This window comes from Callithrix jacchus, chromosome 14 (assembly GCF_049354715.1).
Source record: "Callithrix jacchus isolate 240 chromosome 14, calJac240_pri, whole genome shotgun sequence".
NCBI lineage: Eukaryota > Metazoa > Chordata > Mammalia > Primates > Cebidae > Callithrix > Callithrix jacchus.
In genome coordinates, this window is record NC_133515.1 from 75132913 (window position 1) to 75193860 (window position 60948).

The window sequence follows — 60948 nt, forward strand, 5'->3', positions numbered from 1 at the left end:
GATTTTGCATCCTGAGACTTTGCTGAAGTTGCTTATCAGCTTAAGATTTTGGGCTGAGATGAAGGGGTCTTCTAAATATCCAATCATGTCATCTGCAAATAGAGACAATTTGACTTCCTCTTTACCTATCTGATCACCCTTTATTGCTTTCTCTTGCCTGATTGTCCTGGTAAGAACTTCCAATAGTATGTTGAATAGGAGTGGTGAGAGAGGGCATCCTTGTCTTGTGCCAGTTTTCAAAGGGAATGCTTCCAGGTTTTGCCCATTCAGTGTGATATTGGCTATAGGTTTGTCATAAATAGCTCTATTATATTATTTTGAGACATGTTTCATCAATACCTAGTTTATTTAGAGTTTTCAGCATGAAGTGTGGTTGAATTTTGTCAAAGGCCTTCTCTGCACCTACTGAGATAATCATGTGGCTTTTGTCTTTGGTTCTGTTTATGTGATAAATTACATTTACTGATTTGCATATGTTGAACCGGCTTTACATCCCAGGGATGAAGCCGACTTGATTGTGATGGATAAGCTTCTTGATGTGTTATTGGATTCAGTTTGCCAGTATTTTATTGAGGATTTTCGCATTGCTGTTCATCAGGGATATTGGCCTGAAATTTTGTCGTTGTTGTTGTGTCTCTGCCAGGTTTTGGTATCAGGATGATGTTGGCCTCATAAAATGAGTTAAGGAGGATTCCTTCTTTTGTTTGAAATAGTTTCAGAAGGAACAGAACCATCTCCTCTTTGTATCTCTAGTAGAATTTGGCTGTGAAACCATGTGGTCCTAGACTTTTTTTGGTTGGTAAGCTATTATTACTACCTCATTTCAGACCTTGTTATTGGTCTTTTCAGGGACACCTAGTGAGACACTACCTGCAACTGCTGAGCTGCATTGGGCTCCACCCAGTTTGTATTTTCAGGCAGCTTTGCTTACACTGTGGGGTTGAAACTGCCTTCTGGGGCCTCAGCAATGGTGGATGCCCCTCCCCCCAACAGAGCTCGAATGACCCATGTTGAGGTTAGGCTGCTGTGCTGGCTTTAAGAATTTCAAGCCAGTGGATCTTAGCTTGTTGGTCTCCATGAGGGTGGGACCCGCTAAGCTAGACCACCTGGCTCCCTGACTACAGCCCCCTTTCCAGGGGAGTGAACAGTTCTGTCTCCATGGCATTCCCATGCAACTGGGGAATGAAAAAAAAAAACAGCTGTGGCTAGCTCAGTTTCTGCCTTAACGGCTACCCAGTTTTGTGCTGGAAACCCAAGGCCCTGGTGGTTGTATAGGTACTGGAGGGAATTTCCTGGTCTGCAGGTTGTAAAAACCATGGGAAAAGCAGTGTTTGGGCTAGAGTGCAAGAAACAGTCCCTAACGGCTTCCCTTGGCTAGGTGATGAAGTTACCTGGCCCCTTGAGTTTCCCAGGTGAGGTGACGCCCCACCCTGCTTCAGCTTGTCCCCCATGGGTTGCATCCACTGTTCAACCAGTCCCAATGAGATGAACCAGGTACCTCAGTTGGATCATCCCTCTTCTGCATCGATCTCGCTGGGAGCTGGACACCGGAGCTTTTCCTATTTGGCCATCTTACCCGGGGACCTCTGAGCGTGGGCCTCTTAGGCTTGTTCACCACCATATTGCCAGTACCTAGAATAAACAAATCATTATTTTAAAACACCATTGTTTTTAATTCTGCCAATGCAAACTGCAGAAAATCATACCAATGTTTGGTTTTCCAAAATTATGCACCACAAAATATCTAATGAGAATATGAGCTAAATAGGAGGACTTATCTTAGCATCATCAAGGATCATACTTCTTTTCCTGATCTGTGTTTAACAGATTTAAACTTCATTTGCCCTTTACAGAACATATGGCCATTATATCACATATTCAGAAAATGAATCTAGTATTTAAGGTTATATCATTTCATTCTCTATAATTATATTTTTCTCTGAGTATTTAAAGATGTCTCAAAAGTAAAATCTTGTTAGTGAGCGCTGCCTTCTCCACCTGACTTAAAAACTGCAAACCGTTCTCTTTCCTGCATTTCTGATTCCCCTTAGCCTCCTTGGATTTTACTTTAGCTTTTGGTTGTTTTTTTGTTTGTTCGTTGCATTTTCACCTTCTAACATACCATATATCTTTGTTTTCTTGCCTCCCTTTACCCCCAATTAGAATATAAGTGCCACAGAGATCTTTTAAGGACAGGAATCTTTGTTTTGTATACTGATGTTTTCTGTATGCTTAGTGGATGCTCAGGAAGTAATTGTTAATGCATGAATGTTCTTTTTTTAAAAATTAGATATGCCATTCTACTATGCTTATTTTAATAACTAGAAATATAAGACTATAAAGGCTAAACTAAGTAAAAATTATATCCAACCTTGGTCTGTTTTTGATAATTACATCAGGGAGTGTTTCATGAGAAATAGCATGGACTTTTGAAATAACAGTTATACATCCAGGCAAATAGTTAGAGAGCTTTGGCCAGGTTTCCTCAAAACCTTTTCACCCCAGGGATATATCTGCATTCAGTTTATGAGCTTGGCGAAGGATATTTTTTGTTTCAGAGCAGAATGCTTTTGTAAGCAAGTAATAACAGGTTTGAGGAGATTAAACAGTAACAACATTCATTGTTTACTTAACAAGAAAATGTAGGCAGCCCAGGGTTCGACCACATTATTTAAGATGCAGGCTCTGTCCAACTTTCTGCTTTCCATTCTTACCTTGTTGGGTTTCTTTTTTCTTTCCTTTTTGCTTAGTCAAGTGCCTCGTCGTTGCAAGATGGCTACCCCCACATAATGCTTCATACCTGCGCTCAAGACAGAAAAACAGCAGGCAATGCCACATTGTGTTTTCTGGCATCTGTTCCTTTTAGTAGAAAAGCAAACAGTTTTCCAGAAAATCCCGCAAAGTTTCACTGGCCAGAACCAGGTCACATGACCTGGTTTAATCCTGGGGGATTAAAAACTCTGGGAAGCAAATATCTGGCAAAGAAGACTCCTGTGGGAGAGTTTAAAAATCTGAATGCCTAGGCCCCAACTCTGACCAATTAAATTAGATTCATGGAGGGAAAGCAGGAATCTGTATTTTTAAAAGCTATCTGAATGATTCTATTATGCAGGCCTACCAGACCACCCAAGAATCATTGCTAGGGCTAGGCACATTCTCATCATGAGTGAAATCTGAGTTTTGTTAAAAACAGGAGAGGAGGACTTAAGGAAGCAAAAAACAGTGCCAGCCACGCCTTCAATTTATTAGTATTACCGCACCTCTACTTGAAAAGATTCATGCTGTTGTTCATGGTCACATTTATTCAGTAGACACTTATTATACACCTACTAAGTCATAGGCACTGGGGACGAAAAAAATGAACAAATTCCGCAAGTTGGAATCAAATGGGGGTAGACAAATATGTAAAGAAAATCCATCAAAACCCAATATGACAGCGGCTGGGAGAAGGGACGAATGGGGAGTTATTGTTCAATAGATAAAGAGTTTCAGTTTTGCAAGATGAAAAGCTTCTAGAGATCTGTTCAATGTGAATGTAGTTACCACTACAGAACTGTACACTTAAAAATGGTTAAGTTAGGCCAGGCATGGTGGCTTACGCCTGTAATCCCAGCACTTTGGGAGGCCAAGGTGAGTGGATCACCTGAGGTCAGGAGTTTGAGATCAGTCTAGTCAGCATGGTGAGACCCCCGTCTTTACTAAAAAAATACAAAATTTAGTCAGGCATGGTGGCGCATGCCTGTAATCCCAACTACTTCGGAGGCTGAGGCAGGAGAACTGTTTGAATCGGGGAGGCAGAAGTTGCACAAGCCAATAACGTGCCACTGTACTCCAGCCTGGGCAAAAGGGCGAAACTCTGTCTCCAAAAAAAAAAAAATGTTTAAGATAATAACTTTCATGTTACGTGTTTTTTGCCTAATTTATAAAACAAACAAAAAACCAACATGCCAAATCCTAATCAAGGAATAAAACTAAAGAGCTCGTGGGAGAACAGAGGATATTTTTCATTTATCAAAATCTTTGGAAGCAGATAATCACCCAGCTTTTCAGTAACTATCTGTCTTTGTTCTTTAATTTAGTGCTTTGTGAACTAACCTGGGGACACTTACCTCGTTTAGACTGTGATAAGCCAATGGTAAACAAGCAGTTGCTTCACTCTGGGACACCCAGATGGCACATTCATGGGAATGAAATCAGCAGACCAGACAGCCAGAAAAAGACCTTGGAACTTAGAAGTCTTAAAAAGGCTTTGAGGGATTGAGCCCAAGCCTTTTTTCCCTTCCTCATTGTTTACAAAGAGGCCAGTATCCCACTAACAAACCTATTCTTAAAATTGAATATGTTTAAGGCTTCTCTTAGCCTTCATTCCAGCAAGCTAAACAATCTCACCTCCTTTAACCTTTCATGTAAGATTTATTTTATTTAGTTTTTTTTTCTTTGAACTTCTCTAAAATTTCATACTCAGGTTAAAAATGAAATTATTGGCTAGGCATGGTGGCTCACACCTGTAATCCCGGGACTTTAGGGGCTGAGGTGGATGGATCACCTGAGGTCAGGAGTTCAAGACCAGCCTAACCAACATGGAGAAAGCCTGTCTCTACTAAAAATACAAAATTAGCCAGGCGTGGTGGCACACGCCTGTAATCCCAGCTACTCAGGAGGCTGAGGCAGGAGAATCCCTTGAACCAGGGAGGCAGAGGATGCGGTGAGCAGAGGTCATGTCATTGCATTCCCGCCTGGGCAACAAGAGTGAAAATCCATCTCAAAAAAAAAAAAAAAGAAAAAGAAATTAATGTCAGAAAAAATATGTTAAGTAATAGCTAACAAATGTGCAATTTGTGATCAGTTTTTGTCCAGTTTTAGTGTTTAGGGTTATAACAGCTAAATTTGGATTAATCTTGTGCCTAACCAATCTTCCCTTTGCATTTCCCCCAACAGATTTATCTTACCATTGATTATTTTTTTTCTCAAGTTTTTGAATAGCACTTTGACAGTGTCTGGTTAGAAGGCCAACTATAACTTGAAGAAGAGCAAGAGTTTTCCAAATCAAGTTATCACCTGGCACAGTTTTCAATTATGTACATAAACTTTTTAAAATTAGATGTATTCCCAGCTTGAAATAGCAAATACAGTCATGCATTACTTAATGAAGAGAATACGTTCTGATAAATGTGTCATTAGGCTATTTCATAGTTTGGCAAACATCATCGAGTATATTAACACAAACCTAAATAGTATAACCTACTATAAACTTAGGCTATGTGGCATGTAGCCTATTGCTCCCAGGCTACAAACCTGAATGTCATGTGATTATGCTGAATACTGTAGGCAGATGTAACACAACAGTATTTATGTATCTGAATGTCAAAAAGGTACAGTAAAAGTACTGTATGAAACATGAAAAATGGTACCTGTATAGGGCACTTACCATGAATGGAGTTTGCAAAACTGGAGGTTGCTCTGGGTGAGTCAGTGAATGAGTGGTAAGTGAATGTGAAGGCCTAGCATATTACTGTACACTGCTGTAGATTTTATAAACGCTGTACACCTAGGATACCCTATATTTATATAAAAAATTTTCTTTTTTCAATAATAAAATAATCTTAGCTTCCTGTAACTTTTTTATTTCATCGACTTTTTAATTTTTTCTTACTTTTCGACCTGTTTGTAATTACACTGAGCTTGAACACAAACACAGCTATACACAAATATTTTATTTATATCCTTATAATCTATAAGTTTTTCCCATTTTAAAAATTATTTATTTTAGTTTTTACACTTTTTTGTTAAAATCTAAGACATAATCACACACATCAAGCTTAGACCTACACAGGGTCAGGATCACCGATGTCGCTGTCTTTTACCTCTTTACCTCATTCCGCTGGGAGGTTTTCAGGGCAGTAACACACACAGAACAGTCATCTTCTAAAATAACAATGCCTGCTTTTAGCAATACCCACAGGAAGATCTATCTGAGGCTGTTTTACATTAACTTTTTTTATAAGTAGAAGCAGTATATTCTAAAATAATAATTTTAAAATACAGCATAATAAATACATAAACCAATAATATAGTTATTTATTATCATTATCAAATATTATGTACCATACATAATCATATGTGCTATACTTTTATATGATTGGCAATGCAGTCTATATAGGTTTGTTCATACATGCATAACATCATAGCACAACACATCACTCACATGTTACAAACATATGAGTAACATGTTATGCTATGAAGTTATGAGAGCTACAATGTCATTAGGCAACAGGGATTTTTTCAGCTCCATTATGATCTCACTGAACCACCATTGTATATGCAGTGGATTGTTGACCAAAACATCTTTATGCAGTACATGACTCTGCTGGCATAACTGGGCTATGCAATTTTTTTTTTTTTTTTTTTTTTTGAGACGGAGTTTCGCTCTTGTTACCCAGGCTGGAGTACAATGGCGTGATCTCGGCTCACCGCAACCTCCGCCTCCTGGGTTCAGGCAATTCTCCTGCCTCAGCCTCCTGAGTAGCTGGGATTACAGGCACACGCCACGGTGCCCAACTAATTTTTTGTATTTTTAGTAGAGACGGGGTTTCACCATGTTGACCAGGATGGTCTCGATCTCTTGACCTCGTGATCCACCCACCTCGGCCTCCCAAAGTGCTGGGATTTCAGGCGTGAGCCACGGCGCCCGGCCCTGCATTTAAAACATATGGATGTCAAATGTATCTGAGACTGTTTGGATTAAGAATAATTCCCAAGATTTGTAATAGACTTCTGTGTCTTAGGATTCTACTTACTAGATGATGCTCAGTACCAAAGTTGTCTTCCAGGAAATTCATCCCTCCAAAACTGTAGCGGCTGTACTCAGCCCACAGACAAGAAGCCTTGGGGTTTTGTAACAGCACTTCTCTCCCTCCCAGTACACACACTCTTTCACAACTTTGAGAAGTTGTTATTTAAAGAACCTCACCACCACTGTTAAAAAGAATGCTGCCAACTTAAAGAGTATGTGTGCCTAGCCCAAAACTCTGGAAAATCTACACTACAATCTGCATCTAATGTAGACAGCCAATACAACATTCAATGCAATCTACGTACAATGTCCAGATAACAGATTCAAGCAATTCTAATTAACATGAGTAATCAATGTGTTAGTACAAAGTTAGCACTTTTTTAAAAAAAACAGAGTCTCACTCTGCTGCCCAGGACAGAGTACAGTGGCAAAATCATGGCTCACTGCAACCTCCCTCCCCCGGGTTCAAGCAATTCTCCTGTCTCAGCCTCCCAAGTAGCTGGGATTATAAGCATGCACCACCATGCCCTGCTAATTTTTGTATTTTTAGTAGAGACAGGGTTTCACCATGTTGGCCAGGCTAGTCTCGAACCACTGACCTCAGGTGATCCACCCACCGCAGCCTCCCAAAGTGCTGGTAAACCTGTAAGAAATTATAAAACATAAAACTGAGAATATAAGGCCCAACTCCTGATTATAATCCCAATTAATTAAGCTGAGTTGGCCCAGGATTGCATTGTCCACACCTATCAATAATAAGTGATAAGGACTTAAGCATTAGACGTTTGATTTATAGAAAATCTATTGTCAGTAGGAATAAATTCAGCCAAATTCCGATGTCAACTGGATTGCCTTGCTTTGAAATTGACTTGCACCCCCATCCTACGGCAACGATGACACAGCACCTTTGTCTGTGCGTTCCCTGATGACGGACCACATGCTTAGGTGCCCTGTACCAGCCTGTGCTCTCACTTCCTGCTCCTGCTCCATTTACTCCATTGAAAGACCTCCACAACCACGTGGAGGATGCCACTCCTTTTCCTCACCACAGCACTGACTTTCAGTGCATCACCCTGGTACTTTCACTCCTACCATTTGAGGCATATGGCTGTGTTTTGTTTATTTTACTGCAAGTTTGTACCACTAAAGATGGTTTAACCTGGCAGTGCCAGAAACACATTTGAGCATTGAACATCCTTCTTAGAAGTTCTCAGCTAACACCCCATAGGGAATCTCTCACTGGCAGCTCATCCTCACTGGTCTCAGCTTTGCACGATGCTGTTCCGCATGCTCCCCACTATCTGATCTTTTCCCCAGGTGGGGTATTCCCTACCTCCTTTTGACTTCTTAGGCAGAACAGTTTAATTATCTCTATATTTCTCTGTCCATGATTCAGAGTCTCATTAAACTCCATCAAAAAATCTTCTTAAATAGACTATTTTGTACCTAAGATGAATTCCAGGACCAGCTTTTAAAATCATTTTTCTTAAACTGGCTACATTCGATTTTGAAGTTGATAAGACAGAAGTTCCATATCATCTAAGTTGATCAGAGAGCCAGGGCAGCAAAGCCATACATAGTGATTGAAGGCACAAATATTGTTACCTGTCTGTGATCTGAAAGCTCAACTGACATCAAATCATTTCAGGCATTATGTCTTATTTCAAAGATGTTTTAGGAGAGAATGAAACAGTTGCCTAAGCCAGTGCTTAAGTTATATGCTTTTATTTTGTAACTATGTTGTTTTTCTGGTTAGCTAATAATTTATACTCATTACTGAAATTGTAACATTAAATATGAACATAAATAGTAAATTTTTAATTATTAGACTTTAGACTTTTTAAAAGAAAATCATTAAAAGGTAAGACTGAGTATGTGTGGATGTAAGAGAACACTTTTTTAATGGTGTTAAAATCTATTTTTCAAAATAGTGCAAAATGGCCATGAGCAGCAAGTAATTCTCACTTTTCAACAAAAAAGAAAAATATAAACTGACAAATATGTAATAAGTAAGTCTACTTGTTCCATAGTCTACTCTCCCTTCACGCCAATGATGGAAGTAATGCTGACTGAAGAAAGCCAATGTTCTAATAAACTCTTCAGATTCCATTCTGCCAAATACCATTTACAATAAGGTAGGGTACTGTATCTGTATTTTTGAGAAAATAAAAGCTATCCTCTGGTTGTTTTTATTTACAGATCACATCCGCTTGAGTTTTAAGGTAATTATTTTTTTCAATTACCACTAAGACAACATACAAAATAAATAACCATTTACTAAAATGGAAAATGAAAAGGGTAAATATCAAGACATAGGTATCCTAGCTAGCGTTGGATATATCTGGGGCTTTCTTTGCACTAAGAAATAGGAAAAGTTAGGTAATAGCAAACCTATTCATAGTAAAATAAAATCATAAATGCAACAATAGAAAAGGAATATTAAAACAATAGTCTGAGGGAGGTGAACATAACTGCAAAATTATTTTATTTAGTCACTATAGTTAATTCAAGTAAATTGAAGAGAATTGCAGATTTAGTCATTCATTCATTCAACAAATATATCAAAGAAATAATGTTCATACTCTCTTCCAGTTGGGGCATCATAAAGGTGTATATTTTGAGTTTTATGGGTTCAAAATATATTTAAACAAAATCACATCAAACAGCCTCGTGTCTTGAAATATGTATTAAATACATGCCACGCTTTTCAGAAAAGGCATTGGAAACAGTAAACTGTACTTGTATATCAAAATAATTTTATACACCGTAGGTCTGAAGCAAAGACAACACATAAAAAAGAATTATCTCTCTAGATCAGAGCATAAAGATTGTATCTTTTGAATTTTGATTCTACATTAAAACTACAGTGATATAAACATGAATTAGCAAGTACTGTTTTAAAGATAGTATTTACATATACCATGCAATGTTCTGCTGAAATTTTCTCCTTTTGGATTGTATGTCCAAAGAAGCACCATTCAAGGTGATTATTGTGTGTATTTAAGTGGTTTAAAGGATCCATATGTGACCGATATTTTTTTGCCAAACTGCCTGCATCTGTAGTCATAAAAATATGTAGAGTCTCTTTTTCACAATCTGTACTGACTTGGTTGGAGTGTGTCTTCTGACAGATTCGTGTGTCTATATCTGTGGTTTTACCACAATGCCACAATGCAATTGAATTTCATAAAATCCTACTCTTTCTAAGTTACTTTGTGAGGCTGTGAGGCAGGAGTTCATCATACCTCCACAATGCAATGCTCATAAATGAATGGGAGAAGAGACAAGGCTCAAATCACAGGGAGAAAAGCAAACCAAGTTAGCTGCTCCTACCTAGGAAGAGTGGGTGCCTGTATCAGTAGAGATTTCTTGTTGCAAGAAATAGACACTAACTTTAACTGATTAAGCAAAGTGTGTGTGTGTGCATGCATGTGTGCATGCGTGTGTGTATCTCATTTGTTGAACAGTTTGGAAAACCAATCTGGAAGCTAAGCTTTCAGAAGCTGGCCTGACCAGAAAACTAACTGCTGTCCCTACTACCACTGCCCCCAGCAGTACTTCTGCCTCAAAAACTCAATCCTGTTCAGGAGGTTGTTCCTAAAGTTCAGACACCCCAACAGTACCCCAGGGAAGTAAAATGAATTGTGGAAAGAGCCTTTTCCCCCACATTGCTCATTTGAGTCATGTGAGGCTCATTAGTAATGTCTAGATCACATGACCATGCCCTGGTTAGCAAAGAGGCTCTATCTGCAGGAGGTGGATGGGCCTCCTCAGAAGGATGATGCTCCACACTTGGCAGAGAGATGGTTTGGATTTGTGTCCCCACCCAAATCTCATGCTGAATTGTAATCCCCAGTGTTGGAAGAGGGGCCTGGTGGTAGATAACTGGATCATGGGGACGGATTTCCCCATTGCTGTTCTCGTGGTAGTGAGTGAGATCTCAAGAGATCTGCTTATTTAAAAGTGCGCAGCACCTTCCCATTCTCTCTCTTCCTCCTGCTCCAGCCATCTAAGAGGAGCCTGCTTTCCCTTCCCCCATGATGTAAGTTTCCTGAGGCCTCCACAGTCATGCTTCCTGTTGAGCCTGCCGAACAGTGGGCCAATTAAACCTCCTTTCTTTATAGATTACCCAGTCTCAGGTATTTCTTTACAGCAGTGCAAGAATGGACTCATATGGTGCTCGGGGGGAGATAAGAAACCAAAAGCATGACAAAGGCTTACTCAGCTTCAGAATAAGCTCATTTATTCAACTTCATTGATTAAGCAGCTACCATTGCCAGGCCCAGTCGCTTTCCTTTTATTTCCATATATGACACTGTATTGTTGTCCTTTATATGCCTCTCTCAGCAATTCAGCCCTATCACCATTGTCTCCCATTGATTTGAAAATTTCTCAAAGCCTGGAACATTTAACTGGCACATCTGACACAAACTCAACAAATATTTATGAACGAATAAATGAATGATAAAGGCATTAAATACTGCATAAGTAAAGGGGTGTGAGAAAGGCAGGAAAGTGCACCATAGAAGATGTGGCATTCTAGCTTGGCCTCAAAGAAAAAGAAAGGAAGGAAGAGAAGAGTACTCTAGCCAAAGGGAACCATGTAAGCAAAGGCCTGAGAGAAGGGAAGCCATGGGCATTTTGAAGAAGTCAGCACTTGAACTGAATTACTTGGCATAGAGCAATGGTCCTTCATGTTATGGAGAGAAGAGGCCAAGGTTTGTCGCCAACCCTACTCAACTGTACGGGAATACAGGAGAGTGGGGTGGCAAGCTTGACACTGATGACTTCCCAGGTAATTCTCAGGAGTATTCCTGGGTAAGAGGCATTATTTATAAAGTGTATAGGGAGGATAGAGGATATAAAAAGGAAGAGAGGAAGGAGCAAGCAAAGTCAGGAAGAAGTTTATTTTGGGGGTCCTCCTACCTCCTTCATGCCCTCACTTCTCTCCTTCGTTAGCCTCACTGCCTTGCCCTTATTCCTGTATCCTGCTCACACAGGCGCCTGCTGATAGGGCAGTAACAGCAATCCTCCTGAGAGGGACCTCCTTTGCTGGCCTTCCAGTTAGTTCTTTTTGTCGGTATACACTTGACAGGCCCCCACTGGGAAGCCAGTGTGCTAGCTATAGATGCCCAGATGAAGTCATCCCACCCTCAAGGATCTCACAATCTACAGCACTTGCATTTTAATATATAAGGATATACATCACACACCTTTAAGAACTAAAAGAATTGCCAACAGCACCAAAATAGGGAGCTATCTTGAAGCAAATAGGCTTGCCCTAAATTCTTAAAACACCCCCACTTAAAAGTCTGTCCATTCTAAAATTGTTCCTGCCAACTTCCAATTCCCTACATGTTGAAATATGTAATATTCAAACAGCAAATTGCAGCTGGATGTGCTAAATTTGTCTATAGGGATCCATAGTTTTCAGAAGAGACTTTTTTAAATGAGAAGAAATGATGGAGAAAAGAGTGTTTGAGTAATGGGGAAGAGAATTCCAGGCAACTCTCTTACCAGAAAATGAATTAATTTTTCCCTAAAAAGGCAGAACTCCCCCATTCCATCTCATCGAAAGCATTTTGTGAAGGGCATTGGTGCAGCTGACGTGCTGCAGCACACTTCAAAAGGAATAAATGCACATGACGCCCACATCTGAAAAAAAGAGTAGCCCCTGATCTTGCTGACCAAAGACTCCTGTGGGGGAAAAGACATCAGAAGGAAGAGGGGAATGTAAGGGGAAGATTGATTGGCTCTGCAAGACTGAAGCCTCAGCTCAGCTGTGGTTTCATCCAGGCGAGCACACTGCTGGTCTGTGCTAGGCTGAATAGTTTTTTGTTTTTAGCTGCCTTTGATCGTACTGACTTAACCTGGCCCCTACCCATGGCTCTACCTGCATCTCTATCTACTCCACTCATATACTTTATGCTCTAATAACACCTAATCTCTACTATGGCCTTCCTGTCCCCCACCTCCCACACGCCGTCTCAGATATTTTCATCTGCTGCTTCTCCCACTTATGCATCCTTCAACGCTGGGCTCAAGAGTGATTTTTCCCTGGAAGCCCTCTCTGCCTCCTCTTTGTCAATGCTATCATATCTTCCCAGGTATATCCTCAGTAAGTCGGTCAATTTCACATCCTCTAAGCCCTTGAAATCCAAACCCTTGCTTACTCATCTTTGAATCTTCAAGGCAGGGTGGTGACTGGCAGAGAGTAGGTGTTCAGTATTTGTTGAACTAAATGGAATGCATCCTATCTGCATATTTACATCTTGGGCACAGAATTTAAGGGAGAACTAAATAGGGTTCCTGTCCTCCCCAGACAGACTTGACAGTCAGAACCCCAAAGTACAGAGAAGTTGGAATGAGCTATAGCAATAGCCCAGAAAAGTAGAACATATGTCTGAAGGCAAGAAAAGAATTCATCAAAACGGGACTGCGTGAGGGCCAGGTACCTGTAATCCCAGCACTTTGGGAGGCTGGGGCAGGCGGTTTGCTTGAGCTCAAGAGTTCAAGATCAGCCTGGGCAACATGGTGAAACCCAGTCTCCACAAAAAATACAAAAATTAGCTCAGTGTGGTGGTGCTCACCTGTGGTCCCGGCTACTTGAGAGACTGAGGTGGGAGGATCGCTTGAGCTCAGAAGGTGGAAGGTGCAGTGAGCGAAGATCGAGTCACTGCACTCCAGCCTGGGTGACAGAGGGAGACCCTGTCTCAAAAAATAAAAGGAAGTGTCTGGGAAATTTTAGGACTGAACTTTGGAAAAGCTCTTGTTACCTGATGAAGTTTTTTTTTTTTTTTTTTTTTTTAGACGGAGTCTCGCTCTGTAGCCAAGGCTGGAGTGCAGAGGCACAATCGCAGCTCTCCCAGGTTAAAGCAATTCTCTGCCTCAGCCTCCCAAATAGCTGGGATTACAGTCGTCTGCCAGCTCACCTGGCTAATTTTTGTATTTTTAGTAGAGAAAGGGTTTCACTACCTTGGTCTTGAACTCCCGACCTCGTGATCCACCCACCTCGGCCTCCTGAAGTACCGGGATTAAGGACATGAACCACCGTGCCCTGCCCCATGACGAATTTTTACTGTACGGTCCCAAGATAGCATGAGCTGGGGTGCAAGGGTGTGGGTGTGTGGGGAAAGGTGAGGGAGTATCAGTTATTCCCTTAGCATCCCATTGTGAAGCACGTCAGAGCCCCTTGTCAGAGACATACATGCATTTATAATTTCCGTATAACTGATTCAATATACAGCTACGAAGCTAATTTCATGCTGTTCATCTTGTAACGTGGATTCTGTCTATGCTTCCCAAGTAATATCTTCATTTCCATTTTAAAATTCAGAGTTTAGAAAAATGCCTTCAAATATTGTTAGGAGAACTATTCAAATCAGATGCCCAAAACTAGATGGCACATGCATTCAACTATGGTTGGATGGTTAACAAAGTAGTGCAAGAATTTTGAGCTGTTTCAGAACGCGGACATTTGTTAGAAACTGACTTCTGCTTTCCGTCCTAGAGATTCACAGGCCTGATTCTTGGTGAAAACAGAGCAGGGCTCCTTCTAAGAGAAGAGGAGAGGAGAGGGATGAAGGACAGGAGAGGAGGGAGTTGGGAGGAACGGAGGAAAAGGCATTATGTTAGGTAGGGAGAAACTGAGGCTCCACTCAGCTGTGCTGCTAACTCAGTGTCTCTTAACCTCTCTGGGCATTAATTTCCTCAGTCTACAGAATAAGGCAACTGGACTGAATTACCGATTTCAGCCCTTCCACCTGTGATTCTAAACCATTCTGGTGCCTAATCAAGGAGGGGTCAGATGGTCAACCAGGGAAACCCACAGGGGCCACAGCTGGCTAAGGAGACTCTACTTTTCCCGATCGCCTTTGGCACCACCCGCCCCTGCGCGCCGCCTCCGAAAGCGCGGGAGCGAGCCGCGCGCGCCCGAGGCCACGTGACCCAAAGCAGCGGGGGCGCGCCCGAGCCGCCATGTCGAAGGCGCCTGGGGAGCCGGGTTCCGATACTGAGGCTGGCGCCCGGTTCTTCTGCACCGCAGGCCGCGGCCTGGAGCCGTTCCTGATGCGGGAGGTGAGGGCGCGGCTGGCGGCCACGCAGGTGAGTCGGCCTCGGTTCGCTCCCGGGAGGGTAGGCGACCCTGTCCCTGCCCGGTTTCCTATCCAAAGCCAAATTGGCGAACGCGGGAAAGCGACGCCAGCGCCCTTCTCGGCCTCACGCGACGGTCACCGCCCCCGAAGTTGATTGGCAGGCGCTTCCGCTACTGCTTAGAGAAGCCACCACGCCTTTCTTTCCCTGCATTACAAATCCAGTTGCTCACCTTTCTCTGGGCTCAAGTTTTTAAAAGAGAGGTGTTGAGACAAGTTATTTCCTGGATTCTTTAAAGTACTTAGTAGTGTCTGTAGTTAGAAATCAGGCCTGTCACAGTTAGAACCCTTCGCTCTTTAAATGCAAACATAAGCTCCAAGTTCATACCTGACTTTTTGTTAGTTTCTTGACAGTGATTGTATTTTACTTCGTAGGATTCTTGTGAGGATTAAATGATACAGCGTATGCAAAGTACACTTTAAACACGCAGTAAATAGTAGCCAGAAAAATAATATACTCTTGCATGCCTCATAGTTACCTGTTGTTGATTTCCATGAAATGAACAAGGTTTTAAGCATGGGTTTAGGTTTTAGAACGTTGAAAGCTGGTTTCTTGAAAGTAGAGGGTGAAGATATAATAGAAAAGGTATCTTGATGGGGTATATGTGACAGTGAGTGATGTGCTCTTGGAAAATGAGAGCTTGCTAAATGAAATTAACCCCTCCACCCTGGCAGCTCCTACAGTATGGGAAGCCCACAAAAGGAATTTCTGCAGTCCTGAAGAATTATGTTAGCTTTATTAGACTACTTGCCACTTGTGTTTTGGGTCATAGAATTTAATAGAGTATTGAATGTAGCTAATCTAAAAAAGCAACAATATATAATAACTGCTGACATTTATTAAACATTTAATATGTGTCAGGCACATGTTCTTAGATCCTTACACTATCTTTATTTGCGTACTTTTCACAACAGCTCTGTAGGGTAGGTGTTCCACATTTAGCAGATGAGGAAAATGAAGCACGGAGAAGTCCAAGAATTTATTCAAGTTATGCAACTAGAAAATGGCAAAGATGGGATTCAAACCCAAACTGTGAATTCAAGCACGCATATATGATCACGTTCAAACCAGGCCACTGTAAGACCATGACATAATGCTGCACTGGTTTGTTTTTTTAAATGTTGACTTACAGTGCTTAGTATGAGAGAGAGATGGTTTGGACCAATTGAATATGTAGGATTATTAGAAAAAGGAAAGACTTTCTCTGCTTGTTCTCCATCTTCTCTACAGATGGGGAAATTTTATTACTAGGAAGAAAATTCAATTAAATAAGGGAAAACTTTTTGACATGAGAGTAATTAAATGCCAGTAGATTTGGGAATTTCCATATTCTGCTCTTTGTATGTTTTAAGGATTGATAGGTCTGGATATGGGGTCTGAACAAATAGTCTCTGAAATTCCACCCCAGTGGCTCTAATACCAAGTGAACTCTCAAAGTTAATCCTGAAATAACAGTGATGACAAGTTGTGTGCATGTTATGATTTAATCCTCAAAAGACTCCTATGTGATAGGTCACTTTTACCTCCATTTTACAAAGAGAAAATTGGGACTTGATTCTGAGCCTCCCTAGCTTTAAAGCCCATGTGCTTTATCACTAAGCTAAATTACCATGGAAATCTGCCCTGGAACATTGGATGGAGTTTATTTCTGTAACACCATGGTAGAGTATGTATGGGCTTTAGAACCAAAGACCTGTGTGTAGATCTTATATCTTCTTTTAGTAGATTTGTAACTGGGCAAATTACTCAAATTTTTGAGCTTCAGTTTTCTTGAATGTAAAATAGAGATAATAGCTACTTAAAAGGATTAATGCAATCCCTGAAATAAGGACAGATAGCACTGGTAGCATGGTGCCTAGCAAATAGTTGGTGTTCAATAAATTTTAGTTCCCATACAATGAGTTGTACAGAATTACTTAAAACATTCTTTCAATGACAACAGAGTGTTAGAAACTTATCACATCAAGGAAATTAATATTCTTAAATCGAAATTCATAAAACAGATTAATTCAACAGTGGTTTAAGAATGTAATCACTCCATTTTAATCAGCATTTTTTCAATTTTCGTGAACATAAGAATCGCTGTGGAAGCTTGTTGAAAATGAGTATTTCTGGGTGCCAACCCCAAAAGGTTTTCTTTTAGTAGGGCAACTGATAAGCCCAGGTGCTACCATTTTAACATGAAAACATGCTCCCCTCCCAGATAACTCCAACACACAGCTTGCAATGGAAAGTTTCCTGTGTATTCTTTTTAGCTTTTTGTCATGGAGAATTTCGAAAATATACAAAAGTAAACAAAATAGTATGCTGAATCCAGCCAGGCTCAGTGGCTAACACCTTGGGAGTTAGCCAATCCCAGCACTTTGGGAGGCCAAGGTAGGCAGATTACCTGAGATCAGGAGTTTGAGACCAGCCTGGCCAACATGATGAAACCCTGTCTCTACTAAAAATACAAAAAGTTAGCCAGGCATGGTGGCACATACCTGTAGTCCAGCTACTTGGGAGGCTGAGGCAGGAGAATTGCTTGAACTCGGGAGGTGGAGGTTGCAGTGAGCCAAGATTGCACCGCTGCACTCCAGCCTGGGTGACAGAGCTAGACTCTGTCTCAAAAAAAAAAAACTATATATATAGTATGCTGAGTCTCCATGGTGTAATTTAGCATGTTCCTCTATCCTCTATATTTCCTGTAAGTTGGAATCCTGTAAGTTGTATCTAGAGCTTGGTCATATTCGGATTTGATGTTTCCCCCCACCTCTGGTTGTATGGCAGATTTCTTCGTAAGTTCCTGTATATTGTTAAATATCTGATTTATAGATCTATAAACACATATATCACTTAGACTACTTTGAATAAATTAATATATGGAGAAAAATTAAGCTTTACTTTATAATGATGTTTAATATATTAAATACTGCTATTTATTATAAGACTAATAGTAGGAACAGTTATTTTAAGATAAAATTGAATGTTGCAGAGATGTCTCTAATGTCAGTTCACCAGAAAAGTCCTGTCAGTTGACTCAATGGTCTTTATAAACTCTCATATCAAACACTATTAACACAGGTCCTGAATAGGCCACATAAATTTTTGTTTTTTAATGGTGTCATGATGGTCGAGGGTAGTGAGGTAGAGTTAAGCAGAAAGTCAAATTACTTCATAGTTACTTTTGTTTAATGGAATAATTACACAAGGTTGCCTTAAAGATTCTCTGCATTCCCTTTAGATTGAATGCCTCTTTCTTCTGGAGTGCCTCATTTTGGCTCACTGCAACCTCCGCCTCCTGGATTCAAGTGATTCACCTGCCTCAGCCTCCCGAGTAGCTAGGATTACAGGTGCCCGGCTAATTTTTGTATCTTTAGTAGAGACGGGGTTTCACCATATTGGCCTGGCAGGTCTTAAACTCCTGACCTCAAGCAATCCACCTGCCTTGGCCTCCCAAAATGCTGGGATTACAGGCATGAGCCACCGTACCCAGCTGAATGACCTTTTTACAAATTAAGTGAAATGTATTTTTGAATTCCTTCTAAAATAAACCAAAACAAACTGAAACACCACCATAACTCATCTCTTATCATTTTCAAATTAGTTATGAAACTTACTGGCATCTGTAGAATTAGGAGACCTTTGGCACCTCCCTATATCATATGTTTTTGCATAGATTTAAACTTTTTTTTTAGCTGTGATAGGGTCAGGCTCTGTCACTTAGGCTAGAGTACAGTGGCATGATCACAGATCACTGCAACCTCGATTTCCCCAGCTCAAGCAATCATCCCACCTTATCTTCTACCAAGTAGCCTCCTGGACTATAGGCACACACCGCCATATCCAGCTCACTTATTTTTTGTACAGACAGGGTCTCACTATGTCATCTAGGCTGGTCTCAAACTCCTGGGATCAAGCAGTCCGTCCCCCCACTTTAAATCTAGGCTGAATGTGGTAGCACACACCTATAATTCCAGTACTTCGGGAAGCGCAGCCACATTCAGCCTAGATTTAAACTTTTAATCTTTGTGTTAAATTTGAATCCATGAATTTTAAAAGAAAGAAAAATATTATGCAACCAGATAATAGAGCTGTTATTACTTTAATAAAGACTGTTATTTCATCTTCATAAGTGTTAGACATAAAACCAGCTGTTTTTAGACACGTGTATTTAATTCCAGCTAGAAAAACCAGATTGTACAAATACATTTTCAGATAAGAAACATGAGAATGAAATATCCCAAAATGCCGCATTACTCCAAGTGTTGTAATTAAATATGAACAGTTATAAGCAATAAACTAAAGAAAAAGAGAATTACTAGCTGCAGCAGTTTTTTAAATCATAAGCACCAAAATTCATTCTCCCTGCTGTTTTAAGATGTAGTACCTGTCTTCACAAAGAGTGACCTGTTTAAGTGCGTTCATGGATAGGATTATTTGATTCCCACAGTGACTACTATTTTACAGTTTAATAAACTGCAGTAAGTCCTCATTTAATGTCATCAGTAGGTTCCTGGAAACTGACTTTAAGCAAAAGGATGTATAATTAAATCAGTTTTACCATAGGCTGACTGAAATAAACAAGAGTTCCTACAGCATTTTTCTGGTCACAAAAATTTCATAAACTTCTAAATTAAGAGGTTATTTAGAACACTTCTAATAGTAAACGCTGAAATAGCACTTGTAATATTAAAGACTGAAATACATGTAAGCTATACATACATTTAAGAAAGTTTGATAAAAACAAGTAAAATAATTATTAATCCAGTTATTCGAGTTCAGTTATTCCAGGGCTGTCCCTGGCCAGAGCCTATCCTGGCAGCTCAGGGCAGAAGATGGGAATCAGCCCCTGCATAGTATGCCATCCCATTACCCGGACACTCACACACACCCACATTTACTTGCACTGGGACCATGTGACCACACCAGTGGACCTAAGAGGCACACTCAGATGTCAGAGGAAACTGGGGTTCCCAGAGAAAACCCATGCAGACATGGCTCACCTAGACAGTAGCCCTGGCTGGGAATTGGAATTTTTTCTTATCAGTGTCATAATGAAAGGACATTGAATAAAACAGTGTTATTCAAGGACCTGCTGTATTTCTGATTGCATGTTTATTACTTCTGAAAGAAATGTAGGCCTTATTCTTAGAATAATGTTGCTGCTTTTGGTTTTGAGAATATATAATTCTTAAAATAATGTTGCTGGTTTGGGTTTCGAGAATGTATTTGGCATTTTGTTGCACCAGCATACACTATTCTTAAGACTGGATGCTCTAAATAAACTTTTTAGGTCCTCTTAATTAACTTGATAGTCATGTTCTTTTTGCAAACCACTTGACCTGGGGGGGTGGAATATATATATTTTATATATATATATATATTAAATATATAAATGTGTATATATGTGGGTGTGTGTGTTAGAGAATGTTCATTGGATAAAATGCTTCCCTTGATATTTGAATAAGAAAAGATCGTTGTACAATTAAGTTACGATAAATTAATGTCCAGATCACTGGCTACTTAGGTTAAAGTCACTGGTCTAGATGTTTGCATCATTTTACTTCTTTACAGAATTTGAAACTTAAAACCATACATTTTCAGTAAAATATTCAGTTCAGTTCCTCCAGAATCTTGGCAAAGGATTTTATCTGTTAAATTGTTCTGTGATGGCTTTAGTATCAACTGCATTCTTAGATAATAAAATCTAAATTTTTGAGAATTTACATTTTAAAACTTTGTTTTCAAGTTTCTAAGCATTTTGAAGTATATACTTTAGTTTTGGGAAAATGTCACCTATGTAATAAGAAAGAAGTAAATTCTAGAAACCAGAAGTTCTGGTTTTGGTTACTTCACTATCCCCTTAAATATTGATTCCTAAACGTTCTTTTCATTCCCTGCTTCCTCTCATAATGTCATCATCTGTTCCTCCATCTATTTTGGTCAGCTGTATTGCTGTAAGCTACTTGAGTTTTAATTGGTACCAATCTAGGGCTTCCTCAGAAGAGATTCTCTTTCATCAGCCTGGAGTAGCAACCCCAGAAATTACCATTCCAAGAACTTAATTAGATCATGTCAGATCCAAAACAAGCAAACACCCTTGGGGTGCAAGTACCCATGGATGGTAGCTGCCTTAACACATAGGAAACCCCAAATTCCCTGGTGTCCAAGTTCTAGGAGATAATTTAGAACCGCATTATTCAATTGTTGGCCACTGCTAAAAGTGAACTAACTCCAAGAGAGCCCACATCCATCCTGGATTTAACAAGGTTGGGTTAACCCTAAAAGAGTTAAGATTCCTTTGGCATGGAGCACCATTTGTCACAGCACATTAGGCTTCCTATGAGTCAGTGCTCTTATCTTTTTCCTTCTCTTTTGCCACATATCCATCCTGTCTCCAAAACCTGTTTCTGTTTGATGCATATGTCTTGCTTCTATTCATTATCCAGTTTCTGCGGCCAAGTATCTCATCATTTCTACCTCAGTAACCTACTTCTCCCTCTAGCATCACATTCTACACTCAGTCCTTTATGCCTCCTCTAAAGTAATTTTTTCTGCCAGCTAATTCAGTGCTGTCACAGTTTTCATCAAAAGTCTATAATGGTTGACTATTACCATCAGTGGTACTCAGAATTTCATGACGATTTGTCAGGCTGGCCTATACTACATCATCCAGCCACCTGACACTGTCAATCAGCATCATACAGCAAATGTTGCTAAGCTGACTTAAAGTTTACTTCAGCCAGGTTTTCACTCCCACTTCTGCATCTGCCCCTTGTTCTTTTGTTAGAATCCTTCTTCCCAAATTTTACAGGATTCTTTCCCAAGACTCTGTAATGTCTGCTTTCATATTCATTGTTACTTAGTGTACTTACAGCTTGTCAATGCATTATAATGTTAAAACTTTTTAGTTTTCTTCTGGGTTTAATTCAAGTTAATTGTCTTATAAATCTTACATTTTAATGTGTATGTTAGTGTATGTCTATTATTATTCAAGATATATGTTTTATGATTCCTGGTAGCCCACAGGTAGGTCTTCAATAAATATCCACCTTGGGCTAGACACCTAATTTGTCCGGTGCATTATACCTTTCTTTTGCCTACTTTTGGTGGTGATAGAATCTACCTTAGAGGGTTGTTATAAGGATGAGGAGGAAAATACTTATTCAGAGTTCATAGTACAGAGCCTGACAAATAGTAGATGCTTCAGAAGCAGTCATTTTTATTTTTAATGTAGATACTATGTCTTAAAGGAAAAAAAAGATGGTTTTTACACTGACACTGGACTACATTAAAAAGCTGTTTTTCTATTTCTAGGTTGAATATATTTCAGGAAAGGTTTTTTTCACCACCTGTTCTGATTTGAATATGTTGAAGGAATTAAAATCTGCAGAAAGATTGTTTTTGCTGATTAAAAAGCAGTTTCCACTTATTGTTTCTTCTGTAAGTAAAGGTATGGCATATGCATACGCATGTTTCTTTTACCCACACGATACATTGTACTCCAATATTTTTTCTGCTTGATAATTAATATATAGCCATTTTACACTTTAATATTCATTGGCACATGTGGGATCATTAATTATGTCTTTTTCTGTTTTTCTTGAATATTATCACCTGATTGTAGAATATTTACTCTCTTTGCAACCTGCCTGCTGCCTTTGTTTATGAGATTTTAATGTCTTAAGCCACATTTCTTCTTTGACAATTATGATCAGGTACCTTCTCTAGAGATATATATGATCAGCTGCCCTTATTTTGACTTAGAAAGATGTAATAATCCAAAATGCATGATTTTACTAGTGAATCAGTGAAAATGGTCACCTTGTAAATTTTAACTATGTTATATAATTGGCTTTTCTATTTCTGGGACCTTAAATGTTTCAATAAACTTATGCCCACTTATCAAGCATTAGAGGTAGAGGGAGCATTAGAGATTATTTGTGCACTCTCTAAATTTTATAAATATGCTGCTAAAACAATGTATGGATCTTGATAAAAGCAGCAAAAAATGGTCAGACACTGCAGGATTAAACACTGCCGTAAACTTCAATTTGAATTACATAAGATATCATGTAATTATAGCCTATAATAAACTATTTTTAAAAAGATGCAAATGGCAAGAAATCAAGACCATGCAGAAAAAAATTGTTTTAAAGCAAATCCCGAAGTATTATACTGTGGGGTCAATATAATTTCTCCCAGTACTCTACACACACTCATCTTTAAGGACACTAGTAATAATTTCTGGATCATCTTGATGACCCTGGTTCATCAAGAAAAGATTAAACTTTGCTGAGCATATTGGCAGTCTGCTAAGCTATGAATGGGTTGTGCATCCAAAGTGTTAACTTTATGGAAACTCATTATAATATACCTACTAATATTATGTGGGCTAAAATGTAACAGGCCCAAGATTCAGCTCCTCTGTTTCTGAGCTGAGTTTTTCAATTTATTCTTTTCTTATATACACTTAATTTTTATAGACAAGATTATCATTATTTCAAAAATTGATATACATTCTAGGTCTATGTATATATTGAAGAGATATATGTATTACCATAGCACAAATAATCTTTTGAGAGTACTATATTGTAATTCTATAGGAATTTTAACACAATATGGATGCTATCTATGCAATGTAAGAATGAACTTTATTCTGCACAATATTCTTAGGGTAAATGGAATGTAAATTCCAAACCAAAGTGAAGTTTTTCATGTAGCAATTTAATAAAACTTAATTCAAAGAAATAAAGGTAATAGAATTTGGGAATGATGAATGTAATAGATAGTTTTTAAAGCTTCAATATAGGATCAACAAGATTTTCTTCATTTAGGAAAAATATTTAATGAAATGCAGAGACTTATAAAGGAAGATCCAGGAAGTTGGTTGAATGCCATTTCAATTTGGAAAAATCTTCTTGAACTTGATGCAAAAAAAGAAAAACTTTCTCAGAGAGATGATAAGCAACTGAAAAGAAAAGTGGGAGAAAATGAAATCATCATTGCAAAGAAATTAAAAATAGAACAAATGCAAAAGATAGAAGAGAATAGGGACTGCCAGCTGGAAAAACAAATAGAAGAAGAAACTCTGGAGCAAAGAGATTTTACCACTAAAAGTGAAAACTTTCAAGAAGAAGAATTTCAGAATGACACAGAGAAAGCAACTGATACTCATAATCAGAATGACTTGACTTTCAGAGTATCTTGTCGCTGCAGTGGAACTGTTGGAAAGGCCTTCACTGCGCAGGTACGCTTACCTCCCAAAGTGGGGTCCCATTTTTTGTTTTTTGAGATGTGTCTCAATTTGTCATCCAGGCCAGAATGCAGTGGCACAATCTGGCCCACTGCAACCTTCACCTCCTGGGATCAAGTGACCCTCCTGCCTCTGTGTCTTGAGTAGCTGGGATTACAGGTGTGTACCACCACACCTAGCTAATTTTTGTATCTTTAGTAGAGACAGAGTTTCACCACGTTGGCCAGGCTGGTCTTGAACTCCTGACCTTAAGTGATCCGCCCACCTCGGCCTCCCAAAGTGCTGGGATTACAAGCATGAGTGACTTACCTGCCTCCGGGCCCCATTTTTTTTTAAAGGATTAATTACTCTGTCTTTCAATTTAAAACAAGATGCAAACCTCTCACAGAACAAATCATTAGGCCCAGACAATTAGTTCTTATGGAATTAAATCTCCTTAAAAATACATTTTACCTCAGATGTTTAAGAGGAGTGGTATGCCATACCAAGTATGACCTTCTTATACTTTCTGCCTAAAAATTTCCTTAAACTGACAGATGTCCTTTGTATTTGGAAATCCTGATACCATAGTCCTCAACTTTGGGGGTTTCTCATCAGTTCAGCTTTGTGCTTATTCAGTGGCTACTCTGCACAGGTCCTGTACATGGGATTGTCACCAGGACCTAGACTGCAAATGCATGTGAGGTCTCAGCAATGTGGAGAAGAGTGAACACCACAAACTGTTGCCATCACTAAACCTCATCAGTTGGCCCTTACAAAGTTCAGTGATGTTAAAGAGCATTGGTCTGAAATTTTATCAAACTTAAAATCAGTCAGACCCTAAAGGGTGAGTCTAATGATACTAATCTGGTAATTTTTAAACATAGAGGCTTATAGTAGCAGAATAGTTAATCTTTCAGCTTGCATCTGTTTCCTGAAACCCAGAATGACCGTATTTATCATATCTTAATCTAGTTCTTTCATATTCCTAAAATTACAAGAATAGAGATTATGATTGAGTAGATGTTAATGCCATGGAGTATACTGGGGGCTAGGGCAGGTGAAATGCAGCCTTTCTGCCTTAAATAGAAAAACTTTGGCATACGATTTTAATATCAGAACTCTAAATTACCATCAGATAGTCTGACTTGATTTTCCTATAAGCTACTCAGTTAGTTTTGTTTACATTTACACTTAATGAAAAATTTTTAGTATTCTTTTCTTTAACTTGCTACTTTTCCAGGAGGTAGGAAAAGTAATTGGAATTGCTCTTATGAAACACTTCGGATGGAAAGCAGATTTGAGGAATCCAAAATTAGAGGTAATGAGTATTTGTTTTGTTTTATATACATGTAACCTAATTCTTTAAGGACAGTGCCCTGTATTCTTATCCTACTTTTCCATTTTATTTTACAATTGTAAGAAGTATATCTACAGGGATCCAGCAGGTCCATTTTTTAAACAGTAGAATAGTACAGATAGTTTTGCTAGTAGTTTCACTGTGAAAATGTCTTATCCAAACTCCAAAAATAAGATTTTTTTTGGAATGGAGTTATCTGGTCACAGCTGAAGAAGAAAACATTTATTATGAGGTGACAGCAATGTTCTCTACAGTCTCTGTAATATACACAATCTATGATTTTAAAAATTTTAGCTGATGTTAAAAAATGTATAATAACAAAAGTTCTGCACAAAATTCAATAGTATGTTAATAGTAGCTTTGTTAGATTTGTGAGATTATGTTTTTCTTTTTATTTTCCAAAATAAATGTCATAAGGTTACACTGTTTTTAATTGGAACAAACAAGTATTTGTATGAGGAAACAAAAATATTTTTTGAAAGCCATCTTAAAAAGTTGACATATAACCAGTCATTTTCATGATTCATTCATTCATAAATGTATTTATTACTTGTTATATAGGTTTAAATGGAGTAGTAACTGGCCAAATAAATCAGAACATTATGTGTTGTTTTATTGTTAAATTTGCTTTTGTCTGACATTTTTCACTTTAAAAAAAAACTAGGTATTTATTTTTTATTGTTTGTGATGCAAAATATTTTAACCCCAAGAATGTTTTGACATGCGAGTATCTTTCTCTTATCTGTCCCTTTCCAATTCTTAATCGTCTCCTCTCTGGCTTTCTCTTCCCCATTTCCCCAAGTCGATCTCATCTCAATTATTTTTCTCATAGATTATCTCATAAATAAATACAGCAAATTCAATTCCTATCAGCCATTTAATGCAATTAATAATAGCTTTTATGGATAGAAATAAGACAAAACAAGATTAACAACACAGAAATCACGTGCAGTAAAATTTGTGACTAAAAAATTGACAGAAGAATCAAATCTCAACAGATTTTCTTCTGTAAAATTGACAGGAAAACTTTTTAGTGGGAGAAGCTAGTCTTAATAACATTTGATATGTAAACATGTCATATCTTTAGAATAATTTGTCAATAGAATTCTAATAATTTTGCTAAAATGCATAATATATAAAATTGGGAAGTTTAGCTGTGATGTATCAGTTAATCAAGTAATTAAATTGACCAAATGGAATCACTCCAATTAAGTCTTTTCTTGACAAAATTGATCAATATTGGGATAATTCTGATTAAGCTGCTAATATTTAAAGTTGTCTTGGGGTGAGAGTATCAGGAACCAAATGTTCTTGAGGTCCAAAACAGCATTTAAAATATTCTGTAAACCTTATCAGACTACTAAAGTGTGATTCTAGCTTTTAAAATTTATATAGGCTACTAATTACAACTTGGGGCATTTAAATATTCTTCCTTCTTCATAGCAGAAAGAAAATAAAGAGAGACAAACTTACCTGTAGAGAAAAGGCACCCTTAATGCTATCCATTTGGCCTAAACAAAGTTTTCTATTACCCTGAAAGTATTTGCAGCCTGATAGTCCTGTGTGGCCTTGCATCCTATTTGAGGTGAATTAGGGTGGATATAGGAAATCTTCTCTAACACTGAATACTGAAAAGTCTGGTCCAGTTATAATTCTGAGAATCTCCAGTAAGAAAAATTGATTCTGAGTTATTTATAACATGATTCTCCTGTATAACAAATTGACCTCAGAATTTTTCTGTGAAATGTACTTAAAATTTAGTTTACTTCTGCTTAAGAAAAAAAGGATTATAGAACATTTTTCTAGATATTATGAAGGCGGCCTTGGAGTTTCTTTTTAAAACATAGGTCAGATAAATTTAAAATGGAAATTTCAAATTGTCAGTACTTTGGTAATAAAGTTTCTTATTCCATTCTAACTTCTGTGTTTCTTCTTTCAGATCTTTATACATCTGAATGACATTTATTCTGTGGTGGGGATTCCTGTGTTCAGGTAGATATTCTAAGCTTCAGGTTTGTCACATAGGACAGATTGTTAAATTAATTATTTACGTTTTTTATTTATAGCATGAATGAAGTATTGACATAACAGAGAAGGCTAAAGGCAAAGCATTTTAATTCTTTGCTTAAGACAATAAAGTATTTTCATGGAACTTGGTGGATGTGATTTGAACTGCCCAGTTAGAGCTGTGAAATATTTGATCATAGTAATCTACTGATTACGTGATTAATACTGAAAATGATATCTAGTTCTATTGTTAAATGATTTTCACAGCCCTGTACCTATACCTAAAAAGTTTTTAGGCTGCCCTACTCCAGTGGCTTTAATTTGAACAATTTTGCCTATCTGGCTTTTTTAAATTCTCTGACAATTTCAAAGACAGAAAGTGTGGAGAAAACTAAAAGATGGACATTTTTCAGTAATAATAAGTATAATTTTTGGTGGTCACCAAGAGAAAAGTAGGAAGCACTAGCAAAACAAGCAAAATATAAAATATATATATTTTTAAATTATAGGGTGATTTTTTTTTATACTTTGACCCCCCCAAAAAATGACCCTAAGTATCTAAAAAATTTACTTAGGAAGAGCGTCTCACCCCTACAAGTACTGAGTGTGGTATTAATGTATTTAGATTCTTAACACCAAATAAATAACTCATTTAAAAATTTTTAACTATATATAAAAATGCTAAATTTCGTGCTCTTGATTTAACTAATATAACCTTATATTAATGTTTTTAAAAAAGTATTTGATGATTTAAAATTATTTTAATGCTTCCTAGAAACATTCAAGATGTCACGCTATGGCATTTCAAATAATAATTGATAAGGTACCTTAAAGTTTACAAATAAAAAATATGTATCTGAAAATTAAAATATCTTAATTTTGTATGTATCTTAATTAAGATACATATCTTAAGATACGATCCAAGCATTGATTGGAAATGAGGTTACAGTAGATGCTCTGAGTTTAGTCAGCTTGGCTACCTCCAGTAGGAAGGAAGCCATCTCAGTGATAAGTGTTGGCTAAAAGAACAATTTGCTGGGACATGAAAAGGGAGACAGAAGATTTGCACAACAGATAGCATTGGACGAGAGAAGTGACAGTGGCTATCAGAAACTGCAACGTGGTGACCCTAACAACAGAAGGAAGTCAGAAATGATGAAACAAAGTAGAGAGCAGCCATGAAGGTAGAGAATCACATAAAAATTTGTCTCTAAGTTCCTAAAGACATTGTTCATATTTGAGCTTTCCTTTCTTTAAAGGAAAAAAACCATTTGGATATCAATAGCCCCATGAAGCATTAACTGCATATAGCTGGTGCCACACTGTACACATCATCTAGTACAGTATGGCATAGCAGATAAGAACTATGGACTTAAATTCTATCTTCTCCACAAATAATTGTTAACTCTGCAATTTTGGGCAAATTATCATATTTCTCTGCTATAAAATCAGGAATATAATAGTACCTACTTTATAGCTTTGTCCTTGGGATTAAATGAGATAACCTGTGCGAAAATCTTTGCTACTATTTCTAGGTTACAGTAAGTGTTGAATAAACTTCAACTGTTTTATTTTTGAAACAGTTCAGCAACTGCGAGGATTGGAGAAGCATTTACTGGAGTAAGATTAATTCAATTAATTTTAGTCAAAGCATTAGTTGTACACTTACTGTGTGCCAAGCATTGTGCTAGACACCCAAAGTTCAAAGACAAATAAGATGAGTGTTAATTTCAAGGAATTCAATCCAGTGGTAGCACAGATATGTGATAAATGCTTGACTAGAGTTAGGAAAGAGAACCTAACTCTAATTGAGGATCTGTGAGCAAAAAGATAAAGGAGTGATCCTATGAGGAAACTTGACAGCAATAAGAAAGGGTATGTCACATAGACAAGAGAAGGAAAGGATATTACAGACAAGGATCTCTGTGCAAAGGCACAAGGTACAAGGAAGCTTGATTTACATGGAGGATGGCAGGTAGTTTCAGTGTAGATGGGACAGAGAAATGCATACGGGAAGTGGTAGAAAATTAGAAGTAAGCCATGAAATGCCTTGTAAGTATGTTAAACAGCTTAGATTTTATCTTAGAAGCAATAAGAATTTGAAGCAGAAGAGTGATGTGATCAGATTTGTGATTTTTAAAAAATTACCAAGAAAATTATATTTTTTAATCAAAGAAATACAAAGAGAGAAGGAGAAGATTTAAACTCTTGGAGTTAAGAAAATGGCCCTGATTCAAAAAAATAGTTAAGGAGTCTAGAATAATTTCAGATTTCCGATTTGAACAATTAGTAAATACTGGTATTAGTCACTGAGATATAAAATGTAGAGAAAGAAAACAGTGTGTATTTAGTGAAAATGTAGATATTTGAAGATATTCAAGTAGACATTTGAAGTTACAGATCTAGAGGTCAGGTGACAAGTCTAGACTGAAGATGTAGATTATGGTACCCAATATATGGATAGTAAGTGACACAAAAAAATGAAGCAATGTATCAATGTGTGAAATCCTGGAGAGTGTATTCAGCTTATACCTGTTGACTTTGCACTACTTATCTTCCACGTAAAATGTTCAAGTACGTACTTAAAAATAAAGATCTGGGGTTCAGGTAACGAGTCCAGACTAGAGGTACAGATTAGGATGTCTTTGTCTTGGTGAGACAAGGTATATAAAAGAATGAAAAAGAAATGCATATATGTGGAGAACATGATCAAAAACCACATTTATTTTTTGAACCGTGTACATTAGCTAGATTCAAAGTAGAGCATTATTTTTATTTTTGAGGAGTTTATTTCTGAACATGCCTTCTTAATAATTTTATTATACTGATAGAATGGGGCCCTTTTGTTGAAGTAATGAGATCAGTGTGCCCATGTTTAAGCAAAACATGAACATTCACTTTTGTCAAATACTAAAGAATTATGTCCCATAAAAACTTCTATTAGCAAAAATATATACATAGTTGTCAAAACTTTGAAAGGTTCCATATACATTCCTGCTGCTTAGAAGAGCATTTTTTCATATATATGGACAAAACTGGTTTTCCATACTGCATCTCCCTTTTTGGTATCTAGAATGCAAACTAATGTGTTTTATAGCAAGATAATTGCTAAGCTTACCCTGTAGAAGCAAAATTTATTGACCAAAATATTTTATAGTCTTTCCACCTGCCAGTTTACATCCCTGATTCCAAATGTATGTATACAGTAGTATTTACAATGTGGATTGTTATTTCTTGAAAAAAACCTTATTAAAAAGCCAAACTCCCATGAGTTTGCCAAGTAGAACTTCCTCATTTTAATAGTAAGTATACAATTACACTGTTTATTTTAAAGGAATGTATCATTTAGTTCTAAGATTTTAAGAGGCTTGCAATAAATACAAAAACAGGATAACTTAAAGTTAAAAAAATATGAGAAACTAAATGAAAGAAATAAGTGTTTAATATTAACATACCTAGAATTCTGTTGAATGTCTTTAAGGAGGGTTTGAAGAACATCGTGACTTTAATGTTTGTAGAAGACCCCTCTTGGTGGTTCTGGAACAAGCCTGCCCCAAAACAAACCAGCACAAATTCTTGACATCACATCTTTATATCTTACCAACAAATTGTAAAAATGAACTAGAAAAGCTTGGCAAGTTGAAATTTCCAAGGAGATTCAGCTTGTTCATTGCATTGGAAGGATAGAAATAATATATGACATTTTGAAATTTTCTATCAAATCTGGAAATATTGATGTGATAGTGGCATTGATGAGGTGGAGGATAAAGTGTGAAGTGATGCGTGTTGGAGACCACTGAACTCATTTGGAAATGTCTGCTTTAGCCCATTATTCAGTAAATTATTTTAGACAGTGCAATGTCATGCTTCATTTCATCTTTTGGGAAAGATGCAAATAAGCAAAAAGCAAACCTTCAAAAGAGACTTTTTATAGAAAACAGATTTTAAGGGTTAGCATCCATTCAGTTCTACTTCCCATACTACATTCATATCACAAAATAGTACATTCCCCTTCATGACTTCAGACAGCAAAAAAAAAAGGTCTACTCTGTATGGGAAGACAGGGAAGTATAAGAAAGATTTTCCTCATGTATAATTACATTTTTATACATTAAATACGTGACAGTTTAAATTTCAGTTGTTTAAAAATTTACATTTCTGAAATTCCACCCTGGCTGGATAGACAAGCTGCCCATTAGAGAAGGTATTTTTGTAATAATATTGAAACATTCTCTAACTTACGGAATACTCTCATGTACATTGGATGAGTATGTTTAAATGATTCTCAAATTCGGACAGGTAAATCATTTTTATATCTTGTTGTTTAATGTGTAATAATCTATAATCAGCTTCTTTTCTTTGTAGGGTTCCTCTAGCCAGCAGAGCTTACATCAAGACAGCTGGACTGCGATCTACCATAGCGTGGGCAATGGCATCTCTCGCTGACATTAAGGTAAGGAAAATGTTTTTATTTCTGTAAATAGCAAGGTTCTTTTGATAATTAATGTACACAGTCTCTTATTGACATTTGTGTTACTTGCTTTTTCTTAACACTTATTCTTTAATTTCTTTTCTTTTCTTTTGCCATTATACCTACTAACTGCAGCAGTAATGTTTTTATATATTGTTGAACTTCTGAGAGTATTTTGACTATGAAAAAGCTGGGTCAAAAGTTAGCTACATTTTATTATTTCTAATGTTTTGTGTCACAGTTAGGAAATGTGGCCTGTAAAGCCTCTGTTAAATTTTAAGTTTATCTGTGTGACCAAGATCTTGGTCAACTTTTGTAAGTTTTCTATGGACAAAAGATGATTTTATCTTCTAGTGAAGAAATGTTCTCCATTATTTTTACTTACTGTGTATTTCTCTGCTCCATTCTGAAAAATTTTTTTGAAATCTCATTACATTATTGTATTTGTTGCTTAAAGTTTTTGCATTTTTATGAGTTGTTGAATTATTCAGCTGCCATGTGGCTTGGTATATACATGTTCATGACTGTCAACACATCATTGTGAATTGTGCCTTTTTGTTACTCAAATCTTCTTTATCTTGATTAAGTTTAAATTTAAGTCTCACTGTCTTACTAATATTTTCACTCCTTTTTGTTTGCATCAGCCTAATATTTCTTTGCCATTGCTTTTTTTTCAACTTTAAATATTTTCTTAGAAACACCTAGCTATTTTTACCCGCCTCTGATGGTCTCTCTTTCAGTGAGAGAATTCAGTAAACGTCATGACAGATAGACTTGAATATATTCTCCTACTTTTACTCTGTTCATAACTTCTCACGGTTTGTTTACTTCTCTTATTTTCACTAGTTGGATCTAGTTACTTGCTAATCATTTCATTGTTCTCCCTAAGGTTAGAGATTTTGCTTCATGGTTCTATTCCATTAAAATCCTTTGTCGCAGCTCTCTTAACTAAACATATATAATTCTACTCTTAATTTAAAACAGAAAATCAACTATTTCCTCTGCCAAGACACACTGTTTTTACCAAGGCACTCTAATTTTCCTCATCTTCCCTTTCTTCCCTGTCATAAGATGAGACCTTTAGAGTACTTTTTTCCTCTTCTCCCTACAGTGATACCTTTGAACATTTTTACCTCTTTCTCTCCCAAGCCCCAACTACTAGATAAGCTAAATTATTTATGATGTACCAGAACTTCCCTTGAGCATGTTCTTGTATTTTGAAAGTTGTTAGCACTTATATTACACAGCCTATTCTTAATCATTAAATAGAATTGCGTGTAACACACACACATTTTTGTATACACACACGTAGACTTATTGTAATGTGTGTTGCTCTTTTCCATGTCTATTCTTCTCTTGGTCTTTCTCTGTTTGAGGCCTCTGCTCTGGTTTACTTGTTGCTTGGGTAAAGTCTTGTCTTAGGTGTTTTCCTCAAATGTGATATTTAAATGATACACTGTCTGAATTCCTTTGTATCTTCAAATTTCTTCCTGTTATCCTGGGTCTATCTGACTTGGCTGTGTATAGGATTCCTGAATGGCAGCTCTTTTCTCTCAGATGTCTGTAGATGCTGTTTCACTGTCATTTAACTTCTGATGACACAGATTAGCAGACCATGCCAGTGGGATTTTTCTTTTCCTTCATAACTACTTGGTTTCTTCTTTTTGGAAACTTGGAAGATGTTTTTCTTTAATCTTAAAGCTCAGGAATGTTACCAGAATATGCTTCTATCGAAGTCTTTTCTATTTAGCCCAGACCTTGGTGAGTTAGTCCTGGGTTCCGATTCTGGCACCACTTACTGGATGGGAAGCTTTGGGCAGGATACTTAACATCTTTGTGCCTCAGTTTCTCATTCGCAAGATAAAAAGAGTAGTAATATCTCATGGGATCGTGACAAGATTAAATGAATTAACATTAATAAAATGATTAGAACAGTGCCTAACATACAGACAGTATCTAAGTATTAGCTGCCATTTTGGTATAATAATTATAACAATTATTATTACCAAAATTATAGTTAATTACTATAATTACTATTTGGAATATATAATTATTAAAATTATTATTTATGTTGACTTCTTCAGCCTAAGCATTCTTTCTTCCATTATTTAATTATTGCTTCAACTATTCAGAGAATATAACTTTAACCTACTCTCTTTTTCCTACTTCTGAAATTCCTGTTATAAACATGTTAAGCTTCCTGGCTCTATCCTCCTATCCCTTTGATGTGATTTCCACCACTTTGTATTTTGGCCCTGCATTTTGAGTTATTCTCGAACTTTATCTTCCTAATTACAACAGAGTCACAGAGACATGCTCCATTTTAATTTATTTATATTTTTTGCTTAATCATGGTTTTTTAGCTTCAGAAAGGTATGTGTGTCACATTTGAATATCTCAGAAAGCTCTTCTTTTATTCAAATATTGGTCTGTGTCCTCCAGTAATTTGTAGTTCTATTTCACTAGGTGTGCGTTCTGATTATTCTGCCTATTTACTCTAAAACTACTGAGGGACCTCCTTCTTTTTCTTTTAAGATGTGCCATTGGTTTTTGTTTATGTGTTTTGTTGTAGCTCACCGGGGCTAAAATGTGACTATTAAGTATTTTAAATGGCCAGAATCCTATAAATGGTGAAAGGCAAATGGATCTCTGGCACCCCTGCCTCAGCAACATAAGGAGAAATGTCAGTCCTGCTGATACACCTAGAGGAAACGTCTCTATTCACTGACCTCTCTTTGGGTCCATAGATCTCTGAAGATTAGTTCCACCAGTTCTCTCCTCTAGATTCCACTGCTGTTCTCTAATCACTACCGAACCCACAACTGGGAGACCCCATACAAGTTCCTTTTTCTGGGGCTGTGACGGAGCCTAGGGCTTCTCTTAGTGCCAGTTGCCTCCAGGTCTGAGCATCACTTGGGTCAGCAGAAGCAAATAACTTAGAGTTGAGAGTGGAGGACGGAGCCTTTTTTCAGATTACCAGGTATCAAGAACCCATGATCTTCTTTTTTTGTTGGACTTAAATCTTTAGTTCAGATTTTTTCAGTATAAAGAAAGGGGTGTGGTTAATTTTTTCCCAAACTGCCAGTGGTTTTACCAGCGTTTGTATTTAAATATAAACTTATATAATCACCTACACATTTGAAATGTTACCTTTGTTTTGATATAAACATGTTTTTCAGAAAAGTCAAAGGTAAATGATCAAAAATATCCGAAGATAATGCTCAATAAAATGTTTTCTTACAGCCGGGCGCGGTGGCTCAAGCCTGTAATCCCAGCACTTTGGGAGGCAGAGGCGGGTGGATCACAAGGTCAAGAGATTGAGACCATCCTGGTCAACATGGTGAAACCCCATCTCTACTAAAAATACAAAAAATTAGCTGGGCACGGTGGCGCGTGCCTGTAATCCCAGCTACTAAGGAGGCTGAGGAAGGAGAATTGCCTGAACCCAGGAGGCAGAGGTTGCAGTGAGCTGAGATTGTGCCATTGCACTCCAGCCTGAGTAACAAGAGCGAAACTCCAACTCAAAAAAAAAAGAGATAAAAAATGTTTTCTTACTGTGAATTTGCCCTGGGACTACAAAAAGTAAGAAATGTTTTTCTAAATGTGACCACTAGCAAAGGAGGTCTGTTAAAGAATCTGGGAAGTGGTACAGTAGAGTTTCTTTTGGAGGGAATGTGGTGGTGACCCACAGTCTAAGTTACCCCAGTATCCAACCTGATCCCTTTCCCTCTTTGGAGCTTAGTACCCAGAGAAGACACAGACAGCCCAGCCTTGGGCAGGCCAGTGCCACTAAAAATGAAATTTAAAAATGAGATTTTGGGTATTTACTATACCTATGTTTTACTCTAAACTGTTCTCCTTCCTGTATCATAACAAGGGAAATCAAGTTCTATAAATTTTAATTGTTGTTATAAGTATGCAGAAATACTTCTCTACCTCAGCTTGTGTCTACAGGTGTCATGACCAGAAAAGATTCTAAGGTAAAATAAAGCCACTTAGAGATACTTGAGGTCACATTATGTCACTGAACACAGACCATGGAAGAGAAGGAGCACAGGGTCTGGCACATTTAAGATCCTAATAAAAAATGAGTTCTCATACTATTAACAATTTTAAGCTAAATTTGTCCTTCTGCTCCTTACTGCCCCTTCATGGGGATTCATAGAATATTCCCTTTAAAATTTAGTACCAGGGAAAGGTTTCTGTCTCCTGAAGAGCATTTTATTTCTTTTTATTAGGTACCATATGGCTCTGGCTGAAACCTGACTGTCCACAGAGAACTCTGCTTCCTCTGTAGACATATCAAGTGGTGGATTTTTTTCTCCCCTGTCTCGAGTACCACTGGGCCTGACAGTGGGGTACGTTCCTGCCTGCTCCTCCTTGCCCCTTCTAGACAATTGTTTTCTTCCTTCTGCCCAGAACCTCACAATGCCTTTGAAGCACATGCCATCATATCACTCCCATCAAATCTCTCTATCTCCTTCCTATAAGAGTACAGGCCATTATCCTGTCTTGATTCTTTGGTCTCTATAACCACTCAGTAACCTGCCTCTTCATTTTTTGGCTTCTCCATTCATCTACTGTAGTCACATCCTAGACCTTGTCATTCCCGGAAGGGTATCCCTTCCAGAAATCTCAGTTTCAGGAATCTTGTTCTTAATCACCTTCTCTTTCCTGTTCACTTTGTTTGCAACCTGAACACAAATCTTTAACCCCACAGGGACCTCCAATCATTTGACCCCACCCCTGTTGCTTACCACCTGTGTTCATCCGTTCCTCACAGCTTGGACATTTAAAAGTTCTATCAACTGGGCACAATGGCTCACACCTGTATTCCCAACACTTTGGGAGACTGAGGTGGGCGGATCACAAAGTCAGGAGTTCGAGACCAGCCCGACCAACATGGTGAAACCTCGTATCTACTAAAATACAAAAATTAACCAGGCATGGTGATGCGTGCCTGTAATCCCAGCTACTCAGGAGGCTGAGGCAGGAGAATTGTTGAATGCGGGAAGTAGAGGTTACAGTGACCTGAGATCACACCATTGCACTCCAGCTTGTGTGACAGAGCAAAACTCTGTCTCAAAAAAAATTTTTTTGTTATCATTATAGTCATCTCCTTGCCCATACTTTTATCTCTCTTCCTTCTTGACTTAAATAATAGAATCAGAAGAGAACTTCTGCATGTTCTCCTCACAAGTCTACCAATATATCAGAACCTATGCTCACATACTCTCTGTCTCATTGTCGTTACAATAAGAGAACTGTCCTGTTCCACTCTAATGCTTGTGTGCCAGATTCCATTCCCTCTTGTAAACTTAGGGATTTTTCCTTCCGCTGGGTCATCCACATCCGCATGTACACCTGCTGAAATGTCTTTCAACTTAAAAAAATAAAAACTCTCCCCTGACCCCATATGTCCCTTCAGCCACCACCCCTTTCTCTGCTTCCCTTCACAGAAAGTCTTTCAAATAATTATCTCCATTGGCTGTCTCTACCTCCTTTCTTTCCATTCTCTCCTGTAGCGGCTTCCACGGCACTTTCATCCTCAACACTCCACTGAAACTGCTCATCTCACTTACCCTCCTGTCACTGCAACACTGTGATCACTCTCCTTCTTGAACCAGTTTCTTCACTTTGTTTCAGGAACTCTACTCTAGGTTCTCCTCCTGTATTAGCATGAGCTGCTTCTCAGTGTGTGGCTCATCTTCCTCTTCCAAACATCTGCCCCTGAGAGATCTCCAGGGGCCAATTCATAGGCTTCTCTTTTTTAACTTCTCTTGCTTTGTAAATGATCACATCCAGTTCTGATGCTTTCAATATCATTTATAAGCTGACTGACACTGACTATTCCCAAATTCCTATCTAGCCTGAACCTCTCCCTGAACTGTAGACTCATATGTCCAGCGACTCACGTGACATTCACACCTGGAAGTCTACAGGGTGTCTCAAAATTAACAAGGCCAGAACGATACTCTTGTCTCCCCGAAAGCGTCTCCTCCCCAACTCTTCCCACCTCAGAAACAGGCAACTCCATTCTTCCAGTTGCTCAGGTCAAAATTTTTAGACATTCTAGACTGTTGTCTTTCATTAACATTCCACATCCCTTCCATTTTTGGCGTCACCTTTTAAAATATATGCAGAATCCCACCGTTTCTCACCACATCCATCACACTCTTAACTCAAGCCACCATCATCTCTTGACTGGACCGTCCAGCACTCTGATCCTTCTATGATCTGCCCTCTACAGAACAGCCAAAATGATCCCTTTGAAATGTAATGTCGTGGGACTCCTGTCCTCAAACCCTCCAATAGTTTCCCATCCTTCAGAATAGAACCAGAATCCTCACACCACCTACGAGATCTGGCATGCTGTGATTTTCACAGTGGGAGTAAGTAGTTTTTTTCTCCAAATTTCCCATTCTCGTCCCAGGTACATATAGGATTATACTTTCCCGGCCCCTTGACACTGTGTTGCCATGTGACTAACATGCTTTAGCCAGTTAAATGCTGGTAGAAGTGATGTGCATCACTTCCAGGTGGCACCTTTCTGAGCCAGCGGACAATTTGTCATGCTTTCTTTCCCTCTGCCAGGGTGATGGCAGCACTCAAGATGATTGCTTCATCAGTTTGGGTTCCAAAATGAGGAACAGAGGCCCCAGGTTCCTTAATGTGGGCGTGCAGTGTGAGCTTCTTGTTTTAAACCTCTAGGATTTGGGGGTTGTTACAACACACAGCATAACCTAGCCCTCTTGACAGAATCCCCAGCTCCCTCTCTGGACTTTCACTACCTTTTCCTTCTTACTCACGGTGCTTTGGCCATAATGGCCGCCTTCCTAATTTATAAACCTGATGAACACACTCCTGCATTAGGGCTTGAACTACCTGAAATTCTTAACAAAGTGTAAAAAGTAATCTTTACTCTTGAAATATTGATTCCTCAAGTTTTAGGATTCTTTTTTTTCTTTTTTTGAGACAGAGTCTCATGCTCTGTCCCCTAGGCTAGAGTGCAATGCTGTGATCTTGGCTCACTGCAACCTCCACCTCCCAGATTCAAGCAATTCTTCTGCCTCAGCCTCCCGAGTACCTGGGACTATAGGCGTGCACCACCATGCCTGGCTAATTTTTGTATTTTTAGTAGAGACGAGGTTTCATCATGTTAGTCAGGCTGGTCTCAAACTCCTGACCTTGTTATCCACCTGCCTCAGCCTCCCAAAGTACTGGAATTACAGGCATGTAATTTATCTTAATACCAAATTCATAAATTTCTATCTCCAGGCTGGTGCATTTGTTTTAGATCCAATGTGTGGACTTGGAACAATACTTTTGGAAGCTGCTAAAGAATGGCCAGTAAGTTCTAAGTTTGGTAAAGCAAGCAATTTATCTACTTTAATCAGTATATATAGTGTAGTCACCAATTATTTACAAGTAGAGTATCTATTTTGGGATTGTTATTTTTAATTATATAAGTTATTCACTATACTCAAAATAGATTATGAAGGATTAACTAAATTGCTATTTCTTTAAATACTATGATAAATTTAGGAAAATATCACAGAATTCTAATCACTAGTCATGACCTAGATTATACTAATCCTCAAATTCTTTAGACATTTGTCATTGTAAAATATTAACAGATTTTTTAAATTTTAACAAAAACTTTACATTTTTTGCTATTATCATTTTAAAAGAATACTCTAAATGTGTTTCAACCTAAATTTAAAATCTACTAATTTCACTTCTGTCATTTGAGAAAATGCAGGTAGATTATCTTAACTACATAAAATATGCAATAATTTTATTTATACTTAAAATATTATTTCTTTCTCCATAGGATGTGTATTATGTAGGTGCTGATGTCAGTGACTCACAGTTACTAGGTACTTGGGACAATCTGAAAGCTGCGGGCCTTGAGGATAAAATCGAATTACTTAAAGTCTCTGTGATAGGTAAGATATTAAAAATGCAAAACAATTGAAAAAGTAAACTTATGTAAATATATTTAGAATAATAATATAAAACAAGACTCACTATGTAAAGGTTGGTTTTACCCTGTAATATATCTGTGGGACTAATACTCAGTTTACTTCTAATATTGTAACCTTTTTATTTTCAAAGCGTTCATAATTGGGAAGCAACAATTCTATAGTTTTCATAACCATGTAAAGCATGACTTAAAATGTGTTTGTTTAAAAAGAAAAAAACAAAACAAAAAAAAGGATTTGTTGCATCTGAACCATTTCTTGTATCTGAACCAGTGATCAACTAATATAGCCATAAAATAAAGAAAGTATAATAATAACTCTTTGAATTTCTTTTGAATAAACTATATGAAATGTTCTGAATTATTTTACCTTCTTGGCTCACATTAGACATTGTTGTCCCTGAGATATACTAGAGTAAGCTAATCACCCATCCCAATTTGCTGAGCCAGGACCTTCAGTGCTAAAATCAGCAAAGTCTGAGGTTAACTAGGACAATTGGTCACCCCGTGAGATAGACGGAAAGCATTACCCTCGGAATCAAGCCTACTGAGTCCAATCAAAATAATATTTTCCTGAGGTCCATGGTATTTAGACTATTTTTTAAAACTATTCCTTGTTTTTGTTTTGTTTACTATTCCCCAAGCATACTTCTCTCCCTTAAAAAATGAGTGCCTTTAATTCCCAGGTAAGAACATTTCATTCTGTTAACAGTGATAGGCAGTAGATAGGTCCAATATCAAACCTATAATCAGGAGAAACAAAATATTGTTTAAAAAATTTTGTCATAGTAGAAAAGTAGTAAGGATGAGTATCAACAGACGAAAATGCTAGGATAACTTGCATAAAAGCATAGTACAGCATCCCAAAGAAGAAATTTTGTTGTTGATTGAGATTTCATACTTGTTTGCTGCCAGTGACTTATTTTTAAGCCTTTCTGCCAAGGTTTTTAATAGGACTCTGTGCAGCAGACACAAGTTGCTAGAACAAACTGAGGTATGACTAGACTCTAAGCCTTTTTGATCCCTAAAGAATGCTATTTCTTTGAAACCTTTAAGAAAACTGAAATTGCTTCATAAGTTGTTCCAGAGCAGTGGGTTTTCAATCCCTTTACTTCTCCAAAGCACCTTGTAGGCATGAGGGAGGGAGTACTGAGTTGGCCATTGGACTTCTGTTGCACTCCCAGCTCCACTTTTATGTATTTTCACTTTAGAGAGCATTTTCTATAAGATTTCATTTTAAAAAGAAAAAGTGATCCACTTCAAAAGTGATCCACTGTTTGTGTGTGCCTGTTTTTTAAAGGTTCTCTGTGGTACCAGGTAACTGAATAAATCTTATTTTTGAAAGGATCCCTCTTAGACTGTAGTGAGGCAAGGAGACTGTTGCAACTCTAGTTATAATCCAGGTAAGAAATGGCAGTGGCCTGGCCAAGGTGGTGTTTAAGGAGGTGTTGAGAGAAGGTCAGATATACATCTGGCAGATAGAGCCAACAGGATTTGTTGTTGGATTGGATGTGGAGTGTGAGAGAGAGAACATTCTAAGCTTCTGACTTGAACAGTAGAGGATGGAATTATCATTACTGAGATGGGGAAGACATGGGGGATTTAATTAGAGTTTAGGACCTGTTAAATTTCACACTATTATTAGATCCTAAGTAAAATTGTCAACTCAGTAACATCAGTATTCAAATCTGGAGTTTAGGGGAGAGGTTGAGCATCACCAGTATAGAGAGCATTTAGTTTCATGAAATCTCCTAGGGAATGAGTGTAAGTAGAGAAGGGAAAGGGGACTGAGGCTTGGAGTATTCAGATGCCTGGACTTCTGGAAGGTGAGCATCTGGTAGAGGAACAGCCGGTGATGTAAGAATGTAAGAATCCAGAGAAGAAAGAAAGATCAACTGTGTCAGCTGCTTCTCATTGGTGAAGTACAAAGAGGCCTGGTGACTACAGAAGTCAAGGACAGTTTCCCTGGAGGGGCTCTTGAGAGAATGGGAGGAGCCAACGTGAAGACAACTGGTTTAGAGCATTCCCTTGAGCAGTTTGGCTGATAAGGAGAGCATAGAAATGGAGCAGTAACTGACAGAAGGGATATTGGGGATCAATCAGGGATTTTTATTGAAGATAGAATTTTTATATATATATAGAATGATTTTGCTAAAAAGAAAGATCAAATTAAAAGGAGGAATTTGGCATGACAGAGGAAAGAGGAGACTCGCTCATCTGCTCTATCCAGGCCCCTGAGAAAGGATGGGATCCAGTGCACGAGTGGTTGGGCATGCACTCCTAGGAGCAGGGGAAGGCAGAGGGAGAATAGACATGAAAACGGATCACCCCAAATCAGCTGTGGACATCAGTGTACTCTTCCCAAAACCTCTGCTGATACTGGAGATTATAATTTTTATTACAATTGTTTAAACTCTACACATTGGATAGGTTTGCTTGAATTTACCTTTCTTTATTACTGAGATAAACTGTTTTTCATATTATATCATTTTTAGATAATTCTTCAGTGAATTGTTTTTAGGATAACTTTCTGGAGGAAAGAATAAAACATCTGTTTTATATTAGTTAATCACAACCTCTTAATATTGTTTCAGTCTAGCAGAAACTGTATGTCTTGCTAATACAGGGGCCAATTTTAATAATTAACCCTTTATTGCACCTACTTTAGAGGTGGACATTCAGGCTAGATAAAAGCATTTATTTTCTTCATTAATTTGGTTTCTAAGAGCTCTAATTATAAATATAAGTTGGTGTGTTGAGATCTATGAATCCCTCGTTTACTAGTCACAGATTTGAGGATCTCATGCCTTTTTACTGTAGAAATTAAGAACACTTAACTGACTTTAGAGTCAGACCAAGTATAAATCCTAGCTTTACCATCGTTTTCTCACTGTATGGCCTTCAGCAGAAAAACTGGACCTCTCTTTATTTTCTCATCTGTAATATGAAGATTATAATACCATTCTATAAGGCTGTGTTGAGGATTTATTACATAAACAAACAAAATGCAGTGTCTGACACACAACATGAATCAATAAGACATCTGTAAGCATTGGTATGTTGGTATACCTAGGAAGTTAGTATTGACTCCCATTATGACACATTTCTGCAAAATCACCATCCTCAGCCTCTATGTGCTTTAATGACTTTACTCTTTCCCACCTTTTTAATAACCTTTTGTTTTATAACCCTATACTTTTTCTACCTTTTTAATAACCTTTTGTTTTATAACCCTACCTTTTGTTTTATAACCCTCAACTAATATTAAAAAAATGATCTTGGCCAGGCGCAGTGGCTCACGCCTATAATCCCAGCACTTTGGAAGGCCAAGGCAGGCAGATCACTTAAGCTCAGGAGTTCAAGACCAGCCTGGTCAACATGGCGAAACTCTGTCTCTACTAAAAATACAAAAACAAAAACAAAAATTAGCCAGACATGGTGGCTCATGCTTGTAGTCCCAGCTACTTGGGAAGCTGAGGTAGAAGAATTGCTTGAACCTAAGAGGCGAAGGTTGCAGTGACCCCAGATTGTGCCACTGCACTTCAGCCTAGGTGACATGGCGAGATTCTGTCTCAAAAAAATAAAAAATGAAATGATCTTTTAACATGAAGAAATCATATGTATTTATTCCTAAGTTTTAATCATTACGAAAATTTGGAATCAAATGAATATTATGTTACAAGTTATCTTAGGAAATAGCAATTAGTCATTAGGCTTTTTTAAATCTGCAGATATATTTACATTCTCAATATAAAATAGAAGCTATAATGTAAACAGATTTGAGCAAAAGAAACACATTTATGATTTAATTAAAATGGCAAAATCATAGATAAAAGGAAATATTTTCTTTCCTTCCAGTTAGACATTCTGTAGTCTTTCACGCATCACTTAAATGTAGGTTTATAACAGGATTATTGGCAACAATTGTGCTTTGTTCTCAAGTTTCCACCCTGGTAGTAAGATGGCATGCTTTTTTTAGGACACCCATAAACACCGCATAATGTGGTGTTTGTATTTTCTTTTATACTGGTGTGTTTTCTCCTCTGCTACCTGTCCTGCTTCTGCTGGCTTGGCCGTTGGTGTTCTAGCCAGGTGTCTTATGACCCATGCTGTATTCTGCAAGATTCATAAAGCTACCAGGCTGCCCATTTGGGAAGTCAGAGGGAAATGTGGAAAGTGATGGGATACGTGTATATGAAATATGGGTAGAAAATAGGAGATAAGAAGTTCAATGTAGAGAGTAGTTCCCATGTTCCTGCTGCAAAAGCTTTATCACTTATTGTATGGTATAAGTCCTCTTCTGTTGTTTGGTACCACTTCTATTTTGTAATAAACTCGGAAGCAGTAAGGTTTTAAAAATGCGTTTTTAATGAAAAAGTAAGTACTGAGTTTCTATTTCTTAAGAAAACTAATGAACGTGTAACTTGAGTAAATATTTGTTGATATTTACAATCCTACTGTGAAGGCTGTGGCGATATCACCGACCAAATGAAACAAGTCTGTTTATAGAGGCATCTAGTATTTACCTTAAAATGTAGTCATTCTTAAACAAATTTTTGTTGTTGTTGTTGTTTGAGACAACAGGCTGGAGTACAGTGGCGCAATCTCAGCTCACTGCAACCTCTGCCTCCCAGGTTCAAGCAATTTTCCTCCTCAAACTTCCAAGTAGCTGAGATTACAGGCATGCACCATCATGCCCAGCTAATTTTTGTACTTTTAGTAAAGACAGGATTTTGCCATATTGCCCAAGCTGGTCACCTCGGCCTAACAAATTAACAAGAAAAAAACAACCCATTAAAACGTGGGCAAAAGAAGACATTCATGTGGCTAACAAACATACAAAGAAAAGCTCAATAGCACTGATCTTTAGAGAAATGCAAATCAAAACCACAATGAGATATCATCTCATGCCAGTTAGAATGGCGATTATTAAAAAGTCCAGAAACAACAGATGGTGGTGAGGTTGCAGATGAAAAGGAACGCTTTTTCACCGTTGGTGGGAGCATAAGGTAGTTCAACCATTGGGAAGACAGTGTGGTGATTCCTCAAAGATCCAGAGGCAGAAATACCATTTGACCCAGCAATTCCATTACAGACTAGATACCCAAGGGAATATAAATCATTCTATTGTAAAGATGCATGCACGCCTATGTTCACTTCAGCACTATTCACGATAGCAAAGGCATGGAATCAACTCAAATGCCCATCAATGATAGACTGGATAAAAAACATATTGTACATATATACCATGAAATACTATGTAAACATAAAAAGGAATGAGATAATGTCCTTTGCAGGGACATGGATGGAGCTTGAAGCTGTTATCCTCAGCAAACTAATGCAGGAACAGAAAACCAAATACCACGTGTTCTCACTTATAAGTGAGAGCTGAACAATGAGAACACATGGACATGTGGTTGGGGGACAGCACACACTGGGGTCTGTTGGGGAAGGGTGAGAGGAAGGAGAGCATTAGAAAGAATAGCTAATGGATGCTGGGCTTAATTCCAAGGTGATGGTTCATCTGCAGCAAACCACCACAGCACATTATGTCTCAAATCTGTACATCCTGCACATACACCCTGGACTTAAAAGTTGTAGGAAAAAAAATAAAAACTTAGTAATTCTAAGAATGCTTGGTCCAAAGCCAACTATTTATCACATATAGCTGAAAAAAATGCATTTAAAATATCACTCTATGATGTTTGACTTTCCTTTTAGATCAAATGGCTATCTTCCAAATTTATTTTGCTCATATTCAATTATAAATTTTGTTATGCACCTAAGCAAAATGAAGCTATTAATATGCTATTGATATGCTGGCTTCAGAAGCAGAAGACCTTTGCAGACTGTTAAATGTTGCCAGTTTTGTATCAATATCATCTCAGTATTATCACATGATTCAGAAAGATAATCAGTTAAGTCAATTCCAGTAGTAGTTGTTTTTTTTTAACCCTAATTCTTGGAAATTTCAGTGGTTTTTTTTTTTTTTTCTGTCAAAGATGCAACTTCTTTATGAATGCTACTGTAAATTCAGTTCAGCATTGTGCATCTGTGTGCTTATATATTACTTTGGTGGGCCACAACATCATGTTAAAAATTAATATTCTTACTAAAGCCTATGGAGCAGAAATACACTTGAAATTTAATGTGATAGCCATTTAATTCATAACTGCCTCCAAACAAGCTGCAGTGTCCATTGAAATCGACGCTTAAGTTGTCAAAATAATTGATTTTTTTTTTAAGACAGGAACTTGCTCTGTCACCCAGGCTAGAGTGCAGTTGTTTTGATGATAGCTTACTGTGGCCTCGAATGAACTTCTTCTGGGCTCAAGCAGTCCTCCCATCTCAGCTTCCCAAGTAGCTAGGACTGTAGGCGCTCACCACCACACCTGGCTAATGCTGTTTTTTAAAAAAAAAATAGAGATGGGGTCTCACTGTATTGCCCAGGTTGGTCTTAAGTGATCCTCCTAGCTCAGCCTCCAAAAGTGCTGGGATTATAGGTGTGAGCCACCCCATACCTGGCCGTTTTTCTTTTTTTCTTTTCTATTTTTTTTTTTAAAGATGGAATCTTGCCCTGTCACCAGGCTAGAGTACAGTGGCACGATCTCGTCTCACTGCCAACCTCCACCTCCCAGGTTCAAGCAATTTTCCTGCCTCAGCCTTCTGAGTAGCTGGGACTACAGTCACACACCACCACATCCAGCTAATTTTTAAATTTTAGTAGAGATGAGGTTTCACAGTGTTGGCCAGGATAGTCTCAATCTCTTGACCTCGTGATCTGCCTGCCTTGGGTTCCCAAAGTGCTGGGATTACAGGTGCGAACCACAGTACCCGGCCTTCGTTTTTAATTATACACAGAATAGCTGAGCTAGAAACTATTTGTGATGAAGATGACTGAATGCAAAAAAATATGTCTGCATGGCAGTATACTTTTCCTTTTTGCTTGCCCATCAGTTGGGTTTTAAAGTATAAGCCTTCAAAGAATTACTCTGTAAATCAGCCAGTGTCCTAGGATGGTGCTATAAACATTACAAAAAAAAAAAAAAAGTTGCCTAATTTTGATTGGATTTTATCAGAATATGCTGGAAATCTGTAATCAAAGGATTCAACAAATGAAGTGCCAAAATACTTTAGCTTTTAAATTTTTTGGTGAATTACAGTTAGTAAAAACAAAGCTGGCAACAGGAAGACATTGATCATCTTTCCCTAAAAACACAAAGGAAGAAATGAACAAACTACTGAAAGCTCAACAATCCCCAAGACTTAATTATGAAATTCTACAAATATACTTCGGATATGGTATGGGAAGAATCTCCTGATGACTTTCCTTGTTGTAACTAGATAAATTTATAGTCTAGAATGGAATGGAATGAAATTGGGAAGACCTTAACTTTGTATCATCTCAATTTGGTGAAACAATTAAAAGAACAATAGAGGGAATTTGAGTTTTGTATTATGAACGTATTTGTCAAAGGCACTGTGAGTAGAGGGACTGTGAACTGTAGGGCTGAAATAGTTACACTCTCCATATGAAAAAAATAGAACTGAAAGATACTTCACTTACCAGAAGTTGTTCAAATATTAGCACTGTGGACAAATTATTTTTTCTCAAAAAAAATAGTCTTGTATTAAACTTAAAAATTTCAGTGTGCACAGATAGGTTTTTAGGGACACCATAATAAACTAATTCATTGGATAAATATTTCAAAGCATATAATTTTAGTTATTTATAGCATTCTGTTCTCAGAAATGTTCATTTGGACTGTAAATTGTCTGGTGACCCAATCTAGATGCCAGACTAGACTACATTTTGCATGTTTAAGACTGTTTATGGACTTCTTAATTAAGATGACAGATCAGAATTTCATTGAAAGCTCTACAACCTCTTATACTTACTGAAATGAGAAAAAGAATACTAATCATGAAAGAAAACAAATTCAGCAACCAAACAAGATAAGGTCATAAAGTAAATCTCAAAGTAGCTTTGGCCACAATGAAAAGAAAATATTATAGAGTATTTGACAATAGAATAGTGATTATTTACATGGTTCTGAGATGCTGTTTACAAAGTTACTGAAGCAAAGTGTGACGCAGAAATATTATGCCTAACCAAAACTTAAGGACAAACATTTTGAAATGTGAAAAAGTTCAGGCAAGGTTTCACAACTAAGCCCTTTTGGGGAAAAGTATTTAATCCAGACATTAAGAGATTAATCAGCTGAGAAATGGAGAAAATCAAGGCAAAATGATGAGTGATAAGGATGAAATTAATTCAACTGTAGAACTAAGTTTAAATGACTGTAGGAATTACTTTTAGGGGATAGAATATGAATATTATAAACCTGGACAATAGAAAGAATAAAGAGTAGAAAGAACAAGGAACAAAAATAGGAAGAAAGATATGCTCAATTTTATAAAAGTGCTCAATCAACCTGGTCTTTAAATATATGCATAAAAAGGCATCTTGAAGGCCCTTCAAGCCCTTTGGAAGAAAATATTTCTTAGGGCCATAATCCTCAATTTCAGGAAATTTTTACCCATTTTTCTCCTTGAAGGAGGAAAAATAGGGCAGTTTTTTTCTTCAAAACAACTGGTATTTTAAAACTAAATTTTTTTCATATTTTTTAGTCATCCTGCAGAGATGTAAAAAATAGATGATTTTTACTTGTTTTGAGCTATGTCTGTATTTCAGAAACTTAGCTCATTAGTTACAAGCAAACTTTTTGTTCACAAGCGGTATTCAAAGCATCTAATAATTTAAAAGATATTACTGTCTGTTGAATTGTATGGGTCAGGTCCTCGCGGTTCAAGGAGTATCTACATCTAAACCTGTGGAGGTGAGGACAACAATCTGTTTTACAAAAGTTTTACAAAGACCTTTCAACTGATTCTCATACACACTGAGTTGTAGTTTCCAGATGATACTGATGCTGCTGCTGTGGGGCCCACACTTTGAGAACCACTGCTGGAGGAACAGAGAGTAGGAGAGAGGCCCACCTGGAAGTAGTTGCCCTACCTCAGTCTTTGATGCCAGAGAATGAGCAAGAAGGGGATACTATGTTCTGCAAAGCAGTTTTGAAGGTTGCTGGCCCACTGGTTTCCACCTGGTTGTCATCTCCAGGGCATCGACATCAGAAAGGGACATTGTAAATAATGACCACAAAGCAACTAACAGTTACTGAGTGTCCACTTTGTGCCAGGCCTTGTTCTAAATGTCTTCCACATATTACCTACTTTATTGGCTTCTGAGGTACATATTCTTATTCTGTTTTACAGATGAAGAAACTGAAGCAGTAATTTCCCAAAGTTCCACAGCTAGTGAGGAAGAGAGCCAAATGCAAGCTGTCTGACACCAGAGCTTGTGCTCTCAACCACATCAACAAAAGCTTCGATTATTTTATGCTCTATTGGAAGATGATACTGCTTAGTTCTGGAGATTTAAAAAAAAAAAATTCTTTTCCATCTATATAAAGTGTATTTCTTCAACTTCTAAAATTATATAAAGCAGTTTAGCATATTATATAGAGCAGCAAAGATCCCAATAAAAATGGAGACCCAGAAGAAAATAATTAGTGTTACCAAACCTGGACATAATGGGCAGCTAACTCATGTGTAGGTACTGTGCGTGTAGTGTAAGGCAAAAGAAGGACTTGGGATTAAATTCAAAAGTAAATTACTGCATGGTTCCTCATAAATAAAACACTGGAGGACTGTGGTTGCCTTCATGGTCCATTTATTACCTTTAGTCATTTTGTAAATGGATGTGTACAATATCAACACCCTAAAACCATGAGGTTAAAATACAACTCGGAGAAAAAGAATTCCTGTCTCAGTTTAAAAGAACATTATCCTCTTTTTTTTTCTAATAATCTCATCTTCTTCTCTTAACCCCACATGAAGGTTAGGAGAGATCTGGCAGGTAGTTATTAGACTTTCCCAGATTACAAAGCAGTTCTTGTTTGTTTTTAAATTTCCTACCAACAGAAACTTTTGATATTTAGTGAAGATTATTTAAATTTCATTACATTTCTGCAAAATTAGGTACTATTCAAAATGAAAATTGGGACATCTATCTTAGGAGTATCCAACTTAATTTTGAAAATGGATGAGAAGTAAAATAAGTACGAAGTGGAAAGTACATTCAGAAGATGTGGATGCTGGAGTAGGGTGTGCTGTATTACCTTCTGAGAAGAAAACATTGAAATGCCTAAGCAATTTAGAATTAATAATCAGACACTGTATTTAATTTTTACTGATAATCATTGTGTTGATGATTATGGATCATGTAGCCTTTTCTCTAGCCTTAGGACTTAATAGATATTCTTAACCTTCCAAGTTCTCCTTGCAATGATAAGTATGGATCCTCTCCTCTAAAACAAGTAGATCTAAACATGCAGTTTTAAAATGGGAAATGAAAGTTGTAGAATATAATTTTGTAGAAGATTTTTCTAGGCAACTTAGTATATTTCTTTCTGAAGCTAACAGCTTTCTATACAAGCTATATATTTTAGGAATTGAGTTTTCTGGTTAATTTAAAATTCTGCTTAATTTACATTTTATTGTATCTGAAAAACCAGTTTTCAACGAACAGATACAATAACTATCATTTATCATTAGTGGTTGTGAAAGCATTTTGGAATCTTGTAATTACTTTAAAACAATATTAGCAACCCTAAATTTTATCTATTATGCAAAAATAATCCTGTGTACTTCAATTTTCTCATTATTTAGATTGTAAATATTTGGTCTTACTGTAATAGAATTCTCTGATTTCTCTGTTTCAGAATTGCCACTGCCTTCGGAAAGTGTTGATATTATTATTTCTGACATTCCGTTTGGGAAAAAATTTAAGTTAGGAGAAGACATCAAAAGGATTCTACAAGAAATGGAAAGGTAGGTTGTTAAATTTATTTTCATAATTTTTTAGCTACTGGGCATTTAACTGAAATACATCATAGCTCTTCAGTTAAGGTCTGATTACTTTGTAGTAATTTCCCAGAGTTTTTGTAGCTTAATTTTCTAAGGTTCTGAGTCAGAAGTTTATAGTTGAAATAAATGTTATCCGTATCATCTTATACCATAAATTTTATTCAGAAAAATAATAATTCTCTATTATGTACTGAGAATTGAATGTATGAAATAGTGACCTATATTTCAGTCACTGGTCTGAAGCAAAATTTTACATATTTGCTTCTATCCCTCACAAAAAAAAAAAACTGCCTTCTGTGTGTTAATCCCCCACACTTAACAGATGAGAATCTGGGGCACAGAAAGATTAACTTTCTTATGATCACTCAGCTACTAAACAACAGAACAGAATTCTATAACCTAAGGAATGTTCCATAACATAGAATGGGCAACATCTTTATATTGGTTGTTGTCTTTGTCCATTTTCTGTTGCTGTGAAGGAGTACTGGAAGCTAGAAAATTTATAAAGAAAAGAGGTTTCTTTGGCTCTTGATTCTGAAGTCTGGAAAAGAAGTACAGTACCAGCATCTGCTCAGTTTGTGGTGAGGGCCTCAGGCTGCTTCCACTCATGGCAGAAGGCAAGCCCGGTGTGCAGAGATCACATGACAAGAGAGGAAGCAAGAGGGAGAAGCAGGAGGTGCCAGGCTCTTTTTAACAACCAGCTTTACCTGGAAGTAACAGAGTGATAACTCACTCATTGCCCCTCACAGGGAGGACATTAATCTATTCATGATATATTTGCCCACATGACCCAAACACTTCCATTAGGTCCCATCCCAACGTTGGGGATCAAATTTCAACGTGAGGTACAGGGGAACAAACCCAAACTATAGCAGCTGTGAAATGAAAATGGGAAAGTACTCGCCTTATGGTTTCTAATGACCTAAGGGAATATAATTCAATGGAAGCATTTCTTTGAGAGGTTAAAACAACAGGGCATGGATATGTATTTTTTCTGATCATTTAAATTCACAAAAAAGAGAATCTAAAATGCATAGAGTTATGAATGGACATGAATATAAGAAGTCAGTTGATATTAAATTGTCTAGCAGGGCATTTGATAACATAAATGTCAAGAGCCTGCTATGTAAATAATGGGTCACAAATTTAAAATATGAGCCATGTGTTTTAGATGGAGAAAATTCAGGGTCAAGGCTAGCATTCTGTAAAGAAAATTAAATCCTGACATGAAGTCTAAGCTCAACTAAAAGCCATCTCACTGCATTTTGGGCGCTGGGTGCTCCACACTTCTTTTCTGAGTATTCTCACTCTGTTAGTTCCAGGTAAAGCTCGTTGTTAAAAAGAGCCTGGCACCTCCCGCTTCTCCATCTTGCTTTTTGGATTCTCTTATTTTAAGCAACTTTCCTCACTACCCAATTTCCTAACTCGTGAAACATTACCTGAGACCACTCATTCTGGGCAGCACCTATAATTCAGACATTTCCTGAGTACCTATACTCCCTGCTGCCCAATATCACATTCCCCTTGAGCAGATTTGGCAACCCTGACTTCATATAAAAATCATTTTAGGAGCTTTTAAAAAATAATGATCCCTGCTCTCCACCCCTGCCCACCAAGGCTCTAATTTAATTGATCTGGTGGAGGACTTGGGCGTCGGTAGTTCTTAAACACTCCCAAGGTGATGCTATTGTACAGCCAGGGTTAATGACTACAGCCTTTAAACCTAACTAGATAATGCACATCTATATCTTTAACCAATTCATGGTGAGATACTAACATGTGTGAGCAGTGATTTGCATTTAGCCTGGAAGCTATGTGGTTGGGCTACTAGATTTTTTGGCATTCTTATTAGCAAGTAATGTGAATAAATAACATCCATATTCCATTCCTAACCTTCTGTTCAACATTGAATACAACTTTAAGTCAATACTTAAGTCTTAACCTTAAGGGTTAAGGTTAGGGAGTAATCACTAATGGGATGTGGATCATGGAAGTTTGATGTGTATACGTTTTAATAATTAAAAACTTTTTAACCCCCCCCCCAAAAAAATAGAGATAGTGGCTTACTGTAACTGAAAATCTAATGCTGTATATTAGAGCATCTCTACAAGTGAGTGGAGAGCAGTATTGAGTAGACAATTGTTTCAGCCTAGTAAATTATACCAGTCTGACTTTCTCTAGGATGGGTTTGGTTTTTATTCCGGGTGATTGAAAATGAGACAGTAATAGATATGACTGCCCTCACATTGTGACAGTAAATTTAAATATTTGAGAATCAGGAAGATGAGTATTTGTGACTTCCTGCATAACCAGAATGCCTCAGTGGGACCAGTTTAAAATGTATGCATTTGGATATAAGGGACTTTTCCTTCCGTGACCAAGCTTTCTTGCCACCTGCCCCCAGCCTTTATATCTGACTTTTGGATTTTTATGGTTTGAGGTTTCATACAGGCAGTGTGGCGTAATGTAGTGGTTAAGTTTAGGCTTTGGAGCCAGACTACCTGAGTTCCAGTCTTGGCTCTGTTACTTACCAGTTCTTCAGTCAGAGGCACATTGCTTAACCATTTGCCTGTCTTTAATAGCCACCTAAAGGCATTGTTCTGAGGAATCAGCAGATTTGAAGCTCTTACAACAGTGCTGGCCACCTAGAACTTGCTCAGTCTCTGTTATCACTTAACTGATTTTTTAGTGTAAACCACTTGAAATCCTTGTGGGAAGTATATGGGGATTTATGTAAATATATCTAAGTACACATAATTTTTATTCCAATAGTTTACTGATAGTTTAAGGCCCTAGATAGAAAATGGAAGGGATAGGAAATTGTGTTCCTGAAAATACAACAAATACAAGGGATCGGTGAATATATTAACAGGCAGTGGAAACAGTACTGTATGTACTACAGAGCTAGACTCTTCAAGAAAGGACATGCAATCAGAATTAAAGATTGTCAGATAAATGATTACTCTGGTGGCATGAGCTATGCATTCTGAGCTCTATTATTTCCTCCTTTAATTTATTAATGGATTAACCATTTCATGGGTGCAGAGCATTGTGAGGAATTCAGAGAAGTGCATTTGAGGTTTCCTCTCAAATATAACCATGCAAACACATGAGCAAAATTAAAAATTCACCTTGCACCACTCGAAGGAAGAAGGCACTGTGTGCCAAAGAGGCTTGAGATGCTTTCAGGAAGAAGCAAGATTTCAATGAAATTTGGAAGTGAAGACAGAATAGAAAAAAGAGACCTCATCATTTTTATACGTACAGATGTTTAGTAAGTATTTCTTGAGTGAGTAGTACAGCTAAAGGTGTGGAGATGAAACAGTGAGTACACCAGCCTGCCTGGAGCAGGTTTGTAGTAGGTGGTTAAGACTTACTGTATCCCGTGAACAAATAATTCAGGATTATTTGCATCATCTACTCCTAGGTTTTCAGGTTCACATACAAAAGAGAAATCTCTGATGTTGTTTAATACAGAGTTTCCCCAACTTACTGACCACAGAGTTTTTTCTTAAGAAATAGTAATATTTTTATTTTTATCATCACTGATACACAGTAGTGTTCAAAGGAATAGAATTTGATAAACATTGCTTTATAATTTCTGAATAACTTTCATAGTAAGAAATTATGTATATCTGGGCGCAGTAGCTCATACCTGTAGTCTCAGCAACTCAAGACACTGGAGTGGGAGGATCTCTTGAGGCCAGAATTCAACAGTAGCCTGGACAACTTAGCAATAACTCATCTCTAAATAAATTAATTAAAAAATTAGTCAGGTGTGGTGACATGCACCTTCAGTCCCCACCACTTGGAAAGCTAAAGTGGGAGGATCACTTGAGCTCAGGAGTTAGAGGCTGCAGTGAGCTGTGATCAAGCTGCCTGGGTGACAGAATGAGACCCTATCTCTAAAAAGAAAAGAAATTATGTATATATGAACTAGGTGACACCAGTAGCTTGAGGTTTGATCAAGCTGCCTGGGTGATAGAATGAGACCCACATCTCTAGAAAAAAAAAGAAAGAAAAGAAATTATGTGTGTATGAACATGGAAAGATGTCTAGAATGACATTTATGGAAAATGTTAATCTCTGAGTAGCAGGATTACAGTTTCAGTTTTTCTCCATTATTTGAAAATTATAATAAATGGTGAATGTCCTGCTAGGAATCTTGCCATGTACATATGCACAAATAGATAAATGTTTTCTAGTGTACATAAATAGAATTGTCTTTAACTTACTGTACTGGAACATTGCTTTTTTTCCTACTCAACAATGTTGTGAATCTCCTTTTTGATCAGTTATTATAATATACATTACAGTTTTCAGTCGTTGCCACATTATTTGTATGTACCACTATGCAACCATTGCTTATGGATGAATATTTAGCTAATTCCCAATTTTTAATTTCAATAAAGAAACATTCTTTGAACATCCTTGCATGGTTTTTCAAACTTAACTGTATGACCAAGCACCACAGTACCACAGTTTCTTCATCTGCAAAATGACAGTGCTATATAGGACATACTTTAAAAGATAATTCTGAAGGTTAAATGATATATAATACAGAACATTTCAAACTGCCTGGTACGTATTAAGTACTCAATAAATATTAGCTCTGTCACCATTATTATCCCTATTATTCTACTAATTCTACTATTACATCTTAGGATAATTTCCTAGAAGTGAGATTACTGGGTCAAAGGTTATACACATTTCATATTTTTGATACAGTATTGCTAAACTATTGCCCCAAAAAGTATTTCAGTTTCTGTCTTCGGGAGTACTCATTTTCCCATCCACTTCCTCCTTGCTCAGTAGAAGAGGTTTCCCTCTTCCTGCGAGGGTTTATCCTCTCAGTTTCTTCCTCCTCAGGGATCACACTCTGCCCACTTCTCATTTTTATCTTCTGCCTACTCATCTGCTGGTTCTTTCCAGGAGATTCATTTATCCCTTCCCCAGACACGTTTGGAAGTCTTTGCATCTCCCATGCACTTCCACGTACTTGGCCCTGGAGATTACAGCAGTGAATAGGACAGGCAGGGTCTCTGACCATTTATTGTGAAAAGACAGATGGATAATAAGTAAACAAATGATAATTTCAGATCATGACTGGTACTGTGATGGACATAAAACAAAATGTTTCACTTTAGAGTGAGAGAAAAGCAGTGGTTACCATAGCTAGGTAGTCAGGAAAGGCCTCTCTGGGAAAGTGATATTTGACTGTGGGGCATGAATGATGAGAATGAGTGTAAAATGCAGGGTGAACAGCAAGTCCAAATGTCCTAAGGTGAGAAGCAGCTTGGTGAGTTTGAGCAGCTGAAGGAAAGTCATAAGCAAGGAAAGCAGGCAGTGACGTCTGAAAGGTAGGTGAGGGTCAGATTGTGTAGGAGCCTTGGGTGCCTGAGTAAGGGGGTTAGAATGTATTTGAAGTACAGTACAAGCAACTGAGGAGTTAGCAGGGAATTTACATTTGTCTTCTGTGTGGAAACGGAAGAGAGAGTGGGAGGGGTGACAAGAATGGAAACACGACCTGTCTACCAGATTGTTGCTGTGGTCCAGGCAAACTATGAATGAAGTAGACAAATATGTGATACAATTTGGAGACAGAATTGTCTAGCTTTGCTAATGAGTTAGACTGGGCAGAGGTACCTAAGCTTCTTAGATTTCGCTGGGCATGAGGCAGATTCCCTTTAACTCTTGGTCCTTAGCTGCCACTCTGTTTCTGTTCCTGTACAGCTGAACTTCTTGAAAGAATTGTCTGCACTTGACAGGTCCGCTTCCTCACTTTCCAGTCCCACTCCACCCTGGCAGATGAGGTTCTGCTCCTGCCTTCAGCTAGGATTGCCGTCCCTGGGTTCACTAATGATTTCTTATCATCCTGATCACCTGTTAATCCTATAGCGTTTGTTATTTTATTGTATTTATTTTTTTATTTATTTTATTTTAAAGACAAGGTCTCTCTCTGTTGCCCAGGCTAGAGTGCAGTGGTGCAGTCTCAGCTCACTGCAACCTCTGCCCCCTGGTCTCAAGCAATCCTCCCACCCAAGCCTCCCAAGTAGCTTGGACTACAGGCACACCCCACCACACCTGATTGATTTTTGTATTTTTTTGGTAGAGACAGGGTTTTGCCATGCTGCCCAGGCTAGCCTCAAACTCCTGGGCTCAAGCAATCCTCCTGCCTCAGCCTTCCAAAATGTTGGGATTACACACCAGCCCTATAGCATATGACACTGCTGAGACCGTTTCCTTCTTGAAACTGTACTTTGTTGGCTTCCCTGACATCACTGTTGTCCAGATTTTTTCTTAGGATGTCTATTTCATGGGTCTTCTCTGTCACTTTTTAAATGTGAAATCTCTGTTCCTTGTCCCACTTTCTCTTCTCACCCTGTACTGCTACCCTAGGTGATCCCATCCACCATTAACAGCTTTAGCTACCACGTACTCTTTCTTTACCTCAAGGCCTGGTCTTTCTCTTTATTCCTGGCTGTGTATCCAGCTGTCTGGTGGAATCCACACTTGATGTGTTCCTTAGGTGCATCAGCACGTTCCAAGCTGATCTCCTTACTCCCCTGCTCCCTCTACCTCCCACCTGCTCTGACTCACCCACCCACTGAGCTGCTTTCAGAGCTGCCTCCTCCCCACTTCCTCCTGTCTTTCCTGCTTTTTCTGCTCCCAGCACCTTCCTTGCTGCAGCCGCTTGCTGTCGCTTTGCCTGGCTCATTCCTGCTTGTCTTCCTCTGGAAACTTCTCCCCTCTCTCCCATGCCTGGGTTTAGGATCCACCTCATGTTCCCAAGGCCCTCATGCTTGCCTTGATTGTGGCATTTTCACACCCTTTACTTGACTTTCTCTCCCAAAGAGATGTTCAGTGATCTCTTGGCAATTTACAGGACTGTGCCACAGGACACAGGCAAGTGTTTTCATCACTTTCTCCACATAAGTGCTACACAGACTTTGATGATTGAGTAAATGCCTTCTCCTCAAAAAGCTGACATTTCAAGATCTGCCCTTCTTTTTCTGATTTTTCCTTTGCCATTTCTTTGTTCATGTCCTAACTCTTTCCTGTTAACTGTCTTCTGCCATCAGCCTGCCGCTTTTAATACATGCAGTCTTTAGGATTCTGTCATTCGCCTTTTCCTTTGTACAATCATTTATTAGACTGTGACTACAATTTACTTTGAGGCTTTCCTGTTAAGTAGAGTAAAAATAGATAATTAAAGCAGATTTGTACTAGGGATTTTATAATTACTATAATGAATATGCATTATAGAAGATACTACCTAATTATCCAAAATCCTTGTATTTAAATGAGTAAAATTAAATTTCAAATTAAAAACACGAAATGTTCTCAATGAAGTGGGATTGTTTGTTGTCTAGAAAGGAAGAAATATAGCAATTACCATTTTTTTTTCTTACAGAGTGCTTCATGTTGGTGGAACCATTGTATTGTTGCTTAGTGAAGATCACCACAGGCGCCTGACAGATTATAAAGAGCGCAGTATCCCTTTCAATTCCAAGGACAGTCACACAGATGAACCTGGAATTAAAAAGTGCTTGATTCCTGAAGAAAAAACTGGTGCATCCAAGACAGTCTCAACTTCCTTCGAAGCCAGTAACCACGAGTTCTTAGACAAAATGTCACCATTTGGCTCCTTAGTCCCAGTGGAATGCCACAAAGTTAGCCTTGGAAAGACAGATGCGTTCATATGTAAATATAAGAAGTCGCAGTCTTCTGGACTGTAGCAGGCTTGCCATCATGAGCCAGGGTCAGGCCCTTGGAAGTTAACTGTACAGCAGAAGTTTGCTGTCTCTAGGATTCATGTAGCACCCACAGAGCTCCAAGTAACCAGATTTCCCCAAAAACAGAAGGTGTGGTTGATGGGTACATGTGCTTGGTAAGAGTTTCTGCTTTATACTTTAAAGTGCTTAATGTTTTTGACCAAAAAAAGTTACTGAATATTTTTTAGACTTAAGTTTTATATTCACATTCTGTCAGAATGTGAAAAGATCTGTTCTGCCCAGTTTCTGAGCAAAACCTTCAACTTCAAAATAAAAGTTTTCAGGGGTTCACCTAAATATATCACAGTCAACACCAGATTGGGATATTTTAACTATCTTTTTTTTTTAACATGTAAAAGCCTTTATATGTAACTTCTTTTGATATCAAACTTGATTTTTGAGCCTGTAATTTTCTTCTCCATTGGAATGAAAATAATTTGTGTTTGCAATACATTTTATGTGTTTATTATATAAACCATTAGTGAGAATAACAACTGAAGGAAGCCAGCGTCCTTCAGCATGATGGAAAATGAAATGTGCTTTTTCCTAAAAGCATTCATAGATTGTCACCTCACCCTTATTTGTAGAAATTCAGTGTGTTTCTTATGTTCACTCCTGAGAAAAAGAAACAGTTGAGGAACGTATATGCTCCAGTTTAATTTTTTTCAATAGTCTGATATAACTGTTCGATTTATTGACAGCTTTAGTAGCATTTGAACAACTTCCCTATGTTTGGGAAATTTTCCACCCTGTGAATCATCTCTCTGAAGCAGAAGCCATAAAACCTGTTTTCCAGCCAGGGTGTGGTCATTGGACCCCTGGTATTAGGTGCACTTACGTGCAAGCTATGGCGTTCGTGCCCAGCAGCAGCACAGAGAGGTCTTCACCAGAACATTCCTATCCTGAGGTTTCAGCAGTGCTCTTGGCTGCATAGCCACCACGGAGCTTCTCTCTGTGGCCTTCCTAGAAAATTCTAAGCTACCTACTCATCTTTCATACATTTGATTTTTGCTAAAACTAAGTAAATTGCTTGTGTTGTTAACAGTTGGGCACCTGATAATGGAGACTGATATTCTGAGGGGTTTCAAGCAAGAAGCCCCCAATAACGTGAATTCATTATTCGTTATCTGGCCTGGTTGGGTTAAAGGCAATGAGGCTACAACTAGTATTATAGAAAGTGTGTGGCGTGTGATGGCGAAACAGTTGATGATGCTTTTGTTTACCCGATGCTCTGGAAAACACTAAAAACCTGAGGAATACAAGCACTATGGGGAGGGCTATCTGCTTTTGATAGAACTTGACAACTGAAAGAAAAAGCAAGGTTCCTGTAGTCCTTATTCCTTGGGTTAAAGCAGAGGTCTCAGCCAGGGAAATTTTTGGTCCTCAGAAGACATAATTAATGTCTGCAGATAGTTCTGATTACCACAACTTAAGGGAGAAGAGAGATACTCCTGGCATGTAGTGGATACAGTAGATAGAAGATGAGAGATTAGGTTAACAAGGTAATGGATGGCAGGTAGAGGTGGTATATGAGATCAGATGGGGCCTTGAAGACTATTTTAAGGGCTTTAGTTTTTACTCAGAACCACTGAAAGAGTTGCGACTAGCTGATGTCATCTAACATATGTTTAAAGGATACTGTAGCTGCTATATTGCAAATTGATTGTAGGAAAGGAGAAGTGAAAGTAAAGCGATCAGTTAGGAGTTTTTTGCAATAATTCAGGCAAAAGAAAATGGCAGCTTTCCCCAGGATGGTAACAGAGATGATAGGAGGCACGTGGATTCTGGATGTATTTTGAAAGTAGAACCAGAAGGATCTGCTGATGTGTTAGATGTGAGGTATGATAAATGGAGAGGAGACAGGAATGACTGAAGATTTTTGGCCAAGAACCTGCAACAATAGAGTTTTCATCAACTGAGAGAAGAAAGGCTACAGAGGGTGCAGGTTTGGTGGGAAGTATCAGAAGTTCTGTTTTGGACTTGCTAGTCTAGACGGTCTAATTTAGACTAGTCTAGACAGTCTAAACTAGCAGATCTTGTTTAGACTTGCTAGACAGTTTTAGACTTGCTAATTTTGCAATATGCATTAAACAAAGTGGAGATGTTGATTAGGCAATTGAATATTTGAGTCTGCAGTTGAAGCAAAAGGTCTGCTCTGGAGATACACATTTGGGAATTTTCAGTATTTAAGTGGCATGTAACTGGATGGGATCACCAAAGGATTGAGAATAGGAGAAAAAGACCAGGGCTGAGCCCTG

The 60948-nt window shown here is 37.8% G+C and overlaps 1 protein-coding gene across 9 annotated transcripts; it reads left to right on the top strand.

The window, feature by feature from the left end:
• The first annotated feature begins 14750 nt into the window (after positions 1–14750).
• Positions 14751–59334, top strand: THUMPD2 (THUMP domain 2 tRNA and snRNA guanosine methyltransferase). 9 transcript variants are annotated; one of them, XM_008980800.5, is made up of 11 exons: positions 14751–14896; positions 18168–18276; positions 22244–22379; positions 23764–24176; positions 25405–25482; positions 27461–27513; positions 31894–31981; positions 39278–39349; positions 39834–39948; positions 50771–50879; positions 58330–59334. In XM_008980800.5, the coding sequence occupies exons 3-11, from the start codon at positions 22295–22297 to the stop codon at positions 58652–58654; spliced, it is 1338 nt and encodes a 445-aa protein (XP_008979048.1). In that variant the 5' UTR covers positions 14751–14896; positions 18168–18276; positions 22244–22294; the 3' UTR covers positions 58655–59334. The 9 variants fall into 9 exon arrangements, with proteins under 9 accessions (XP_008979048.1, XP_054100993.1, XP_078204565.1 ...); XM_054245018.2 differs by having other exon boundaries at positions 22244–22369; XM_078348439.1 differs by lacking the exon at positions 39278–39349.
• Positions 59335–60948: the final 1614 nt, after the last annotated feature.

Excerpts from the sequence above, each read along its gene's own strand:
- THUMPD2 (XM_002757826.6), top strand. The coding sequence starts at position 14,771 with ATGTCGAAGGCGCCTGGGGAGCCGGGTTCCGATACTGAGGCTGGCGCC. Across the intron at positions 25,483-27,460 it reads TGAGGAATCCAAAATTAGAG|ATCTTTATACATCTGAATGA; the intron begins GTAATGAGTATT and ends TTCTTCTTTCAG. Across the intron at positions 39,949-50,770 it reads ACTTAAAGTCTCTGTGATAG|AATTGCCACTGCCTTCGGAA; the intron begins GTAAGATATTAA and ends TCTCTGTTTCAG.